General features: G+C 43.6%; 2 protein-coding genes across 4 annotated transcripts in view; one reads left to right on the forward strand and one right to left on the reverse strand.

Annotated features, from left to right (window-relative positions):
* Window positions 1-6,296, forward strand: part of CBL (Cbl proto-oncogene) — a 34,452-nt gene extending 28,156 nt beyond the window's left edge. The window contains exons 14-15 of the mRNA XM_042474923.1: window positions 630-812; window positions 2,070-6,296. Of these exons, the coding sequence (XP_042330857.1) occupies window positions 630-812; window positions 2,070-2,353 (467 nt within the window). The 3' untranslated portion in view covers window positions 2,354-6,296. The remainder of the gene's footprint in view (window positions 1-629; window positions 813-2,069) is intronic.
* A 1,430-nt stretch (window positions 6,297-7,726) lies between these two features.
* On the reverse strand, window positions 7,727-54,670 carry MCAM (melanoma cell adhesion molecule). Of its 3 annotated transcripts, none has more exons than XM_042476151.1 (16): window positions 54,544-54,670; window positions 27,251-27,378; window positions 24,969-25,179; window positions 24,546-24,616; window positions 23,356-23,443; window positions 22,156-22,335; window positions 21,462-21,589; window positions 20,476-20,626; window positions 18,867-19,024; window positions 18,085-18,226; window positions 17,860-17,984; window positions 16,779-16,932; window positions 16,110-16,142; window positions 11,684-11,825; window positions 10,393-10,510; window positions 7,727-9,380 (listed from the first exon to the last, which is right to left on the reverse strand). In XM_042476151.1, the coding sequence occupies exons 1-16, from the start codon at window positions 54,605-54,607 to the stop codon at window positions 9,351-9,353; spliced, it is 1,923 nt and encodes a 640-aa protein (XP_042332085.1). In that variant the 5' UTR covers window positions 54,608-54,670; the 3' UTR covers window positions 7,727-9,350. The 3 variants fall into 3 exon arrangements, with proteins under 3 accessions (XP_042332085.1, XP_042332087.1, XP_042332086.1); XM_042476153.1 differs by lacking the exon at window positions 54,544-54,670 and adding an exon at window positions 53,831-53,908; XM_042476152.1 differs by lacking the exon at window positions 54,544-54,670 and adding an exon at window positions 31,016-31,119.
* Window positions 54,671-72,089: the final 17,419 nt, after the last annotated feature.

The following is a 72,089-nucleotide window of genomic DNA, read 5'->3' on the forward strand; positions in this document are numbered from 1 at the left end:
CACTATAAAAGCAAGCTATGTATGTAATCAATTTGATGACATGTATAGCAAGGGGATTGTTTAATGTTTAGTATTTAATTTTTGAAGTTACCTCCTTAGCTATAAGCTTACTTTTATTTTAAACAACCGAAGAGGGCAGAAACCAAAACATTTTGCTTATTGATTGAACTGTTATGTTCCGTGTGCTAATCACTCCAGTATATATAGCAAAGGGAAATATATAATGATTGTTCACTCAATAGGTTGTCAGGCTTCCCAAGTGTTTTCCTGGTTACATAAACTTCTTGTCAGGTTGATAAAAGAGATTTGAATATAGAGCAAGAGGAGGGGTAGGTAATGTAAAAATGTTACTCACTGCTCTAATGTAGTAAGAATGGCATGTGGCTTTTCTCTTTCATTAAAGGGGGATTCTATACTTCTCTCTTGTTATTGTCACCCTTTGAGACTAGTGAACCAAATGGAAGGCTTTTGCTTACTTGCTGTGCCGTCCATCTCTTTCCAGCTGGTTTAAAGTTTGGGTTCTCAAAGTCCTTTTTTTTAACAACCCTATGAAAGTGGTAGCAGGATCTAGAGCCATTAGTCATTGTAGCTATTGGTGCGATCCTCTTTGTTATTTTTTTCCATCTAAGAGGGGATTGATAGCATGGCTTCCAATGCCACTAATGGTCCTGAGGAGTCGGAGAATGAAGAGGATGGTTATGATGTGCCTAGACCAGCTATCCACATGACCATGGCTCGCCGTACCCTCTCCGATATCTCCAATGCTGCCTCTGCCTTCAGTCGTGCCTCTCTGGATGGGGATGTTCTAACAGGTACCTAAACCCACCCCTTGCTGTTTTGCAATGTGACAAGTGGTACTTGCTTTTATGAACCAGCCCCTTATTTCTCCATTGGATAGCTCCATGACCCATAAATATTCTAGGGCTGGGGGCATGTAGTGTAGCTGCCTGTTTACATCCTTTTGCTAAAGGGGGTTTACAATGGATTCTGAACTAATAGTTCTTTCATTCATCTCTTAATGTAATAGATTGTATCCTTATCCCTTTCTACTCTGGAGTGTGTTCTGTGGAGCATTCTCATACACACTTTCTTAGTTTATAAGGGAAACAAGGAACTGGCAGGCAGTCTGGTTTTCAGCTGTTCCTTTTTCCTGCACTTCCATGTGCATTTCTCAGAAGCTCTATAGTGTGACCGCTACTTCTGCTTCACACCAGCATGCCAATATTTGCATTTTAACCAGCTTAAAACCACACAGCTAGACATTTCTGCACTGCCTTATGGGCCAAGAGAAGACCAGTAGTAGATTAACAGGGTGAATAGCTCCCTAAATATTTCAGCTGTTGTCTGAAATGTGTGAGTATGCAACTCCTTCCAGCAGTGTTGCTTTTATTTCAGAAGTGGGCAGTATGTAGGCTGCATGTTTGTCACTATGCTGCTCCCACTGTTACCTACTACTGAAGACTCAAACTGCTGTCACGCTGCAGAATTAATGTAGTTTGACACCACTTTAACTGCCATGGCTCCATCCTGTGGAATGCTGGGATTTGCAGTTTGTTGTGCCACCAGAGCTCTCTGATAGAAAAGGCTAAATATCTCACAAAACTACAAATCCCACCAGTCCACAGCATTAAGACATGGCAATTAAAGCGGTGTCAAAGCTGCATTAATTCTGTAGTGTAAATGCAGCCCTAGTGCTACCAACATTACAGCAGATTCCTCTCTTCTCTTCATGTTACTACTCTTTGCTTCAGGAAGTAGTGCACACACTTTGCTCTGTGGTCTTATGAAGCAGAATGATTCTCGTAGCACCTTCCTGAACCATAAAAAAGTTCCAAAAAAGCAGTTAGTGCTGCTTTGGGGGGTAGCTTTGGGTAATCCAGTGACCAGCACACTCTCCATAGTTCTCCAGATGTATCCTCTGGACCTTTCCCACTTTGATTAATATTAACTGGAGTTCAATTGTGAAAAATTGCCATCCCAAAGTAGAGTGATCTTTCCTGGACATGGTTTCCTGTCTGTTCAGAGATTGGTTCCTCTTCCTCTCACTCCTACCTTTCTTTATCTTCCAGGTTTCTCTGATGGTTCCCAAGTTCCTGAGAGGCCCCCCAAGCCCTTGCCTCGGAGGATTAACTCTGAACGGAAAGCAGGCAGCTGCTTGCAAGGCGGTGGAGCAGGGCCGGTCTCTGCTGCCTCCCCACAGCTGTCCAGTGAGATTGAGAACCTCATGAGCCAAGGCTACTCATATCAGGACATCCAGAAAGCGCTTGTCATTGCCCATAACAATATTGACATGGCCAAAAATATCCTCCGGGAATTTGTCTCCATTTCGTCCCCTGCCCATGTGGCCACATAGCACATCCCTTAGCTCTGCCTGGGACACCCCTGTGCATCACCCTGCCTGGGCAGTTTCCTGCCCAGCTTCTACCTAGAGGAGTTAATAGGCTCCTCGAGAGACTTCCTGAGAAGTCAGGCCTGCCTCGACAGAGCATTGGTCATCAGGGTTTTATGCGATTCCAGGTTTCAAAGCGAGTGGCGTGAAATGGAGCGGATAGGTGTGTCCTCGACCGTCTTGTGTGTCTTCTCTGGAGTCTCCCCAGTTTGTGCCCCTGATCCCTGCACTTTCTAGTTTTGAGAGAACGGATGTGTTGCTTTTTGATAGATATGTCTGGGCTCCTGTGTCTGGTGGACTGGGGAGGGTGGGCTGGGATATATGTCTTGTGCTGTGAATTCAAACTGGATGCCAGTATGTTCAATGGTATCTCCATATTGCTCATGGTGTGCCCTCGTGGGGTTCAGGGTACTAGATTTGGGCCTCTTTGCTGCTGTATGTTTTGGCTCGCTTTTGAGACCTTCTGCAACTGGGTACAAGTTGTAAAGAAAGCAAGAGATTTCAGTAGCTCCCTCCTGTTATAATATCTTCTCTTGTTCATCTTCCTTGCTCCCTTCTATGTTCATAGTCATTTCCACCTTCTTGCTGTGCCGAGTCAGGCATCTCTTGCTTCCAGCGTTGCTTGCCACACACTGGATTTTAAGGCAGTGGGTGCTGGACTTCTCACCTATGCCGGCGAGGCTCAGAAGCTCCTTAGTTTTCTAGCCCCGAGCATTATACTCTGAAGTGTTCTGATGTGAAGCAGGACTGTTGTGGAGTGGAGCCTGATCAGTGTCTGACAACACTCCTTATGCTATTGCTGGTTGACACAATATGCCATTTTGGGGGCATCTAGAGGTCTCATGGGCATCACAGCCATTCCATCCTCTGATTAGCGAGCTTCCTTTCAGTGGGAGTGAACCATATGCAGGGTCTCTTATGCACTGATGTAGAGAAGTGTGTTTAGCCTACATGGAAATCTCTTAATAGCTCAGCAGTGAAAATTCAACTCTTAGCCGTTCCCAAAACATTGTGAAAAACAGGGATCTTTTTCTTCCTTCTTGCTCCATTAGAGATGGGAGGAAGCTCAGACCTTTTTCCAGGTGACAAGAAAATTGGTATGATTTAAAAAAAAACAAAAAAACCATCATTGCTGTATTTGAAAGGAGTGAAAAGCACTCTTGCTTGAGGATTGTGGCAGCTTGATGGCAGTGCTAGAAAAAGATGTATTGGGGTTTTGACAACCACAATCGAGCAGGCAGCTTGCATTCGAAAGACTTCCTTTTGTCTTTTTAAAAACCCACTCACCAAGCCTTTACTGCAGTCTATGCATTTGCAGTATTAGCCGTGACATGAAGATGTACATCTTGAAATACATTGCCTGTTTAATCTTTTCCTCCCTGCAGTTGCCTGCTTGAATGGACACTGGTTTTTCTGCTCCAGATAAAGTAATGAAGTCTTTTCCACTGAAAGACGGGGCCAGAGGAAAACTGCTTGTATGGATTGTGTTTCGCTCTATGTGGGTAACCATGATTATGATAGTCCATAAGCGCTTGGATCTCTGGGAAATAATTACAGAGGATATTTGTGCAGGCACCCAATGGTAGCAGATTGCTTTTCAGCTCCAGCAATGATGCTTACATGGGAAAGCTTGAAGATTGGAAGCCACTGGAATAAATTGGCTGTTTCCTACAATGTGGGTAAAGCTGATTTGGCCAACAGTGGCCCTTGTGTAACTTTTTGTGGCCCAGTGAGGGTGCTGCCTGATGTTCCATGCGCTGTACACTCAGTGGCAACAACAGTCTAATCTTGCTGCTTTCATATGAAACACTGTGAAGATGTTTAACCTCACAGACTTCAATCATAGTGCATGTTAGAGAGTGTTTGTTTTTGGTTTGGTTTGTTGAGATCCAGATAGCATTTAGAAGCACTAAACGAAGCCTCTCTGTTCTCTTACAAGCAGCCACAGGGTAAAAAGAATTGTAACTGGGTAGTTTCTTAAGAATCAAGTGGCCTCTGCTTTTCTTCTAAGTGTGAAAAGTTGTTGTGGTCTTGGATGCTTCTACCTTTTTTGCTATTTCTCCCTAAAACTCCTGCTGACTCTACATTGAATGGAGGATCGGTTTGCTAGGAGCAGGTTCTTTGCGAAGCTGGGCTTTTCCACTGGTGGAAGAAGCTGTGAGTTTAGGAAGCACTGGGGAATTCGTCGGAAACCGGCCTTAATTCCCAGCTGGCCCAAGCGTTGCCCTCCCTTTGCCAAAACAGGAGTAGCAGCACCAATAATTTGTCTCTGTGGATGGGGCATTTGTAAGACTCCCAAGAGGGTCAGCCCTTCTTTTTGGGAAGACTTCTGCCTATCGGGACCATTCCACAGATTAGATATACATGGTTCAGCATTGTAGCATGTGTAGCTGACTGGACTCTTCTGCATGTGTCCTTTCTATCCACTTCTCGTGTCTTAAATTTATACCAGGAAACTTTTTTTAAGTGGCTCTTTTCTCCTCAAACCACATGAATGTCTTCGTTTGCAAGCACAAGGGAGGCAGAGCAGAAATGCTTCCCAAGGTGTAGCTTCCCAAGGTATAACCCCTGCTGCTTTTCAATTTCCCCACCCCATCCATGTCTCTTACTCTAAGGTGGACTTTGTTTTTACTTTAAAGCCAAATGTATAGTGCCTTTGAATAGGAAAAATGCTGTATCGCCAGGCTTTAAAAGAAAAGAGACAGATGGAAAACTTGACCAGGGAAAGCTGAGGAGCTGCTCTTTGTATACAATGGCTTGAAAGAAGACCCTCCCTCAAAGTGAGCGTGGTGGCATGTGACAGCGCAGCCTGACAAGCTTTCCTACCTTAAGCCCCATACTAACCATGCATGGTTGGTGTTGACTGCTACCCTAAGCGTGACTTAAAGGGGGAAGAACTCTGATGCAGGAATTTTTAAAACATACATGATGGTGTGGGTCATCAAGAAAGAAAACGAAGCTGCCCCATCTTCCTTTTCCCTCCTTGAAAGAATGCAGACTTGCGTCACATCTGACTGGAAACAAGGTCCAGCTGCACCTCCTGGAATATTTGGGAGCAATCTCCTTGGTGGGGCCTCCATTTGCAAAACACTGGAGGGACTGAACATGGTCCACCAGGATCTTTTCTTGTGCAACGTAATGTTGAAACTCCCATTCATTTCTCTCTCTCTGTGCATGTGCACCCAAGACAAAATTCCTGTGGATTTTATCCCTGAGCATTCAGTGTTCGTGCCTATTTGGTTTGCAGAGGTTCTCTGTTTGCAAACACTCTGCCTCCCGGACTCTTAGCGCTGCAGCTGCCTTTGCGGAATGAGCATGTTGTGTGGCTTTATGTCACCCTTCCTGTGGCCAATTCTGGAGTGGTATAATTCACCGATTTAGCCCACTGATGGAGAACTGCTGTCCTGAGTCAAAACTGCAAGTGGAGGGGAATGTGAAGACTGAAATGCTAAATTTACAAATGACCTTTGTTGGGTGGGAGAGGGGTTAATAAGTAGCTTTATTTCTCTTGAAGGTTGAGAACCAATTTTAATATCAGTGTTAAAAAAAATTCAGATTTTCACTATTTTAAAAGTTATAATGTCATTAATATAAAAAAATATATATTAGCAGTATTTAATCCTTTCAGACCTGTAAAGAATAAGGACAGAAGGTAAATATTCTTACAGAGTAGCCGAGCTTTAAGGTTCGTTTGGTCTTCATTTTGTTCTGCAAATGCATTGTTAATGTTTTAGAGGTTATACTAATGTTATTTATTTTCTATTTTTCATTCTTGTAAGCTGCCCACTAAAGAGCTCTGGGGGGGAGGGAGGGAGATGGGAAGATTTATGGTATTCGATGTGTGTCGATAAAAGGAAAAACAAAAACAAAAGTTTTATTTTTAAATAAATTTCTTTGTTGTAGCATATTGGTTGTGTTGTGTCAGTTTTGGCTTCCCTGAAACTGAACTTCTTTGCCAGTACCTGAAATAGAAACATCCTTTGCATGTGTTGCTCCTCCAACTCATTCCAACAGGTAGGGAAAAGGTAGACTTTTTTGGTGTGTCTGCTGTGGGGATCAACTTTGCAAGATCAGCCTTATTCCTGTCACATCCTTTGTTCTTCACTCTGGACCTTCCCGCTCCAGAACTTTCTTTCCTCTCCAGTTCTGATCCTTTCAACTTGCTCTCACCTATATACTTTTAATAGCTCTCCTATAATATCTTCTTCTGTCTCTGTATTTCTATTGTCTTCATTTCTTCACCCCCCCACTATAGCTACCACCCAAGAGTCAAGGAAGGAATTCAGCCAGCGTGCTGCAGCCATGTGCAAACATGCCCAGATTGAAGAGATGGTTGCCTGGCTGGAGATTACTTTTCCCTCTCGCATTCTCCCACATTCTTCATCATGGGTAGAAAGGAGACTAGACAAGACCATGATGTGACCATGGAGAAAGGGGGAGCAGCTGGATGAGGGAAAATCCCTCCAATCCATTGCCTTGTAACAGCAATGCCCAGGTGAGGGGAGGCGGCAATGGGAGCAAGCCAAGGAAAGTATGACTTCAGGTGCCCCCAGCAGTCCACCCATCATAACCAGTAAGGAGCTTCCATACAAGTTGGCTCTGAGCACTTGTCTCTCAGGAAGCCGTTGCCTCTATGGACTCTGCCACCAGCTATAATAGGCAGAGAGGAGGATGTGTGGTTGTGCAACTCTCCCCAATTCCCAATGCACACAAGTTCCAGAATGCAAAATGGGACACAGTATATGTGCCAGACTGTTCCCACTGCAGATGAATGGAAGGATGTGGAAATCTTGGCTCCCAGGTCTGATGGGCACCACCTTGCTGGCCCTCAAAGGTCTTAGCAGCCTGTGTGGCTGAACTGGAGGTATCTGGAGCTGGAGAACCCATCTGAGCTTGGAAACGAAGGATCAGCCCTCTCTAGTACTTGGCTGTAGGCTCCATTTCAAAGGAAGACAGTGGCAAAACCACCTCTGAGTATTCCTTGCCTAAGCAAACCTTATGAAATTAATGGTGTTGCCATAAGTCGACAGGTGACTTGCAAGCACATTCACACAAGTTCCCTTGAGCTCCCAGTATTAGGAAAAGGACAATATGAGTAAGACTATGCTCCTGCCTCAAATGTCTGCACCTCACCCCAAATCCCCTTGTGAAAGTGACAATGTATGGATTCCAAAGTGTAGGAAATGAACATCATCAAGAAGCATTCAACGTGAATTTCCCAAGGGAAACTAATCACTCCTTTACCATTAAATGTGAGGGATTTAAAAATCACACAGTGCTTTGTTGCAATTCTACTTTCTCCTCTCCCTATTTGTAAAAAGTCAACTTGCAGATTTTTTTTAATTTTATTTTTCATATATATAATATATATAAAAACCCTGCAACTCAAACATTCTTAAATTTACACACACATCATCAACAAAAATATATATAACAAAAGCTTCGTTTTGGATAATTTTCTGGCTTGCAAGGTGAAGCGCAACACTCCCTTCTCTCCCCTTTTTGGTTAACAAGTTTGCCCCTTTTAACCACCAAGAAAACGAGTGTCTAAAGCAAAAAAAATTGTAACTCTTTTTGAGTTGGACACTGTTCACACCTGAAGTCTGGGTGGTAATTGGGACTCCAAACCTCATAGGGAATCATGCTGTACAGAAGCAGGTGGTCTACAATATTTTTCTCTCTGTTGCCCCTTTCAAATCTAGGGACCGGGGAACTGAAGCAGAAGGGTTTGGCTTCAGCCACGTGGCCAGGTTGGCAAAGGAAGCATCCTGACGTTACTGTTTTGGAACAGGCAAGTCTCCACTTGTCCTCAGTGTATTTGCAGAGGCTGCACAATGAAAGAAAAATAGAAGGCATCTGCTTCCACTCCATCTTCTTCCAGTGAAGCTGGATTAGAGGGGCCTTTCTCCTAAGACAGCCAAGTGCGTTGCTTAAGTAATCTATTTTAGGAGCAAGGGGTTGTGGATTTTGTAGGAAGGGGGAGGTATAACGTAAGTTGGCAGATCAAAACACAATGGACTATACAATTTGTACATACCCCTCCCAAAAAGAGCGGGGTGCCTTGTTGCTATCTTAACATCTGAAGTGCTGAGAGCACCTTTCCCTGCACAGAATCATTGTATGACTTGATTTGGAAATTATGCCCCAATGACCTGACCATCCTACCATCCTTCACTTTGTGGTTTCCCATCCATGCTTCAGGTCCAAAGCCTTTTCAGCTGTACATCCTCACGACTTTGTCTGTGATAAATAGAAACAGTTCAGGGAGCAATCTGGCTTTCAATCTTTTCTACAGTTTAGAGCCAGTCTGTAAAAACCAAAGTCGCCTTGAGCTTTTCTCCAATCCTCCCAACGTTGGTTCTTCTGGCTATCATTGTCCTAGGTTTGGACAGACTCTTAATGGAAAAATAGAATTGTTTAACTTTGACCAGTCCTGCTTGGCAAGCGCTTTGTGAGAAAAATGATATGTTTAGAGAAAGATGTTGGGAGAAAAATCTTTCTTTCTCCTAACCAAGAACCGAAACTTCTAACCAAGCCAAGAACTAAAAAAATCAACTGAAGAAGCTTAGTACATGTATGGTACTAATAACATTTGGTGAACTAAGTTAGGAGGAAGATTTCTTCTCCTTTCTCCTAAAACATGACGAATTTAGAACATGTATGGCAGAGAGTGATTTCCCAGCCCAGCAGCTCCTTAATGCGGATGCTTTTAAACAATAACTTTCAAAAACAGTATTTCCTCTTTTTTTCCTCTTTTTGGTCTTCAGGAGAAAAGGAATGCCAGTCTCTTTCAGATAGTCTTTTTGTCCTTCAAAATCCTTAGGACGGACTGTGATGGGTCCTTTGCATTTGGTCATGTGCATTCGTTGGCTGTGAGTTTGGCAATGGGAGCAAGGGGGAAAGGAAGCGTTTGGGAGAAGACAGAAGAAACCCTCCGAAAAAGATGCACGGGTAACACTCCTCAGTTCCTCAGATCGATGTATTTCTCTCCCTTGCAAGAAAAGAAACCCAGTGTGAGGATAGTAAAAAAAAATACTCAACAGCACACACAAAGAAACCCCACCACTCACTCACCATCCCCTTTAAGCAGTGGTCATTCTCAAGTATTTCTGCAGGTTAGTAGTATAGAAAGCAGTCAAGGTAGAGTAGTCATTTGCAAAATGGCTATCTCTAAAAATGATAAGCTTAGCGGCTGAGCAAAGCGCATGCTGACCCATTTCTTACTTTGGGACTAGGTTGCTTCAGCTTGGTCCCAGAGACTGAGCCGAGCCTTTCTTAGGAGGAGATGGGGACAGTCAGCATATGTAAAGCCCCTTTTAACAGCAAGGGAATGAGAAACCAAGGAGGGGAATGTGGTGCATGCATGCAAAGCAGTGTCCAAAGGGAGCCCAGGAAGCTATTTGGTGAGTCAATGGCATGGGGCCTGCTAGGAGACATAGCGCTTTGTGGGGCAATGGCCCTGTATCCCATAGGATGAAGGGCTGTTTGGACAGACAGATGTTCACTGCCATTTGCCTTTTGCAAGAATGGGGCACAGAAACATCAAGAGACCCACTTGTATTATGGGTCAAAGCTAAGAACTAAATGCCCTGTACACTTTGGATATCTGGGCAGCATGAAATGCTGAGCTTTCCCACCTCCCATGGTACCTATTCTTCAGGGGCATTGCAAAGGAAAACCTGAGTGGTCATCAAGGTCTTGGTGGTTAAGGAAAAGGGAGAACTGGAGGTCTCTTATCTGAGACCAGAGATATTTGGGGGGGGAGAAGTAGGGGAGGTGTGACAGTCCAGACTATGGGTATCAAATTGTCACAAACATCAGTCCTGCTTATGGCTTTTTGCATTTGGAATGGATAGAAAGGGTTAGTGAAAATGGGTTTCGATCCCAGGGTTTGGAGAGGGAGAATATTGCATGAAAACACCCCACTGCCACCATCCCGTTCCCCAAAATAAGCTGGATCCTCTTGGGCAAGCCAGTGTCTCACCTCTGCTGGGGGGGCCTACCTGGTCATTTGCTGATCGCTTCTCACCGTTGGTGCCCTGCAGAAGCCCCGCCTCTTCCGGAAGTTTATCTGACTTAACTTCAACTACAATCTCGTCTTTATGCGCTTCAGGCCTTGTGCTAGGGAGAAGGGAGGGCACAAGAGGGTTGAGAGAGCATCCAAACCAGCCTCTTAGGGTGGCAAAGAGGCAGGTGAAGGGAGGGCGAAAAACAGAAGAAGGGGAGAGAATGCAAAAGAAGGACAATTGGGGGGGGGGGGGGGTTTTATCCTCATCCATATTTCCCTTGCTGTCTTCTGAAATGGTAGAGTATGGAGCAGTCCTCTCAAAGCAAAGCTAAACAGTAAACTACAATATTTTTTCATGCTTCCAATGATGCCCCCCCTCCAAGGGATGCCTGAGGCTCAGCTGGGCACTACCTCGGGTTGATAGTTACAATGGGCACAACAGACTGCAGGTAGAGTAAAAAGCAATACAGCCATTGGGAAGTCAAAAGGCTTTCATGGCTGGCATCCATAGTTTTTTGTGGGTTTTTCAAGATATGTGGCAGTGTTCTAGAAGAGCTTTTTCCTGACGTTTCACCAGCATCTGTGGCTGGCAAAACAACGGGGGGGAAACTTCTATAACATGGCCACATAGCCAAAAAACCCACAAAAAACAATACAACCATGTCTCCACTCCTCTGTCTTCTGTTGGGGGCATCTGCCTGATTTTTTTTTTGGGGGGGGGGGATATAACTCATTCAGACAGCTCCCTTAAACTGCCTGAGAACCATTTGCAGCCAGAAGAGAAAGCGCCATGCCTAAATGTGGATTCAACCCACTGTTGTTGAGTCTCTTCCTTTGGACATCTTTAAACAGAGGTTGGATGGCCAGCTGTCACAGAGAGGGATTGGGTTGTATCTTGCTGCATGGCAGAAGAGGATTGGCCTGGATGGGTTTGTTCCAACTCTAGGATTCTGGCCATGCCTTTGCTGGTTTCTATAGATTTCTATGACTCCACTGCACACACCACAGGGAATGTATCCTATCACCTTCAGCTGGTCTTTAGCTGTGCTTTCTCTCAAGCCCTGGTTTCCAAGTGGAGCCATTTCCCTTCACCATGCTGTTGAACCCAAGGTGGCATGCAGTTGGCCCTAGTGGATGGATGGACAGAAGCAACCAAGCCCCCCACCCCAGTCCTCCCATCAGGAGAAGCAAACCGCTTGCTGTGATGAGAAGGGGAAGCGTGGCCTTTGGCGGGTGAATGAGAAGCAATAGAGGAGTGGGAAGGGAAGAGAAGATCAATTACTTACATCTCTTGTTTTCCAGAGCGTCCGCAGGGAAGCTTCCCTTTCTTGTGCAGAAAGTAAAGGACGGCACCCAGGATAGAAATCGCCATGATGCAGATCACCACGGCCACAATGATGACCCCTTTGCTCTCCTGTTTTGTCGGACCTATGGGCATAGAGAAGGAGGGCGGGTGGGTATGTAGACAGATACATAAAGAAAATCATCCACCCAAGCTAGTAAAAACAGCCTTCAATGTTGCTCTGGCTTCCTCCCAATGTTTGGCCAGGGGAACTGAGCCCCGCAGGCTAAAGTTAAATAAATACATTTTAAAAACGGTCCCTGAGCATAGGTGGAAGGCCACAAAGAATTTCTCCAGTGACCTGTATTTTAGTTCATTTATGCGCTGGAGGTTGTTTAGTTGCCGGCTCCAAAACGCTCACACCTGTGCAATCACAATGAGCTCTTCCAGTCCAGATGCCATTGGGAGGAAGAAAGAGAAAGTGTTTCTAAAAACCTTGGAAATTAAGCGCCTACTCAAATGCCAAAGCCACCAGAAGCAGTTGCTTGGGTTGTGGAGCAACAGTAATAGTGTAACACAGGGGTGGATGCAGGCAGCACCCAAGGACCAATTTTTAATTATTATTTTTTTTAAGATGCCTCCAAATGCCCTCTGGATATGGGGGGGACATTTGAGCTGCCATCTCCCCTGGTCACTTTAGGCCCAGGAAAGGCCTTTTTCTGAAACAGAAATGAATCTTGGTCATTCCCTGTTCCTAAAAGAAATATGGCCTCTTCTGGGCCAAAAATGGCTGAGGTGCCTCATAAAATATGGCAAAAAATACTCCCGTTGACACACAAATCATCCAGGGGGCATTTGGGGGCAAACCATATGCAGTTATTTTCTTAGAGTGCAAAAAAGCCACAAAACAGGGAATGCAAATTCAGCTTCTGTTTATTCTGAAGGAGCAAGCACCTAGCCCCCCATGACTCTGGAGTGTCTAGTCCAGGGCTGCTGAATGCTCAGGAGCTGAACAAAATTTGCCAGAGAGGCCACAGCCTTACTGTTTCCTTAGCCTAGCAAAACAAATATTGCAAAATAATAGACGCTTAGGCACAGCTGCTACAGGCCACAATTGTGCCGGTGCACTACAGTGGAGTTGACAGTCTCAACAGGAGGGAAAAGTCTGTGGGTGCCATGGCTGGAGAAACTGGAGTGACTGGGCAGATTTTATCCGCCTTCCCTTGCCAATGCTGCACAACTCGGGGGGGGGGGGGGGAACACTGGCATAATGCACCGACAAGACTCTGGCCATTGTTCTTAATGGCAAGATCAGCATTACCTTGGAGCAAAATAAGGCAATCCTTGCTATCATTTCATACAAAGCCCCAGCTATTGCCTCCCAGTCTGGACTGGTCTGCAATACGCAAACAGGCAGCAAGAGCAAGCATTGATCCAATTGGATGGGAAGACCCTTTGGCAGAGGAGGGCTGCCCCACACCAGTGAGAGCAGCTGTCTTGCAAGTCAAATGGATACCTTTCTCTGGGTTACTCCCAACTGTACCTTCCTCCATCTCTCTGGGAATTTGGTAAGGGGTTGTCTGGTTGTACCCAAACCCTGAAGAGTCATTTCTTGGCGAAGTGGGAGTAGAGAAAACATCTGGAGTGCAGCAGGTGGAGAATGGAGGCAACATTAAGGCTAAGTATGTAGAACGATGGGGCAACTCAGCTTCTGGGACAGTAATGGCTTCCTGTCAACTTAAGCTGCCCTGGGATAGACCAGCAATGGCTCCCTGGGCAGTGATGGCTTTGCAGGTACCTAGGTTGTGTTGGGTCAAACTAAAGGCTTGTCCTACAGTGGCTAGACTGAGGATGTCTGTCTGAAGCCCAGAACCAAGACATGATGGTTAGAGCATCCTCCTATTTTCTCCTCCCATGGTAGCAAGTGAAATTAAGAACCACATAACCTCCAACACTGGAGGAAACATATGGCCATTGTGACTTGTGGCCACTGACAGCACAAGAGCCTTATCCGCCAAGTGAGTGGAAGCTTAAGCGTATTACTTGATCCTTTCTCAGCCCACCAGTCTCCCTCTGTCTCTGGAGTAGCAGATGTCAAAAGCTGGAGGCAACTCCTAGAAATGTTCCTTGTCCAAGTTTTGTGGCATATGCCCCTCTTGCAGGACCTTTATGTGTCCGAAGGCTGAGAGAGGCAACTGAAATCCCATTTTCTAAATTCATCAGTTAATTGACTAAACGGGTGCCCCCGCTCAGTTAATCAGCAGACTTTTCAAAACATTTTAATATGGCAACTATATTATCAGTGGCAGATTAGGTTCTGGATTCAGTTCTTCACAGAGAGCAACCATCAGTACTAAAATAAAAATTACAATGTAGTACCTACATCTATGGAATTTCTATTTCATAAAAATACATAAACAATCACCTTTCAAGGTTCACACCAAGTATTTGCCAGCTCTCCCAACCCTATTCCAAAGTGACCAGCCAGAGGAAACTCTCTAAACATGCACACACACATGCGCAGAGCATTTAAAACAGCAACCTTTCTCAGCTTGGGGCTGGGCTTAAATTTGAGGACCACATTCTAGTAATGGATGGAGCTAAGAGCAAGGCAAAGGCAACAGGCTTAGATGCAATTCTTACCAATGTGGACATTATCTTGCTAGAGATACAAAGCACAGGTTAAGTCTATCCCGACAACTCAACTTTACCTATGTCTAATTAGGAGTAATCTTCAGGCCAACAACAGCATACCAAAGCTCAAGTCAATGCAACAGCTTTCCTAGCTTTAAACAGACTTTTAACCATTATGGTGGGATTATACAAAAGGTCTAATTCATGCAACATCTTATTTTCCCCCAAGGCCACTCCATTGCACAGGCAGAACACAAAAGGTAGTAAGCTTTTCCCACCCATGTTCTCCAGCAACTGGATATTCAGAGACATACTGCCTCTGAATCCTGAAGGTAACACATAGCTATCACAATCTCCAAAAGTGGGAGAGGAAAGGGAGCCAAAAAAAACCCACGATGCAAAGTAAGAGCCACACGGGATTATTTACCACATCTGTTATAGCTTTGCTAGGTGCAAAACAGAGAATGTTTGGGTGCAATCCTTTTTCAAAAGCAAACACATGATCCTGGCTACTTTTGGTTCTTGATGTTTTACTCATACACCGGACAACCAAAAGGCAGGAAGAGCATGCAGGGAGCAAGACCTTCAGTTTGGTGGCAGTCTACCACCTCATCATGGAGGCTGCCCCAGAAGAAGTGAAACTAATACCTGTCTCCAGGCTGCTTCCGGCTCCCCCTTCCTCCGCCCTTCCAGAAGTTGCGTTCTCTGCCAAATTGGGGTGGGGAAACAGGAGGAGAGCAGTCGGCGGAAGTGTTTAGCAGAGAACATTGTGGAAACTGCGGGTGGGCCACACTGTGCAAGTTTTGACTATGACCGCCCTCCCACAGCCCTTTTTGGACTTGGGGCGCTGAGTGTCATTGCCTCTCATCAACATCCCTCATGATGTGATGTTTTATCCTCCTTCCTGAAACTTTGGATGCTGTACGAATCCATGACACTCTATGAGCCAAAGAAATGGCACTGTGCTGGCTTGGCCAAATGGTTTGTTGCCTTCAGCAGTAATAGAAACACAACTTGGATGTTCTGGGCCAAGATGTACAGGAAAAGGTAAGATGGGAAGGGGATCTGCTAAAAACACACTCCCACCTGCCCAGCCAGACTCTAAGTCCTTAAGAGCCAGGAGATGGACAACTGTTAACTCTTCTGCCCTGGCATCTATTATATTTGCAGTGGGGAAGGAAAGAAAGAGGATGATGCTCCTTGTCTGCTTATCTGGAGAGGGGACTCTTGTTCTCATTTGACACCAAATTTGGAGGAAGGGGGTGGGAAGGTATAACCTGACCCATTCTAATGACAAAGAGTGTGTGTATGTGATATTGTGGTTTGACTATTGGACTAGCACTCTGGGAGACTAGAGTTTGAATCCCTGCTCAGCAAAGCATTCTCTCAGCCAAAGAAAAAGGCCCCTGAATAAATTTGGCCAAGAAAACTCTAGGACAGGGTCTCTGTAAGAGTCAACTTGAAGGCACATAACAACGGTACCTGACCCAATCCTCCCCTAGTATATTTTAGTTATTTCTATGTAGTTCCTGCTTTCTTTCCACAACAGAACTCAAAACTGTCATACACTGAGGGGTGTGTGTCCATTTCTGGTGGTTGTCTCAGATACTGATGAGGTGCATCCTTCCTGAGCACTAGAAAGTACATGTCTCATTATGCCCAGAGACAACAATGCCATCCAATACCAATCTGGCTACCTCCTTAACCCAAAAAACTCCTCTCCTCTAGTTAGCACTTGGAATATCAGTCCCATTAATTGAGTGTTTCATAAATAGGAAATGTGTGGAGTAACTTACCAGTCCTGTTATCAGGTTCTGCCACTTCTGGCCCTGAGAGAAAGATAGAGATGGATGAATGGGAAGACTCTGTAGTTTGATTACACCCTAACCTTGACACCCAAAGAAAAGCCTATGATAGGTTCTCGCCTTACAGTCATCATAAGCTGTAAATGATCTGAAGGCCCACCACAACACATTTTTGGCACAGGGGTTTCTGATGGAAAGCTTGGCCAATGAAAGAATAATAGAATCATAGAATTGGAAGAGACCACAAGGGCCATCTAGTCCAACCCTCTGCCATGCAGGAAATCTAAAAGCATCCCCGACACATGGCCATCCAGCCTCTGTTTCAAGACCTCTAAGCAAGGAGACTCCACCACACTTCGAGAGAGTTTGTACCACTGTCGAACAGTCCTTAATGTTGAGGTGGAATCTCTGTTCCTGGAGCTTGCGTCCACTGCTCCAGGTCCTAGTCACTGGAGCAGCAGAAAACAAGCTTGCTCCCTCCTTAATATGACATCTCTTTAAGTATTTAAACAGGGCTATCATATCACCTCAGGCTAAACATCCCCAGGCTGTGATGTCTTGGCAGCCCCCTCCCTCCTCATTTATTATTCCATGTTCTCAGGCCAAAAAAATAATAAATAAATAAATAAATAAATAAATAAATAAATAAATAAAGCTTACTCAGCTCCAGCCTGAATTGATGCTCAGCTCTGCCAATCCTGTTTTCAGCAGTGCAATTGATTCCCGATTCCAGAAGTGCCTTGGTGACGTAGATTGAGAGCACACTCTTGTGCTGGTGATTCTGTGAAACTGTTTCACTCTGCAGGTTTTCGCTCTGCAGGAGGGAAAAGAGAAATCCATACTGTCTTAGAATCACAGAGTTGGAAGAGACCCCTGGGGCCATCCAGTCCAACCTGCCATGCAGGAACTTACAATCAAAACATACCCCGACAGATGACCATCCAGCCTCCCTTTAAAAATCTCCAAAGAAGGAGACTCCATCACTCTCCAAGGCAATGTATTTCACTGTCAAAGAGCTCTTACTGTCAGGAAGTTCCTCCTAAGGTTTAGGTGGAAACTCTTTACTTGTAGTTCAAATCCATTGCTCCATCCTATTCTCTGGAGCAGCAGAAAACAAGCTTCCTCCATCCTCAATAGAACACCCTTTCAAATGTTTAAAAAGGGCTATCATATCACCTCTTAACCTTCTCAAGGGGAAATTCAAAAGGACATAAGCAAAGAAGCCCCGAAAAGAGAACCAACTAGCCATTCTGTAAGTTGTTGTCGCTGTGTGCCTTCATGTTAACTCTGACTGATATCTTAGGTTTTCATGACAAAGTTTATTATTCAAGGTCAGTCTGCTATTGCCTTCCTCTGAAACTCAAGAGAGTGTGAGACTTGGCCAAAGTCAACCTGTGGATTTCCAAAACAGTGCAGGGATTTGAACCCTGGTCTTCCAGAGTTCATGTCCAACACTCAAACCACTATGCCACACTGTAAACGTGATTGTAAATTTATCACTAACACCCACCAAAAAAGGGGGAGCATGTGATGATAGTTCATTTTCAGAGATGCAATGAAAAGAATTGTTAGTACAGAGTGATGACAAGGGTAACAGCCAAACTTATATAGGACTTGTTCAGAAATTATTACACGACTCCTGCAAGGCTGGTTAATGCTGCCGTTATTATTATTTGGAAGCATTTTGGGATTTCCTCCTGGTCCAAAGCTGCATCAGTCCCTGTAAAAGGATACCACTTACTGTTAAGTTTTTTGTGCTCCATGTCACTTTGGTCTTGCTTAAGGAAAATGCGCTGCACGTCAAGTTCAGCAGCTCACCTTCCTTCACAAACAAGAGGTCTTCTAGTTGCGCCAGCTGCGGTATTGCTGTAAGAGGAAGAGGTGGGTGAATGCTAGGGCTGCCCCATTCCCCTGAATGAGAAGGGAAAAGAGGTTGGGAGAGCAGTCCCATCGGTTCAACGCTTACCGTGAACAGCCATGGGAATCGATTTGGAGCGGAAGAGGTCAGGGATGTCCGGCATGGTTACCCGGCAGGTATAATCCCCTGTAGCTGTGTAGGTGACGCTGGTCAAGTTGAGCTGCTCCCCCTTTGCGATCAGCTTCCCTTTCTGGGAAGAAAGGTGAGGATGGGTAAGAAACGGAAAGGAGTAGATGGAACTTCTCAGGAGCAAAGGGGCGGTCAAGAGGAGAGCTGGCAGGATTTAATTCCAACAGCAGCAGCAACAATATTTATTTCACTTATCGTTTTAATGTGTTTTTAGCACTCTGTTTTAATGTACTGTTTTCAAGTGCTTTTATCCTTTAAATGGCATCTTCTGCTTTTAATAACATGTGTTTTAATATCATACTACAGTAGTTTCATTTCATTTTAATGGCCACTTCTGTATGTTTTTAATTGTATTTTTTAAAATTTGTAAGCCACTTTGTGTCCCCTTTTGAGGGGGAAAGCGGGCTATAACTAACTAAATAAAATTTATTTATTTGTTTGTTTATTTGTTTAGAGTATTTATTCTCTGCTCTTTATCCAAAAGGCTCTCAGAGCGGCTTACACATAATGATAACGATAATAGACACAGGATGCCTTGGCCTATCTGTGCTGGAAACAGCTAGCAAAATGGATGCACTCCTGTACTTCAGATGGAGTGGGAATGGTCCTTCCACATACAATGCCCCTTTGTCAGCAGCTCTTGGAGGCCTCTGTTGGAAGTATCCAAAATCACTCAGGAACAGCCTTAAAAGCAAGGATACCTTTTCCCACTGGAACTCCAAAGGCCGGGAACCTGTTGCGCTACAGGTAAGAAACACACTGTCCCCTTCCAAGAGGTGTTTGAGCCGGGTGAGGTCTCTTTCCCACTGGTGTTTGCGCTGCTTTAAGGTGGCGACCGCAATTGTGGGCACATCGAGGTCTAGAGGGAAGAAATGGTGGCAGGGTGAATAAGATCCCATCCCATCACTCCCATCTTTGGGAAGAACTGGTTGCCTCCATGGCCAGAAGGAGGAGTGCCCTACCTGCATTGATATCCCTCCGTAACATCTTCACTCTGAATAACACCAACAAGATATTGACAAAATGCAGGGCTGTGACTAACATTGTCATTTTCTCCCCTCCTGTATGATTTTTAACACCTTTTGCCTGATGAAGAAGCCAGTGGATCTTCAAAAGTTTGCAATGTTTAAATGCAGTTTTGGTTGGTGCAGTAAAGGTATCACTGTTTTGTGAATACTAAAAGTTATTGTACTTTACTGTAGTTCTTGGCAGTTGTCATTTGTGTGCTCACTCACCCAAGAGTCATTTTGTACCTTTGTGCAGATCCTTGAAAATTTCTAGAACTGCATTTTAGCGATAATCTCGCTGCCTCACCTGCATGGTTATGATCAATATGTTTCCACCAATACCTAGTCCCAAGTCCGCCAAAGGGAAGCCTGCAATGGCAGATGAAAAGGAACTGGGTTTCTGCAGGAATACATATCCATGAGGATAAGAGAGCAGGGTTCCCACCAAAATACAACTCCAGAAGCTTCCAGGGATCTCTGTTTATGTGCAGAATGACCCATTTATGTGATTTACAGAAACAAGAAATAATAATAACAAACTGGTTTGAGCCTTACCTAGTATTACTCCATGGTTTGGACTCTTTATTCCCCAAGAATTGGGGAGGGGGGGGGGGAAAGAGACATTCAAAATTATTTTCTCTGCACTTTAGCTTGATTAAAACCTTTCAAGTCAAGTATCTGCCCCAGGAGCAAATGTACTACAGTGGGGCCTCCGCATACGCGGACTTTTTTAAAGTGGCTTTGAGCGTATGTGCTCAAGCCGCTGGGTGCGCGCGGGGCAGAAGGGGTGGCGCATCCCATTCAGTTGAATGGGCGCGCGCGCCTGTTGCGCCGCGCACACCTCCGCGCCGCTGTGCACGAGCCCCATTGTTTACAATGGGGCTCGAGCATAGGCAGAAATCGCCATAAGCGGGGGGATCTGGAACGGATCCCCTGCGTATGGCGAGTTTCCATTGTACATATATATATAAGGTAACTGCTGTGGAGATAAGAAATAAGACACCTTGCGGGTCCTCATGGCAACAGGACTGTGGTCCTTGCAAAATGATGTATTTGCTGGCTGTGTGGCTGGTGACAGTGTGATCCTCAGGGCTACAGTGAATCCGGTCCCAGTAAAAATAACCATTTTTCCTTGAACAGAAGGACCTCATACACATACAATCCCACTATCGTGCAAGGCATATTAGGAACTGCAGTTCTACAACATCTGGAGGGCAAAACATTAGCCATACCCTGAGTTCAGTCAGTGATCCACCAGAAGATATAAGAAAATATATCTGTATCTGCCACAAATGCAACTCACAGTTCACAAACAGGTTCGCGGTAGCATTCAGCTCTCTTAAGATTTGCAAGTCGAAGGCTTTGCACACGTAGATGCCGCTGTCGTTCCTGTTGACGTCGTGAAAGGATAACTTTCCACCCAAAATATCTGGGAGATCCTCTTCATTCCCCTCCTCCAGTGTACAAGAGATAGAAAGGAGGAAAAGATTTGTAATCATCGGGAGCATGAATGCCACCTGCAAGGCTCAAATTCTGCTCTGGTTTAAGTCTCATATCTCATGATTGGTAACATATAACAAACCACAAAGAGTGGAAGGGAGACATTTGCCTGGGATGTTTGGCAGAATTCTGAAAGCTTTTCCTTGAGGACAGAAACACTGTTCTAGATCTTATTTTTAGAACAATATTTAGCGTATGTTGCGAAAGGGTGTGCAACTGTGGAAGAATATGGGGCCACATTAGTTCCTCAGGAGATCTTGGAGGCTGCAACCTCACCCACTTCTGCAAAAATAGTTTTAAAAATGCATCTAAATGCTCTTTAACAGGACAAGGGGGGCATTTTCACATATTTTAGCCTTCCTGGGTCCTATTATGCCTAGAAGAGAGAACATGTGGTTCATGGGCCACAACTTTGCTCATCCCTACCCTAAAAGCCACATCTTTTTGTGGCTTCAACTGCACATACACACCCCGAATCCTCCTTTTGTTGCCAAAAGAAAAGTATGGATTGCTTCTTTTGGAAGCCCCCAAACCAGCAATTCACTTTTTAAATAGGTTACAAGCTTCCGCTGCACTGTTTGACATTAGAAAATGCTCATTACTAAAACCCAGATGAAAATTTCCTAACCACTTTTGGGGTTTTGAGGGGCACTCTCTGCCACTTCCAAGGGTCCAAGAAGCAGAAAACAGAAAACTGTAGGCGAGAGATTGCTTTGCCATCCCTGAATGTGTTTCCAGCTTCCACAATTTCTTCTGCCTAATGCAACCTCTGATGCCCCACATGCTCACTTTAATTTTGGTGAAGGTGTACTCAGGTGCTGGGTTGCCATCAGCTTCGCAACGTAGCGTCACGTTGTCTCCTTCCTTCACCATCGGGCTCTGTGTGTCTATCACAAGACTGATGTTCTCTGAGGGGTCTGTGGAGCAAACAGAAACTCTGTTAGTTTTGCCTCACCCCCATCCCTCCACAAAAACCAGGGCTGATCTTTGGCACTAGATCTTTCTTCTCTCCTTTTCTTAGAATTGTTAACAGATAGAAGGGACCACAGAGGCCATCTTTTACAAGCCCCTGCCATGCATTCCGGAAAGATGCCCATTCAAGCTCTCAACCTTGAAAGATGGAGATGAAGAATTCCATTGATGAACACCATTTAAACGTTTTAAAGTTCTTCCTAATGTTTAGGTGGAATCTTTTTGCATACTGACTTTCTAGACTAACACGGCTAAGTCTTTGAACATACGCATGGTATAATATAAGAATACTGCACTGCTATATATAGATGCTTATGTCTTTGAATATAAGCATGTTACACTATTATAACCCACTCATCTTATGGTCTTTGGAAGAGGCTGGTGTCTCACTTTTTGTCTACATACACCTCCCCTAGCAGTCCTTTTCTCTGTTAGCTCCCCATCTGGACCTCCTGACTCAAACCAAATGCATAACTGCCACCTCTCCTTCCCTTTCATGTCCCAGACTTACAGTGAACATTGATTTGGAAGCTTTCAGACTTGGAAGTCTTATTAATCCCTGCCAGGCTGTAATTCACTTGGCAGTGGAAGTGAGCCTTGCGGTCTTCTTTGGTCACTTGTGCCAAAAGGGTGCTCTGGACAGTGATCAATCCACTGCTTTCCTTGATGTGCGCAATGCGGATGTCAATGTCTAATGGGGAGAAAGCATGAGAGAGAGAGAGAGAGAGAGAGAGAGGATATCTGTATATGATTGATTCCAGGAAGAAACAAACACTGCATCTTGTGAAAGCCCCTCCGCCCCCTGAAAAAAGTGCCAAACGTAAGACTTCTCAAAAAATCACCTAGTTCTCGTGCTGTTGTTGCATGCCTCCTTGCCATTTCCACAACTCTACGGTGGACCTGGTGAGCCAGTGCTACAAAGCAGTTTATGTGTTAGGACTACAACTCTGGAGGCTAGGGTTTGATTCCCCGCTCGGCCATGAAACCCACTGCGTAACCTTGGGCAAGCCACATGCTCTCAGCCTCAGGGGATTGCAATGGCAAACCTCCTCTCAACAAATCTTGCCAAGAAAGCCCCATGAAAGGGTTGCTGCAAGTTGCAATTGACTTGCAGGCACACAACAACAACAAAGTGAACATATCACGGGCTTTCCTTGGCAGAATTTATTCAGAAGGCAATTGTGTTAGCCTTCCTCTGAGACTTATTAACTTATGGATGAGTGGGGATTCGAATCCTAGTTTCCCTGTGTTCTAATCCAAAACTCAAATCACTGTACCACACTGGTTCTTGTTAAGGTTCACGGCATCCAAATGTGTAGTTTCCAATTTACAAACCCAATGCTCCCCTGCCTCCCAGGACTGCAAACTCAATGTATGGGTTTTGAGTTCACTCATGAGTTCTTTTTTAATTATTGCACTAAGAGCTCCTTGATAGCTCCTTGTACAACCGCCTTCTCCAGACTATGCATTGGGAGTTGGAAGGCATCTCCACTACTGCCACCCAAATGATCACTTGGATGGCCACCACAAATGGCAGGTATGGTGCTTGAATGCCCTTGTTATACAGCAGTGGTTCCCAAACTTTAGTCCTCCAGATATTTTGGACTTCTGCTCCCAGGACTGTTGATGAAGCTGGCTAGGGCTTATGGGAGTTGAAGTCCAAAACACCTGGAGGACCAAAGTTTGGGAACCATTGCTAATAGAGGCTTACCTTGTCCATTTTCTGTCAGATGTTCTTCATCCTTGTACCATGTGATGGTTGAGGCTGGGAAGCCATTACGGCTGATACACTTTGCAATCTGAGAATTAGACCAACAAACTCAAGACACGGCATAAACTTAGGGGTTTACAGTCTCACTATTAACATAATAGTCTGGGATTCAAATTCCAATATGAAGGGTTTGCAGGTATCTCAAGGAATAGCATTCCCACAAATGTGCAACCGGTCATTCTCATGTGAACTGTTCTATCCTATTATCTATATAGTTTGCACAGTTCATGCTTGATAATTCATCCAATAAAAATTCCAGGATTTTCACTGGTAAAATTAGTAATGCACATTTCATTAAAAAAATATGCACTTTTTATTGAAAGATTTCAAAAAGCAATAGTTAAGCCTGATATTTTGGCAATGCTGCCTGTTGTTATTGTTAGGTTTTTCAAAAACTTTCCAACAGTTTTTGGCCTTTTAACTGCGACTGTTAATATTTATAACTGGGAGCTGGGATTTAGCTTTAGGTTCTGCCACTGATGAGTATAATGTTAAGGTAGTTTAGTTAAGTGTAGTTAGGTATAATAATAATATTTATTTCTTATCCGCCTCTCCCTATGGACCAAGGCATGGAAGAGACACACCACATCAGTTGAAAACACATCAGTCAAAATACATGTCAGTTTAAAAGGACACGCATACAATTTAAAAGGCCAAGATATACGCATATTAAAACAATCCACGTTTAAAATTCACCATTTAAAACTCACAGTTTAAAAGCCATCTGGGTAAGTCTGCTGGAAGAGACTGGTCTTTAATGTTATTTTGAATTCTTACAGCATATTCAGTGGCCGAATATCTTCACTCCATATTCTCGAGGCGGCTGAAGAAAACATCCTCTGGGTGACAGTTGCCAACTAGTCCTGGCTAACCATCCAAGCCATGTAGGGCATTCAAGGTAATAATCAACACTTTGTACCTAGCCTGGAAACTATCTATGGTTCCTCTTCTTGACCCTTTGAACCATCTATGGTTCTATGAACTATGGTGGTCTTTGAACCATCATAGCTATGAGGTCCACATCTCGTTCTCAGCCTGACAATCCTATGCTAGATATACACATAGCCTTGCGAGGCCCTAATGCTGATGCCACAACACGCAGCCATACAAGCAACTGGCACAGCTCTTACCTCGTAATTCTCGGAATCGGATGCCATAATGCCTCCATCTGTCTTCTGGATCACAGGAGTTTCTGGAGCTTCTGGAATTGGAAAATAGCAAGGCCAGGGTTAGGGGTGAAGCAGAAAAGGAGAAGACAACCATAAGTTGGACTGCACTGGTGGTAAACGTCTCCTTCTGTGGCAGTAAGCTCTTCAGCCAAAATTCCCCTCCGTAAGTTTACGGTACTTAAATTTGTGGGAAACAGAACCAGGAGCACTTTTGCAGCTTCTATATTCAGCTGCCTTGGATCCCATCTCAGGAGAAAGGCAAGATATAAATTCAAGAAAGAAACCAACAAACAAGGGGCTGCTCAGAAATCATCTTAAAGTCTTCAAGGACTGAGAAGTGTAGTTGGGGAGGGTGAACATGATGGCGGCTTCAATACTACTCACTGGAGACGCGCAGCTCCGTCCGATTCTCGCCGGTGCCCAAGCTGCCTAATCCCACCTGGCACACATAAACCTTGGCATCCTGCAAGACCACGTCGCTGATTTTGAGGGAAAAATTGGGGGTGATGCTCAACCGATCCTTGAATTTAGGGTCCTTGTTTTGCTCCGCATCTTGGATCATGGAGATGATCAGCGTCCGTGCGTTTTTCTCCATCTGGGATACCAGGAAACAAACAAAAAAAGATAGCAAATATGGTGACACAACAAGGGCCAGAGCAGGGATAGGCAAATAAATCGGCCAGATCTCTGGCCTCTGTCTGGATCTGCCAACTTCAGCCATAGATGCCAACTCAGCGTCAACGGAGATATTCAGCACCCATATCACAAGAACTGGATGGACTCGGCTTTTAACACTCTGATGTTTTTATAGACGCTAATTCATATCCTACATTTTATATTATGCATGAGTTTGGTCCATGTGATAATAACAAAAGTGGTATTAAACTTTATGCATACATATTTTAAGAATCCATACAAATATTATCTTTGTTTTTATCATCGTGGTGTTTTTTAACAATTAATATATTTATAAATGTATGTATTACGTGTCATCAAGCGTATGCTTTATAGAGCTGTTTTAATATGCTTATGCATTTAATGTATCACTTAACGGTCTGTGGAGTGTAATAAAAGGCTATTATTGCTGCAAAAAGAACTTGAGGGCAGAGAGAAGGGTTTGATCAGAACTAGGAAACGTAGCCTTTTTTGGACTAGAACTCCCAGAATCCCCCACCAACATGTTGGGATTCTGGGAGTTGTGATCCAAAAAAACCCACAATGTTTCTTACCTCTGACTTGGGTGTCTTTTTCCAACCATCAAAGAAGTCTAGATTCCTTAAAGGCTGTAATTCCATTCCCTCCGCTAAGGATTAAGTCTGACTTGACAAGACTTGCCTCTACGTAGACAGGCACACGCTTGTACTGTTAATATTATGTCTGTTGTGATTGTTATAGGTTACCCTGAGCCATCTGTTCTGGAAAATGCAGTTAATATATGTTGCATTTTAAGTAATTTTCCTTAACTATTGACACACACACACTTTCCATATATATATATGGAGTGCATGTAAGTCAACAGTTAAGGAAAAATACTTAAAATGCAACATATGTATGTATGCATGTATATACATTAAATAAGTAATTTAAGTAATTTTCTTTAACTACTGACACACACACACACACACACACTCACACACCTTCCTGAATCTTCGTTTGCGAAGCAAAGCCATAATATATATATATATATATATGGTGTGTGTGTGCGCGTCAATAGTTCAGGAAAATTACTTAAAATGCAACATATATATGTATATAAATTAAAATTCCATATATATATGGAGAGAGAAAGAGAGAGTCAATAGTTTAGGAACATTACTTAAAATGCAACATATAGTTAACGCATTCAATGAGTACCACTGAGTCTTTGAAGTGGATGGACCACCTACAATTTTCTGCATTCCCGCAAACCAACATTTGCTTTAATGGGATTTCTTTAAAGCAAAACTGAGCTGCAACAAGGTGTTTTTCCCCCTTCCAGAGTGACTGTTAAGGCAATGGGTTGCCACGTGGAGGCAGTATTAGACTTTCTCAGCCAGAAACATGTATTAACACTGGCTAAGTCCTGATTCAGTTAATTCAGGTTTATAAAAAACAAATATTAGTTCTAATAATCTTTTAAAAACAAAATATTAAAGCAAAACAACATTCTTCAGTGCTGAAGTATCATAACTTTTTAGCACATTGCCATCTAGTACTCACAGAACAATTTGCAACCTTTGAAATTATTCTGATACTATAGACATATATATATATATATATATATATATATATATATCTATATATAAATTATACAGGAACCAATGGCTGTGACTGATTCCATCATTTTCATGGACACAAATAGCACATGAAATGCCAACAGAGAACCTTCCTAGATCTAATCTGCACTGCAGGGATAATGCAGTTTGACACCGCTTTAACTGCCATGGCTCAATGCTATGGAAATCTGGGATTTGTGAGATCTTTAGCCTTCCCTGTCAGAGAGCTCAATCTACAAGCCCTAGAGTTCCATAGTATGGAGCCACGGCAGTTAAAGTGGTGTCAAACTGCATTATTTCTGCAGTGCAGATGCTACCAAAGACAGCAGAAGGAATCAAGCCCTGCTAAAATGGGTCTTTTCTGTCTTTTTAACTGAGTAACAAACCCCCAAACCCCCATTTCCAACTCACCGAGTACCAGTGGATGTAAAAGTAGCTGCTGTTTTCTGGGGCGGAGAAACGGCATTTGATGATCGCGGTTTTCCCAATCTCTGCCTCCACCACGTCCGGGGTAAAGACGTCCACTTTCCCATGGGCTCCTAAAACAGACACACATGGCAGAGGTGAGGAGAAGCAGCAAGGCCAGTGATCTGGTTTTCAAGAAAGGTACCTATCCTATTGTGAGCCACCGAGTCTCAGTTTTGGGGAACGGGTGGGATAATAATAATAATAATAATAATAATAATAATAATAATACCTTCTTTCTTACTTTCCCACCCATGCCCTGTGAATATTCTCCTTATCAGGTGAGTGAAAGGTGAAAAGGAGGAAGCAAAATCTTAAATTCTTGTAAAATAGACCAGTGATCTGTTGAACAAATCCATTTAATCGATCATTCCAATTTCTCGAATTCTCCCCTAATAATCACTGGTGGGATATATGTGTGTGTGTATGTGCACGCGCGCACGCATATTAGGATATATATATATATATATATATGGCTTTTCTTCGCAAATGAAGATTCAGGAATATATATATATATATATATATATATATATATATATATATATATATATATATGAGAACCAATAGCTGTGACTGATACCATCATTTCGTGGACTCAGATAGCCCATATATGCATATGCCTATATAAATGTTTGTCATTATACAGACAAATATATAAGTGACTTGTAGTAGTCAGCAAAGGTTTCCGATTCCCAGTGGTTGAATATTAGCAATACAGGTTTAGTCTCTCTTCTCTGGAACTCCAAAATCCAACACTGTCCACATGGGAGGCTGAGGCAATGACACTTTTGCTTTCATGTACTTAAAACTTTCCTACACAAAATTATTGAAAATATAGCATAACATTACCATCAGGCTATGTGTATAATAAGGTGTATATTAGTGATTCCCAAACTTTTGTCCTCCAGATGTTTTGGACTCCAGCTCCCAGAATTCCTGACAGTTGATCAAGCTGGCTGGGGCTTCTGGGAGTTGAAGTCCAAAACACCTGGAGAACCAATGCTTGGGAACCACTGGCGTATATGAAACATACATGAGATTTGTGGTTAGACTTAGGTCCCATCTCCAAGATATCTCATTATGTACATATATGAAAATACAAGTATAGTCGCCCCTCTGTTCTCGCGGATTTGAGGTCCGCAGTCTTGAATATTTTCAATGGGATGTGCCACCGCGGCACACACCCCACATGCGGTCATGCTCCCCATTCATGCCTATGGGACTTGAATATTGGAGTCTCGTTTTTTTCCAGGGAAAGGGGGCTAGAACAGATCCCCCATGAAAATGGAGGGCTGACTGTATTCCAAAAAAACCCCCCAAATCCCAAACACCTCTGGTCCTCAGCATTTCAGATAAGGGAGACTCAACCTGTCCTCCTATACTATATCTTCCACATCTCTATGGGCGGAAGAACCTCATGCAACCCCAAAACTGGATTCCACTTTTTTCCCCGATGAATCGTTGTGTGTGTAAAAACATGCCTTCTCACTTGCTTTTTCCATGTGGCATAAATACAGCCAGAGCTGTGTGAAAGCCTTTCCTATTAGCAATGAGTCACTTAATTGGCTTCATCCCAAAATTTGGCCCCGAGTTTCTATTCTTTTTTTGGGGAGGGTGGCAGGAACAGATAGCAGCTGTGCTTCCTTCAAGATGCACAGAAACCCCATGAAGGGGCTGCTGTTCCCATCAATCACAAGAGGAGGATATTGGCTGCAGCCATTGAACTGACTTCCCAGATGCTGTTTGCAAAAGAACAGGTGGGCAGCCAGGGATTAGGCATGGAGTACAAGGGATGAATTATTCAATAAAGGCAATGGGCAAACCTCCCAGACCTCTCCAATTACCCCCTTTTCTCCTTGTCCTTCCCCTTGCCCCAGTCTCCTGTCCCTGCCATTCTTCACATCACAACTGTTCAGGGAACAGTGCCGAGATCCTACTCAATGGTTGCACATCTTCAATTGACATCACCATAGCCAGGCTGGAGTTGTACTCAGTTGCATCACTGTGTGTCCACACTCAACACTCTGGAAATTGGGGTTCGATCAGCATTACACAACAAGCAATGTTGTCCATTGTGTGATCAAAGTCATAGCCATTTTGCTCTGTTTCAGTATTATAGGTTGAGTCTCTGTTACCTGGAATTCCAAAATATTCCAAAATCCAAAACTTTTTTTCGTGGGTAGCTGAGATAGCGACACGCCAGCATGCACAAACTTTGCTTCATGCACAAAATTATTAAAAATACTATATACAATGACCTTCAGACTGTGTAGAAGTCCATATGAAATATAAATGAATTTTGTGTTCAGACGTAAGTTACATCTCCAAGAAACCTCATTATCTCAGTCTTATTTTTTATATTTTATTACCAATTTACTGGGGGCAATGCATTGCAACTTAACTCTCCCATTTTAACTATGTTTGAACGTGGAATTGGATTGTTTTATGGCTGTATGCAAAAGCTTGGTCGACGAATGTAGAATTAACCTGAAATTTCAGCAGTGAATTATTCATTTTTAAATAGCATTTTTAACAATTTTGTGCATGAAACAAAGTTTGTGCACACTGAGCCATCAGAAAGGAAAAGCATCACTTTCCCAGCCACCCACGAAGAAAGGTTTGGTTTTGGGATATTTTGGAATTCGTGACAACAGAGACTCAACTTATAATACTGAAACAGACTAACATGGCTATGACTTTGATCATGCAATGGGCAGCAACGTCTCATCCTTGCCTGTTGTGTAATGCTGACCTTCCTTGCACAACTCTGAGCATCCCACCATTACACAACCTCCTAGAAAGTGTAACCAAAGGTATTTACGCCAATTAAGTCAGCAAAAGGACTGCAGCCAATGTCACAGCTCTCCTTAGGAGGATGCCAGACTTGAGCTGAATAAGCTGTCTGGAGGGCATGACATTTTTGGTGAACATCTGCTGGGGCTTGAGATGTCCAGACAGAATCATCAAAGGAAGCCTGGATGGACATGGCATTACATGTGCATTGAGCTGGTGGTATTAGACACCCTCCTCTTTACCCTAAGAGATAATCCTGTGTTACTTCTGGTGATATGATTTGATTTATCTACACTCAGTAGATTACTGAGGATTGGAGTAAGAAGACCTGTGCTGTTTCTGCCTAAGATGGAGGTAATGTTTCTCGAGACAGGCATCATGGAGAGCATGGCAGCAAAGGAATGAAGATTCCTTATCTCATCCATACCAAGGAATCATCTTAAGCTCATAGAAGCATAGCACTGTGGAGCTGAAAGGAATCACATCTAGTTCAACCCTTTGCAAAAAATGCAGACATCCACTGGTAGCTGCCTACCTACCAAGACACACAATGAGCAACTCTAGGAAGCTGACCTAAGGCGATCACACAGAGACCAAGAAAAAATTGATGGGTGTGTATGTGTGTCATGTCATCTGAGCACATCCAAGCTGCAAAACAACACTTGCTACTAATAGCTCACAAGCTTTTTACATTCTCTGCTTCCGTATCACAAAGGCAGAGACCAAAAGCCAAGCTCACTTAAGTGGCTGGGTTGAAACAAGCTATTATCGGCAACCCCCCCAAAAAACAAAGCATGCTGAATTGACAGTCCAGGTGCTCCCTGCCCCCTCCCATAACCCACCCCATCCCCTGCAGCCCCCTTCTATATATCCTCAAAACATCTCTAAGGAGTAACAGAGGAATGAACGGAAGCTCACAGGTAAGCCGGCGGTTGGGCTTCTTCCTGGCTTAGAGTAAGTAATGGAGTCTTTGGCTGGACTCCAGAAAAGAAGTAATGGGTTTCAATTGATCCGGCACTAAGATTCGGCTCCATGGACCAGAGGCCAAAATGTGGATGGATAAAACATACTGCAGCATTTAAAAAAGGATAAGCAGGTCGAGCCCAGAAGAAGGCCACTGCCCTGTCTATGGTCTCCTCCATTTCAATCTGCAGAGAAAAGATGCACAGATGAAATATGGACCAAAACCCTGTTGGGTGGTTAATATGCAACCTATACTTATGCATTCATAACTATTGCCAGTGTGGCATAGTATTTAAGTGTTGGACGGCGACTCTGGAGACCAGGGTTCAATTCCTTGCTCGACCATGAAACCCACTGGGTGACCTTGGGCAAGTCACACTCTCTCAGCCACAAAGGAAGGCAATAGCAAAGCTCCTCTGAGCAAATCTTGCCAAGAAAACTCCCTGATAGGGTCACCGTAAGTTGGAAATGACTTGAAGGCACACAAGAACAACAACAACAAAGGCCATATGGGATCCTGCTGAGTGTTCCTGAAGGACACTTGCCTCTCTTCCCCAAGGTTATAGGGCTGGAAGGAGGACTATCCTGATAGGATAAAGTCTGTCTTTTCTTGCTGTATCAGCTGAAGAGGGAGAGCTCACTTCAAAGTATTCATTGCAGATTTGATTAAATGGAAAAAAGGATGAAAGTGGCAGCATGTCAAGAGAGCAGTGTGCAGTACAGAGAACTGGCACCACACACTTTGGACTGGCACCATCTACTAAAGCATCTTTATTTAAACATTTCCAAGGTGGGAGATGTTTTGGTTTGATGCAGCACAAACAGCAATGAAGAATCCAGTGGCATCTTTGGTAGTACGGTTTTCTTAGCCGAGGAATACTTAAAGGTTTGTGATTGCCTTCCTCTGAAACAGACAGGTATACTTTAGTTAATAAAGCCCCTAACAGCAAAGCTCCATTTTACAAAGCCTAGTTTTTAGATCTGCAAGCATGGTCACCAATGTGGAAATCTTATGAAAAGTGAAAGAAAAAGTCTTCCAGCTGAGGGTGGCATAAACATTTGGAAGAAGCCTTCATGTGGTCTCTAAAAGGTTACATATGTTTTCGTTTAGTTGTGACCTCACCATTTCATTTCACATAATGCATATTGTTCGTTTCAAATAAAAACATTGCTGAAACATGTTCAGCTCTTCTTTGGCTGCATCCGCACTGCAGAAATAATCCAGTCTGACACCACTGTAACTGCCATGGTTCCATGTGTTCGAATCCTGGGACTATAGTACATTGTGGCACCAGAACTCTGGCTAAATGTCTCACAAAACTACAGTGCCCAGACTTTCCTAGCATTGAATCATGGCAGTTAAAGTGGTGTCAAACTGGATTATTTCTGCTATAGCCTTTGTTAGCAGCGTAGGAACCTATCCTTATTCTTTCCATTATTTTGGTCTCTGGTACCAAATTCTCTGTTAAAAAGGGAATGCTGAGAAACACACCTATTTCACTAACTGAGATATACTTGTACCTACACCATCTGGGGAGAGTAAGAATGGTAAAGTGGTTTGAGTGTTGGACTACAACTCTGGAGATGCAGGTTCAATTCCCAGCTCAGCCATGAAGCCCACTGGGTGACCTTGGGCAAATGACACTCTCTCAGCCTCAAGAGAAGCCAATGGAAAGTCTCCTCTGAACAAACCCCAAGATAGGTTTGCCTTAGGGTCGCCGTAAGTCGGAAACGAAGGCACACAACAACAGCACCTGGTACTTCATGGCAGTCTCTCTTCCAAATACTAACTGGGCCCATCCCTGCTTAGCTTACAAGATCAGATGGGATCTGATGTCTCCCTGTGCTCAAGGTAGCATCTCCTTTCTGCCTTCCAACAACTTTGTAAGGTAGGTGAAGCTAACAAAGAACGAGGAAAGGAGCAAGACATTCAAGATCATCCAGTAAATCTCATTGCTAAGTGGGGAAATGAGCCAGGATCTGCCTCATCTCAATCTAACACAACAACAGGGTATTTTTAAAACAGGTGTTCCAATGACACAATGAAAAGGAAAAAGCCAAGCTGCACACAAAAGCATGCTTTACTCTTGGCTCGTATCCCGTTATTGGTGGCAGTTTCTCCACAGGTGACAAATCTTTTCTTAACCACTGATTTAAGAATCTGCCTTCATTCATTAACTCACAGAACAATTGAATGGGTCTGGCATCAATGTAAATCCCAACTCAAGTGAAACTTAACACCAATGTAAGATTCATTTCTTCTGCTCATCAAATCTGGACTGGCATAACCAATATCTCCCCAAAACTAGAAGGAAACCCATTGTAGCAGTATAGCAGTTTAAGTGTTCGATTAGGACTCGGGCTTAAAGGAAGGCAACGGCAAGCCTCCTCTGGCTAAATCCTTCCAAGAAAACCATAGGACAGATTCACCACAAGGGAGAGTTGAGTTGAAGCCACAAGAACTGAGGTTCACTTGTTTTCATCAAGATTACTTGATTAAAGTTGTCATTTCAATACTTAGTAGACAACAGTCAAGACCAACATGGCTTTACAATAGCCTAAGCGAGTTACACTTGTGTTATTGTGTGCCTCCATGTCACTTTTGACTTATGGCAACCCTAAGGCAAACCTATCATGGGGCTTTCTTGGCCAGATTTGTTCACAGAGGATTTGCCATTGGCTTCCCCTGATGCTGAGAGAGAGTGACTTGCCCAAGGTGACCCAGTGTGCACAAGCAGTGATTTGAACCCTGGTCTCTAGAGTCGCAATCCAACGCTCAAACAACTACATTACCAACACAATGCAACATGCAATCTGTGAATTAATGGTGACTGTGCATGTCTGATAATCCATTATGTAGCGACAATGAGCAGTGTGCAAAGGCAATGCATATTCTCAGCCTATTCTGCACATTTTAATCTACAATAAGATGTACAATGTTCCCAAATGCTCAGCTCCGCTTATCCCACTATCAGTTTGATTTTGGAACACACTGTTCCAAAAAAAATCACTTTGGGTGCATAGCGCATGCCAACCAATGGGTCAAGTTTTCCTCCCATTTTCTCAATGCGATATTATCATTTTAAAACTTTGGTCCTGCACAGATTTCCCCCCAAATTGCACATTTTATATCCAATCACACATTTAAAAAACCCAGCACTCTAACCACTACAACACCCTGATTCACCATTTTTATTTGATACAAACTTAGAAGGATGTATTATCAGATGCTTAGGCTGGCAGATATCTATGCACCTGTTAGGATGGGCAAAGTGAAATGCAAAAAGTATGACCATAATGAGTATTATCCAGGGTAACTGTTACAGAATGAAAACCGAATCCATTCAAAGCAGGAAACTGCTTTTGAGTTGATGCAACAGATTTTGGCAGCAGAAATGAGTAACCAAAGACCAGAAGCTTTGGAGCCAGGGGAAAAAACGGCCTCACACTTGCAGTGTGCCAACAGAAATTATTGCTTAGCAAACAGAGATGACAGGTGAAGGCTACAAACATGTCAGTGCTATAGCGGAGAGGGGGAGATGCAGGACTAGAAAATAAACAAAATATGCTATCTCTTCTGGACTGCAGCTTCCCTTTTCCAAAAGCTACCATCTACTTTTGAAAAACAGAATGCTTTTGATAGTGCAGGGAGAGCCCTAGGACTTTTTAGTAAGCTGGACTGCCATTCCTGGAGGAGAGATGCAGGCTATATTAATCTGGAATTGCTTGCAATGGCAGAGTTTGCTTGTGTTGACATTATTTGGTCTTGAACCCATCACTTTTAAATTGAAACCTTGTAGAGTTCATTTAATAGGGCAAGGTCAGAGTTCTCTCCCCCTTTTGGGGGGGGGGATAGTTTGGAGGGGATCCTAAGGGCAGTAAATTGGACTCTAAGATTGCCAAAATTGGCCCAATGTTCTAGGCAAAGATAGTTTGAAAAAGACCAGAGACTAACCCACAATCAACCAGAGCTTGGAAAGGTTAACTGTTTTTGGATTACAACTCCCACCAATAAGACTATTTGAGAGGATGATGGGAATTGAAGTCCAAAAAGTACTATTTCCAAGCTCTGATAAGAACAAAGGAAGTTTCTACCATTAGTGACCAACTAAGCAATGGGTTGGAAAAGGCAGAAAACCTTTTTGCTGAGCCGGAAGCCAGTTGAAGCACAGGTTGGCTACAAGGAAGCCTTAATGTGCTCAGATCCGGCAGGGATAAAGGGCCTTGTCTCCTGATGGAGAGAATGATGAAGCCCTCGCTTTCTGAACTGCTCCACAATCCCATTACTGTAATGCAGGATCAATATCCCCTACATTTAACCATAAGACCATTATAAACCCTCCACCGCAGCAAAATCTATTCCAGTCCCAAGGTCAAGGAGCCTCATACAAGAATTGCATATATTACAAGATAATACAGAACCCCCAGATTTCCAAGAAATCACTTTCCAAGTCCCTGTGGGTCATCTCAAAGTCTACACACTATGTGTGTGTGTTGGTAAATTCAGTAGAGAGCTGCATTTCGATGCATCCCACAAATGTGGAAGGCCCACTGTATTGTAATGTGAACTTTAAAGGAGGTGTCCAATGTGCTGAACTTGTTTTGGGGCTAGGACTTGCCAATCTCAGCTGGTGTCTCCAGGAGGAAAGGTCTGAAGACTCTTCCATTAGGCTCATTAGATTAGACCAATGGTCCCCAAATTTTGATCCTCCAGATGTTTGAACTTCAGTTCCCATAGGCCCCAGTCAACTTGGCCAACAACCAGGAATTCTGTGATATATGGTCCAAAACATCTGGAGGACCAAAGTTTGGGAAACACAACTTTGGTCCTCCAGATGTTTTGGACCCTATCTCCCACAATTCTGGATTGTTGGCCAAGTTGGCTGGGACCTCTAAGAGCTGAAGTTCAAACATCTAGAGGACCAAAGTTTGGGGACCAGTGGATTAGACCATAACAGCCCATACATAGGCTTGCTGGAAGTAGGACTGGTGGTAAATTCTGATTCTCCATTTTGAAACTATAACCTCATCCCATTGGAAACTCAAAACTCTCTTACCCTATATGGCCCATGGGCTGTATGCAGTCCTTCAGGACCCGTTTTGTGGACTGTGAAGCCCCCAAAAGTCCTCCAAAGCCCTACCTCAATTTTTTTTAAATGATCAGGATTTTCACCTGCACAACCACACAGAAAGCCCCCCCCCCCCAGATACCTAGAAATACCTGCACAAAACCCCAATGGCTGTTTTGCTTTAGAGTCACTCTCAAAATGGCGATCAGAAAGCTTCACTTCTGCTGCCATTTTGAGAACGACAGAACAGCAGTTGTATTTGGGTAGGTGTGTGGGGCGGGTGGGGATGTAGCCTTTGGGTATGATGTGGGATAATTGGCACGCACTACTCATGCCACTGCCCATATCTGATCTAGTGTGAAGTTTGCAGGTCCTTTTGTGGGGTTGAAAAAGAAACTGCAACCCATCTGCAGTGTAAGGAAAGGTACAGTAGATACAGACTTTATTCCCAACTGGCTGAAACATTTTGGTCGCACAGGTTGAAAAGGGGCCAAAGCAAGCAGAAGTGTTTTCTTTGTTGGATCAAATTTAAACTGGCAAAGGCCCAAACTGTACCTTTACAGAACGCTTTGTCATGCCAGGTTTCTAGACGCCGGACACCTCATCTCTATTTGCTAAGCCTCACTCATTGCCGCCTGGAGGACAGGGATCAACACACTCATGCCAGCCAAGTTTGATGTCAGAATACCAGGTCGCCAATTCGCCCCCCCTCCATCTTCCTTTGGCACCCATGATTTCCTGCAAGTCTGGTGAGCTCATCGCCCAGGAATGCCCAGCATGCGCCATTCGGCACAAGTCAGAAAAGCGTGCCTTTTGTTCATCAGCCGCTGTCCCCGAGGTTGCCACACAACTTGTGGCCAACACGTCACAGCAGCTGTTGCCAACGCTCTCAGGAAAAGAGGAGTGGGCACGTGGAGGGGAGAGGTGCCAGTTGGCAAAATGCAAGAGGCCAGGTTCACCGGCAGTCCCTCGGACCGAAAAAGCAAGGGAGGATGAATGCATAAAAGGCCCTTTTGCCCCTTGTGTGTATTTCTAGTATTGGAAACGCTGGACTGGGGGCACCGTTCCCTCTTTAGCACTGGGAGGGACTTCACTTGCTCAACCCCACAGGGCTTGCGTGGTAGACCCAAAGCTTGGACCCAGGTTCAGAGGCGTCTGCCCTCCTCATTTTGAGAAGGCAAGGGGTGGGTTCCACCAACACAATGGGTTTATTGAAGGCACAGAAGGTCCTGAGGAGCTTCGGGGAACTTTTCCAAGACAGGGCAAAAAGGATGCAGAAAAAGACCAGCTGGGAACAGAGCGTCCATTCTCCCTGAAAAATCTCTCTCCCGTTTCCAAACGCCCACCAAGCTCTCTGCCTCAAGGAAGGAAGGGATGAGGTGCAGAAGGAACTGTGATCGTATGTATGTCCGCTGAGGCACAGGACCTGGGGTGACCTCTTCCATTAACCTGTCACCTAAACATTTCACACGCCACATAGGAGACATTTGGAGAGAAGGCCTGTAAAATGTCAACAATGAGATCCATCCGTTGTGCATTCCAGGGACATGTGGGAATAGAGGACGCTGGTTTCAGGGAGGACTGCAATTTCCAAACCCCTTTCCAACACTTTAACCATTGCGCCATACAGTCTCCATCAATTGTTCAACCTATCAACCAGCACCAGCTGAAGACAGACCTGAGCTTTTCTAAGCTCTGATCCTAAGACAGACTGTACTTTGTTTGCAATATTCTAAGGATCAGAGCTCATGGAAGTTTGTTTTCTAGACTACAACGCCCAGAACTCTGGCTAGAAGAACCTGGGAGTGATAGTCCCTCCTCACCCCAAAGTAACTTTTCCAAGCTCTGTTTAGGATATAATGGGTATCAGTCTTTGCAAAAAAGCACAAACTAAAGACAACATCAGCAACTGAACAAACCTAGAGTTTTTGTACAAGAAAACTGAGTAGTGGTCACTGCAAGGATTTTGTGGAATTCATTTCCTTTGTTAGCTCCAAAGTCCACCCTTCAAGATTTCTGCTGCTCTCTCAACATCTGGGTATCCAGACATCTCTGTTACTAGAAAAAGAATCCTTAATACTCATTAGACTCTTAGATAATTAAATAAAACCGAAGCAGGCAGGGAAAAATAGATAAGTGAATAAAGCAGCCCAGCACAGAAATACAAAACCAGCCTCTTATCCCAAATTGGCTGCTCATGCTTTAGCTATTTTCAGGGATTTCTGACAAAAGTAGATGAATCGAATAATTTGGGAAGGAAAGTAATAGCAGAAGATCCCCCAAAGGAGAGGGTTTAAGGCCTGGACAGTAGAAATAAGAACTAGGATGGGAAAACATTAAAATTTAACTGTGAAATGTTCAATTTTCTAGCCTTGCTCGTTTGGAGGAACGCACAAGTTTGAGCCACATTTAAAGGTTTGTTGGTACAGAGCCAGTTAGGTGCAAGGGTTTGGTGCTGGACTACAACTCTGGAGACCAGGGATTGATTCCCTGCTTGGACATGGAAACCCACTGGGTGTCCTTGGGCAAGTCACACTCTCTCAGCCTCAGGGCAAGGCAATGGCAAACCTCCTGTGAACAAATATAGCCAAGAAATCCCCAGGATAGGTTCGCCTTAGTGTCACCATTAAGTTGGAAAGGACGTGAAGGCACATAACACCAACAGTCAGAAACACTGTGAAGTAACATCACTACCACAACATGAAGTAGTTGTATGAACAGGAACCATAATTTAGCTGAATAAAAGAGCACATCAACAGGTAGGTCAACTCTATGGAGTTTATCACACTGGGGCTAATTCTGGCATTAAAGAGGTTAAAGCATCCCGCAAATAAAGCGAAAACGGCGAGTAATTGTGTGAATGCTTATCACATGCAATTGCACAAATAAAGTGATATTGGAAATGCACTGTCGCTGAAATCCTGAAAGTAAAAAGATGTGACTTAATATTTCTTTGTGACCACTTTAATGGTGGGGTTTTGTGCGGCGTGTGAAATCGTTTTGCAAAGTTATGCGATTTTTATGGGCTATTGATAGGATAAGCTCCTGAGACAACTATTCTTGATATGCTTCAGCAGCCAGAAATCCTTCTTCAACTTTAGCACCCTGCATGCAACCTTGGGCAAAAGTCACTATGCCCATACTTTGTTTTCCCAATCTATACAATGGGAATAATGGGAAATCTCTTCACAAACTAAGTACAATCCAAGATTAGAAAGTTCTCTGAATATTAACCAGTGGTATATTGAGGTTGGCAGATCTGATGCATTCAGGACCCAGGGGTTTCTGCTCATGGGACCCTTCAGGAGCTGCTCAAAATGACAACACATGCTTTTTATAAGCGGAAGCAGACAGAAGTCCACTTGCAGATTTGAAAAAGGAGGTTTCCTTCCAAAATAAAGTGCCACCCCTGACGTCTTTCTGGGCAGCTGGGTGTCTCAAATGTCAGGAGCCAATCTATGCTCACCCTGTACTATATTATGCACAGAAAAAACAGCAGCAGAAAAGAATCTGTTTTCTTTTCTTTCTGGAAAGCAATTGCAGAGCAAACAGTACAGGAAAGAGAGAGAACATGTTGGAAAAAATCCTGATGGAACTACTACCAGTAGAAGAAAATCCTTGTTAAAAGGAAAATCTGGGGTCTTTTGGAGATGGAGGCAGTGCCAGATTTGGAACAGGAACCGTCTGCGGTTTTCTGCAGTTTTCGTCAATTCGCTTCCCTTGCAAAAAGGGCCCCATCTGTTCAGCATCTGCAACCCAGTCTTCCCCAGGTGACAAGTCTCAAGAGTTTGACAGCTATCAAAAACAGTCCCTTTGTTGCTAAAGTTTCTTTGGCAGGTAAACCTGGGCTGGTGAAAGATAAGCTTTTGAATTTCACACATTGCATATTAATTGGGTACCAGCACTATTTGCATATTGACCCTTTACAGAGGTTTGTCATAACATGGACACTTTTTCTGTATGTCTTATTGCACCTCTGTTACTAATATGTCTCATATACAACTGGAATTTAGATTGACTATCACACTACTAATATGATTTTATACATATTCTGCTATATAATTGTGAGTCTCAGACAATTGTTATGCCAGGACTGTCGATGTTTTTCCATAGGATGCTGCCATGGCAGATAAATATTAAAATAATAGTGATATAATTGTGTCGAGGGAATGGGCCCCTGGTTTAGGGCTATAAATGTCATAAATGTTAAACTCCACGGCAGTTTGACTTTCTGTATGCTTTTTTCAGCACTGAGTTAAATATAGTGTTCTGTAAACTGAATTCAAGTTTTATTAAAACAATTCTTAGAGGTGAGGCTGGTGTTTGCTTTTGGCTTTTCCAAGGAAGGATTATAAAGACAAATCTCCCTGGATAAAGTTTGCTTTTGTGCAGCAAGTTCTTTCCTTCACTGTATATTTTCCTAAGACAGACAGCTTGACATAGTGGTTTGAGCATTGGACTAAGACTCTGAGACTAGGGTTCGAATCCTGGCTTGGCCATGCAAACCCAATGGGTGATCTTAGGCAAGTCACGCTCTCTCAGCCTCAGTGGCAGGCCATGACAAACCTCCTCTGAACAAATCTCGCCAAGAATACTCCTTGATAGGTTTGCCTTAGGGTTGCCTTCAGTCAGAAACAACTTGAAGGCATACAACAGCAACAATGCTTTTCTAAATACCTTAAAGGCACCAGACTCCCACCTGATCTTGGAAGCTAAGCAGGTTCAGTCCTGGATAATATTTGGATGGTAGACAACCAAAGAATACCAGTGTTGTAGCCTATATTTCAAAGTGGTGTCAAACTGCATTATTTCTACAGTGTAGATGCACCTTAAAATGTCTTCCCATCCATGCTAATCCATGGACAGCCACACATTCAATAATGTGCATCCTCACAGTAAAAAAATGCAAATCCTTTTTTGTCTTTTTGGCATTTTTTGCACCCCATTCCCTGCAAAAAGCCCAAATTCCTACATTTGGCTGTATCGCAGTCTATTCAACTGGAATGAGGAGTATTTTAAAGCCTATGACACTTCAGGATTTTCAGAGACAGGGTGGATACTGCAGAAAATATTCATTTTTCTCCTCCAGCAAGGAGAAAACAACCGTAATTATTCCTTCTTGCATGCTTGGGCAGTGATTTTCACCCCTATAAACAGAAGCAAACTTTTAAAAAGTGGTTAAATTTCCAGCTGCCACAATAGCACATCTATACTCCTCCCATACTTCTGTCACGAGACCAAAAGTAGTAGCTGCAATTCCAGTTCTGGCACATGCCAAAAATATAACAAGGTGCATGGCCCTTGGTTTTCCAAGATTCTCCCATCAGCCAAGTGAGCAGGTATTCTCCTTTTCCAGGACATAACCCTACATTGTTTTCTTTCAAAAAGCAAACTTTGGTGGGTTATAGACCGCCGCTTTGAGGCGGTCTGCTGCCGCCGCCGTTTGCTCCGTAAGGGAGCCGTCGCAGCCACACCGTGCAGCTCCCTTGTAGAGCAAAAAAGAAGCTCCAAAATGGAGCTTCTTTCTGCGGCGCCCTAATGACATCGCAAGGTGCCGCTGGCGCACTCGCAATGTCATTAGCGCCGTGACACGTCTGGACGCTATGTGTTCGATACGTAAACATGGCGGCCCCCATGTGGAAGGGGCGCCGCCATGTACTTATGGAATACGCACTAGGGTTAGGGGGGTGCAGAAGCACCGCCCCTTCCTAACCCTAATACGTATTCCATACGTATTTTTTGGCAGTTTGTAACCCGCCTGTTGTTTTTTTAAATTAAAACCGGTTCTACATAAACATTGGTTTCCGTTACACAATCTTTGTTACACTTGATTTCATTTCCCCTACCATCCGCAAATCTAACCTTAAACTTTAGTTCATAATTGAACAATTGGATTTACTGTAAAACAAAATCATACTTTCCTTCTAATAACCAGAGTTTTACTTTCTTTCGCTAAACTCAAACCTTTCAAAGATTTCGTAGTACAATGTAATACTACATTTCTATATATTCTACTATCTATTCTAATTGTGCTAGACTGATCTGCTATCATTAATCTTTTCACTTCCGACACAGCTACATTTCACCCTTCTATCTAGAAGGAATTGCAAAGCATCTTCCATTTGGCCACTAATTAAGAAGCATGGATTTATAGGAGTGTTTTTCGCATTTGGTAATGGCCAACATTTTTCCTTGCAAGTTCTACATTTTGCAGTGCTTGTCCGTCTTTGCGGTCAGGGCATCTGTTCACCCTGTCCTTCATTCTTCCAAATGATTTCCAGAGGGTCTGGACACACACAACTTTCTCTGTTGCATCTGTGCAAAGAGGCCGCCGTTTTCGGAGACGCATGCAGTCTGACTCATACAGAGAGGGGCACGTTTTACGGGTGCCCGGCTTCAGTTCACCATATTTAGCCTTCTTAGAAAGAGTCAGGATGGGAAACTTCCCGCCAGCCGGCCAAGCGTGCGTTATTCTGCTCCTCCAGCCCTCTCCAAGGACCTAAATGGAGAAATAAAAGCATCCAAAGGGAAGGGCCCCATCCCCAAGATGGAAAAAAGCTCTGGTCCAGCTTGGGCAAGGGACAGCAAAACAAAAACTCACAGGACACTTTTAGCCTGGCTCAGTTGGGGAATACAGTACAATTCTCTTTTACAAAGGGAAGAAGGCAGGATTGCAAAGAGGCAGAGGGTGGGGCGAGAGCTGAAAAGTGGATGGGAAAAAGCCCAGAAAAATACGTGTGCCAGAAGGGTGAAAAACAGCATCTGGAAGGGGATAAAAAAGGAAAGGATAGAGAAGTCCCTTTGGAGAGGGGGGAAAAGTCCATAGAAGGGAAAAGCTACAATGTTCTCCCTGGAGACTTGATTAAGAATGGGTAGTGCACAGTGTCTCTATGAATATTTATATATAGCACAGCCACTCCACCATTTGCTGCTACAAGGATTATTTATAACATACAATTTTCGTGCACAATGCTCCGCTGAGCAGAAAGACACAGTCGCTGGGGAGTCTGCAATATAAAAATCAGAGCTGGTAGGGTGGGGATCAGGTTATATTCTTGCCTTGGAGAGCTAGAGGGCTGCATAGGTTTGAGTGCTGGACTATGACTTTGGTGTCCAGGGTTCAAGTCCCCACTTGACCATGGAAAACCATTAAGTGGCCTTGGGCAAGTCCCACACTCTGCATTACCATAAGGCCTGTGAGCTAAAACCTGCAGTTTTTAGGAAATCCTTTGCAAATAAAGGAATCTGTGGAGTTATTCACACTGTGAAAATAATCCAGGATGAGCCCGAGTTGAATCTTCGTTGTTCACACACGTCCCCAATGCACTCAATAACGTTTTTCAGGGGGATGGAAAAAGCCCCACTTAATCCGGGATAACCAATACCATGTTTTTCTCTGAGTTTTTTAAAAATGATTTGCATCGTTGGTAGTGTGAATAACCAATGCCAATAAACCCAGGATAAAATGATGCACGTGTTCTGAATGCATTCGCATAGTTGACTCTGTCTTAATTTGAACGCTTGCGTGTGTGAGCGTCCAAACTTGCAGAGATGCGCTTTGATGCGATTCCATAGTTTGAATAACAAACCTGGAATGTGTGAGTGAGATGATCTGCATAGTCACGTAAAAAATCCTCGATGTGTGAATGACACCCTAAGTATCTTGAAGAAAGCTACTAAAACCCTATTTTGTAGCTTGAAGAGCATTTTCTGTTGGTAATAGCAAAACAATACAACTGATTGAGTTTTACTGAAAAGGGAGTGGAAAGCAGAAAACAAAGTGAAACAAACAGGTGATTTAAGTTAATTGGAGCAAAAAGCAGAGACATCATGAAACAGCTATAAAAAAGGGGTGTATCAAACCCAGTGTAGGGGGAGTAGCACAAGAGTACAAGGTGCAGAGCTGAAGGAATGTGTAAGTAGCGAAGCTCAGCAGTGAGGAATGCTGGAGGAAGGTATTGCTGGAAGGAATGCAAGAAGACTCTGTTGTTTGAAACTTTCATTTATGAAGGTATGCTGTAAAGCAACAAGGACTACATCCGATTTATGTTGTAACCAAGACTGAAGGAGAGGACACTGTGCTCATGGACTATATATATCTTATATGCAGGTTGTATGAAAGTACAGTTCTCGCCCTTTGTTTACGCCGGGATCCGTTCCGGACTCCCCTGCGTAAAACAAATACCGCCTATGCTCGAACCCCATTTAAATGAATGAGGCTCGTGCACGCAGCGGCGCAGTGCACACGTGCCCCATTTGTCCCTATGGGATGTGCCACCCCTACCTCCCCATGCGGCTTTCAGCATATGCTGAAAACCGCGTATGACGCGGGCACACTGTACTAGTTAAATGAAAAGTCTACTGAGTCAACATCATCTGCAAGCCTTGTGTGGGAGGCTGTTTGTCCATACACTGTATGTATAGCGCTGTGTAAATCTACAGCACTATATAAATCAAGTACAATAATAATATAGTCTGCTATAAAACCTTAATGTTTTCCTGCTCCTTGTAAGCCAAGTGGATCCAAGTCCTCTTCCCCTTCTGCATTTGTAGCTTACTGACCCTGAGTTTGGGTAAATAAGACAGTTATGGAGTCTCCATGGGTGTAGCTATGGTTGGAGGGCAAAATGAGGGTGTTTCACCTCCCAAAAGAATTCAGCCCCTTCTCCTGAACTTTTCCTTCAGCCCCCAGATTTCTAGCATTGCAATAACTTAAACTTTTAGTTGACTGCTTAGAAATACAATAAGAACCCTATATCCATGGGGGATACATTCCTGGACTTAATGTGGAATTGCAAAAACATGGGTGATAGCAAACCCTACTGAAATGAATGACTTCTGACAAAAGTACTGTATACCATAGAATCACACTGTAGGACCTAGAATTGCACAGAGGGAACACTTCTCTGGGAGTATCTAGGTCTTTCAAGTCAACTCTATGGTAAATGTCCAGTGGAGGCATACCAAAGAATTGCGCTGGAGGACCTAGAATTGCCTACACAGAACACCTCTCTAGGTCCTCCAGTGCAATTCTATGGTCAGCCGCCAGTGGAAGTATACTACAGAATCATGCTGGAGGACCTAGACCTGTGCAATTTTGGATCATCCATGCGGATAGTTTTTGAATATTTCAGAATTCCAGATAAGGGAGACTCAACCTGTTTTAGATCTGAAGAAAAGGTTTCCTGAAAGAAGTGAAACTGATCTTCATTTTTGTGGCGCGGGAATCTTATTGCTATTCTTTCCATGCTATTTCTGCCACTGGGTCCAAACTTTTCTCTTAAAAAGAAGTAATGCCCAGGAAATGTTAACTGAGGTATACCTATAGGCCTCTGGCTAGGAGGAACAATAGTTTCATTCATCCGACGACGTGTTTGTATATTCTCAACGCCTCCCTACAAATAAACCCTGAAAGGGGTTCTTTGCTGGGAAACGGGAGTGAGAGTTTGTTGGGAGAGTCGGTGCAAAAAGTTATGATCATACCAAAGAGTCCTGCTTTTTTGCATTCTCAAAAATAGTGTCTTTAACATTCCTGGCTCTCCTTGGACAGAATATTCAAAATTTTCACCTCCTCCTGTTCATTTGGAGGCAGAAGCATTTCAAATAAGGATGGTTTTGGGGAGGGAAGAAGGGGTAACACATTGCCAGGGACTGCACTGCACTGCAAAACAATGGCTGCCAGTTCATTGCCAAACATCCCCCCACGTCACTCCGAATTGTGCAACTACAGTCAGCCCTCTATATCCACACATTCTTTATCCACGGATTCAACTTCCCACAGCTTGGAAAATATTCAAAAAGTATGTAAATTCCAAAAGCCAACTTTGATTTTGCCATTTTATATAAAGGACACCGTTTTACTATGTCACTGGAGTTAATGCGACCTGAGTATCCATGGATTTTGGTACCCACAGGAGTTTCTAAAACCACACAACAGCGGATACCAAGGGCCCACTGTATTTGGCCTTTTTTGCAAAAATAAGAAAAACCAAAGTTTCACATCCTCACGATTGCACACAAAAAGTCAAAAAGGCAAAGGGTAGGAGTGTGTTTCAACCTCTGCAGTGACTTCTGTGTTGCAAACATGGGTTGGTACCCTATGGATCGGGGTCAGTAGCTTTTCCCAGGATGCTCAGTTCTAAAAACCAGGGGCAGGAACTAAGTGGATCACATTCAGCCCAGCAAAGCTATTCTTGTGGCCCCTGGAGCCTTACCACTGGGAATCCCCCAGGTCTCCATCATTAAATTGGGAGAGAGGGTTGAAATGGAGAAGGGAAGCTTATATGCCCTGAAGGCACCAGATCCTGCCTGATCTTGGAAGCTAAGTAGGGTCAGGCCTAGTTAGCACTTGGATGGTAGACCACCAAAGAATACCAAGGCTGTATTTCAGAGGAAGGAACTGACAACTGCCAAGACATTGGTTCCCAAACTTCAGTGCTCCAGGTACTTTGGACTTCACAGATGCTCCAGCCAACTTGGCCAAAAGTCACGAATTCTGGGAGCTAAAGTCCAAAACACCAACAGGACCAAAGTTTGGGAACCACTGGCCCAAGAAAACTTTATGAGATTCATGGGTTGCCATAAGTTGACAGGTGACTCAAGGGTAGAAACACACAAAAACGAAGGTCTGTGTCTCCAGAAGCCTCCAGTGGGAGCAATTCTTTGCTAAAACATAAAACACATCTCTGCACTTAGTTTTAATCTGCCAACCATTTCTCCTAAAATCCAAAGTGTCTGGGGTAGGTGAGATATGGAGCAGCCCCCAGACGCTCCATGATGCCCTCTAAACTCTCAGCATTTATACAACATGCCTATCAAACTCCTTTCCTCCAGTGAGTTGAAAGCTGTGCTGTCATCTTCACAACGACCCTAGGAGGTAGGCCAGGCAGATGGAGAAAGAATGACTATTAGTCCAAGGTCACACAGTGAGCTTCAGTGGGGAGTTAAAACCTGGATCACCCAAACACTCCAGTTAGCAAAGAGGTTGATTTGGACAGATAAAGTCAACATGAATTTGATGTTTTAAGATTCTTCTTCCTCCAGCTCTAAAATGAATGAAATGTATGCAAGGCTGGAGGGGTCTCAGGAGTCTGGCCGGCCCAATAGCCTAACAATCTTCAATGCTAGGAATGTGCCCTACCCTGTGCATAATGTACACCTAAACATCCACCCACCCCTCTCCTCTATTTGCATTTGCACCAAGTTCCCAAAGAAGCACAGAAGCTTTGCCAAGGTAGGGAATTCTCAGGAGCAGGCCTTTCCCATTTAGGGAAGAGCAGTGGGAAGAAGAGAAAAGTTCATGCAGGAGTTCAGAGAATATTTTGCAAGGGGAATTTTACAGCTTCTGAGATGACCAGAGTGCAGCTGCCATTAGAGGACTGCAAATTCTTCCCAGCTGCAAAAGGTTATTGTTCTGCAACTCAAAAGGTGTGCATTAAAAATGCACACAGACTTTCTTATTTATTTATTGCAGAAGGTGGGGCAGAATAGATGCATAGTCTGGATCAGATTTGGTCCCGAAAGAGAGGCGTGCCAAGGTTGGGAAATACCAGTCAGATGTGCCAGGATTGGAAAACTGAACCCAGGACATTTTGGCATGCAAAGCTGGAAGGAAAAAGAAATCTCGAGGTGGTTGGGGGATTCTAGAAGCTGCAATCAAAAAGTTTAATTTTTCCTAACTCCATATATGAAATAAAGGAAGCTGGTGCAACTAGAGGTTGGGATAGGATAACTGAACTCAGGACAATTTAGCATGCAAAGTATCAATGAGGCTAAACACTGGAGATGGGGGAATATATTTTGGACTCCCAGAATCCCCCAGCCAACCAAGGTGGCTGGGGGGTTCTGGGAGCTTTGATTAAAAAGGGTAATTTTTCCAAACTCCATACATGAAATCAAGGAAGCTGACGCAACTGGAGGTTAAAGGATGCCAGTCTGTTTCTAGATGCAATTCTGGTTATAATGGGGTTTTGGGGAGAAAAGCAGGCTATAAGTGCAATGAATAAATAAAAGCAAATACAGTAGACCCTTAGTATCCATGGATGCTCATTATATACAGTAGTGTAACAAAATGGTGTCCCTTATATAAAATGGCAAAACCAAGGTTTGCATTTTGGAATTTATGTATTTTTAAGTATTTTTCAAGCCGTGGAGTCCATGGATCAAGAACCTGTGGATAAGGAGGTCTGACTGTAAATCTCTCTCGGTATGAGCCTGCCCAGTCCCTGAGGGTCATCAGTTAATAACGTGGTTAATAGCTCAATTGGTTGATTTCTTTATGATTTATAAATAGCTCAATTGGTTGATTTCTTTATGATTTATTGATTAATACTTTGCTGTACAGTTTTTGTATGTTTTAAATAGTAATCTTTTCAACATGTAAGCCACCTTGAGTCACAGCCTTAGGGAAAAGGCAGGATATAAACAATGATGATGGTGATGAGAATAATAATAGAGGTGGCGTGTTGCAGCGGATAAAAGGACACGAGTTCAAATCCTCCCCAAACTCATAATGTCCTCGTCCGACCATTTGCACAGGTTTCAACCCAACAGATTCTCTAACTGAGAAAATATACGACAAAGCATCATTTCAAAGACCTGTTTATTCCACTTGTAAACCTGGAAATTTCCACATCGTGGTTCTTCGGCTGCATTTGCAAGAAACTGCCCTATAGACAATCATATCGCTCACTGTCCAACCAGCCCAATATTGGCTACAGAGGCTCAGGCGGAGAGAACAAGAGTATGGGGAGAAAATCCTATTTTCAAAATACCCTCAGCCAGCAAGGCCACTGGTCATACTGGTTGGACGAGCCGTAGTCCAAAAACTGAACTTCTCCAAGATCTGGAGCAAAACCCCTGTCACCTCTTATCTGTTCTTTCTCAAACTGGAAGTGCTGGGATCTGAACCCGGGTGTTTCTTTCGCCATGCAAAACAGAAGCATGACTCACGGAGCTATCTCCCCAGGGAATGTTTCCAAGGGTCAACCTGAGGTTTCTTCCATTGCTGATAAAGCAACCTTGCAAAAGGCTTCTATCAACCAGAGTACTGTATCCAGATTGAGGAGGAAAGTAGTAGTAATGCCGCTCAATTCTGCTTTGGTCAGTGCTCACCTGGAATCCTATGTCCAGTTCTGGGCATTGAGAAGTAAACATCAATAAGCCAAGACTGCATCCACATTGCAGTAATAATCCAGTCTGACACCACTTTAACTACCATGCTGCCTCAATACTATAGGATACTGGGATTTGTAGTTTCTTGTGGCACCAGAGCTCTCTAACAGAGAAGACTAAATGCCTTGCAAAGCTACAATTCCAAGAATTCCATAGCACTGAGCTATGGCAGTTAAAGTGGTGTCAAACTGGATTATTTCTGCAGTGCGGATGCAGCCCAAAGTTTAGAAACCAAGCCTTATGAAGAACAACCAGGGGAGCTGGGGATGTTTACCTTGGAGAAGAGAAACTGAAAGGTGGAAGGATGGCTACCTTTAAATATTTGAAGAGACATCTTATAGAAGATGGAGTGAGTGTGTTTTCTGCTGCTCTAGAGGCTAGAACACAAACCAATGCATCCAAATTACAATTTAGATTCCACCTAAACCTTAGGAAGAACTGACTTTAAAATCTGTGGGAGAGTGGATTAGACTTATTGAGCCTCCCTTACCCAAAACGCTTGGGGCCAGATGTGTTTTGCATTCCCCACCCCACTCCAGATTTTGAAATATTTACATATACACAATAAGATATCTTGGAGATGGGACCCAAGACTAAACATGAAATTCATTTACGTTTTGCAAAGCTTGCCAAGAAAAACCCGTGATAGGTAAGTCAGAAACAACTTGAAGGCACACAACGACAGCAACAAATACATCTTATATAGATAGCCTGAGGCAACTTTATGGATAATATTTTAAACAATTTTGTGCATGAAACCAGGTTTGTGTACACTAAACTATCAGAAAGCAAAAGGGTCATCACTATCTCAGCCTCCCACGTGGACCATTTTGGAGTAGTCCAGATTTTGGAATAAAAAAGCCTCAACTTGTACCTTGGAGGGTGGTGGATTCTCATTCTCCGGAGGTCTTTTAACCAAAGTTGGATAAAAGTGCTTTACTTTGTGGCAGGGGTTTGAACAAGATGACCTCTGTGGCCCCTTCCAACTCTTAAGAACTTACGATTCTGTTAGTCTATTACACCAAAAAGTCACAATACAACCTGGCAATCAACCTGTAGGAATGAAGAGAACCTCTTCTCCTACCCACCTTTCCATATTTTAAGTCAGGTGTGGGCAATGGTGGAGCAAATGTGATGTAGCAGTTTCAGCATTGGACTACGACTCTGAAGACCAGGGTTCAAATCCTGACTTGGTCATGGAAACCCACTGGGTAACCCTGAGCAAGTCACACACTCTCAGCTTTAGAGGATGGCAATGGCAAACCCCCCTCTGAAGAAACCTGCCAAGAAAATCCCATGACAGGTTCGCTTTAAAGTTGCCGTAAAGTCGGAAAGGACCTGAAAGCACACAACAACAAAAAGTGGGTGCCACCTTTTTTGCCCCTGGACCTATGATCTTTTCTTCTTGCAATGTACTTAGGGAAGGGGTTTATCTGGAACAGGGTCTTTTTCATGGTGGCCCCCAAACCATATGATACTCTATCAGCAGAATTCAAAGAGGAAACCTAAAGTATTACTGGGACCTGAGATGTCCTCAAAGCTTCTTTACTAGGATTTCGGCAGAAGGAAATGCTGCTGATCGTACTGTTATTTTATCAGTGCTTTTTAAAAATTTTATTTTAAATATTCTGACTTTTTAAAAAATGCATCTTGTTTGAGCATCTCCCCAGAGAGCTTTGGCAACAAAAGGCAGGTTATGAATATTTTAATCTGCAATAAATAAACCAATGAAAACAGGCGTCCCCTCTTATCGACAAAACATTTCACTTTACCCAAAATAACACAATGATGCAGGGATACAAAACAGGAGATGGTTTGCTAAACAGAAGGGAAACACACAACAAAGGACAGAAATTGCAAGGAAGCAAATTTTGGCTGAAACGTGGGACCAACTTCCTAACAGCGGCAGGTGGGACAACCTTCCTGGGCAGATGGTGAGATGGATGGCCACCTGCCAGGTGTGACATAGTTGGAGGCTGCATTGTAAGGGATGCACTAGATGAGCTCTAGGATCCCCTCCAACAACAGGTTTCTATGAATCTAGGCTTTCTGCCCTACCATGTGCCAAGAAAAACATTTGTTAAGAGCCAGTGTGGTGCAGTGCTTTGAGTATTGGACCAGGACTCTAGGAGACCAGGGTTCAAATCCCTGCTCAGCCATGGAAATGTGCAACCTTAGACAAGTCACACTCTCTCTGCCTCAGAGGGAACCAAAGGCAAACTCACTCTGGACAAATTCTTCCAAGGAAACCCCATAGAAGAAGAGTCATCATAAGTCAGAAACAACTTGAAGGCACACAACAACCACAACAGATTAGAGTGAAAAATCAAAAGAAAACACATACACATGCAAACATCAGAGCTAGGACAGGTCAGATTGAGAGTACAGTGGACCCTCCTTATCCACGGATTTTTTAGGCACAGATTCAAGCATCCACGGATTGAAAATATTCCAAAAAACTATAAATTCCAAATAGCAAACCTTGATTTTCCATTTTATATAAGGGAGACCATTTTGTTCTACCATTATATTTAATGGGACTTGATTTTGTTATCTATGGGGGATCCTGGAACCAAACCCCAGTGGATAAGACGGTCCCACAGTATATTGGCACTCCATCATTTATATGTTCTAGAGCTACTTGATGTTAATTTGTGTAATTGTCCGTTTTTAAAATTTGCATGCTTTGTGATTTCAGATTGTAGGTTTTATCTTGTGAAACTCAATGGTGCTATATAAATAAAACTCTAATAATAATAGTAATAATAGGAAAAGTGTTGGCTAGGGATTCTGGGAACAGCCGTGCTACCTAGAGGATTCTGAATGTTGCAGTTTTAAAAAAGGAAAGTCCATGACCAAGCTTTGACGAAAAATTGACCTGTTGGTCCATGCGCATGGCACCGTTCGCAATTTGGGGAGAACAAGAAGGGAGCAAATAGGGATGAGATAGATGACCTTCAGGATCCCTTCAAACATAATGGACAATTGAGCAGTACCAGGTAGGAAAATGCTTTTTGTCTCAAGGTGGTGGCAGCAAAGGTACCCTCAGTGGACTGCAAAGCACCATTCCTGCATCCACAGTTTCTCATTGTTCAGTGCCCAACCCAGAACACAGTCATTGAAACCTCTGTGCACTCCTTCATCTCCATCTCAGACAATGTGTCCTGTTCCAGACAGAAGTGTGTGTGTGGGTGTTTGTGTGACCTGAAACCCCACTGTCCTCATTTCAGTGTGCGGGGAGGGGAGGCAAAAACCCATCCACCTGTCAACACAAAAGGGATTTGCAAGCAACCAGCCATCAACAAACCAAGATATATCCCTCTAATACCCCAATCCAAGTTGGCTGCCCCCAAACCAGCTAAAGTAGGGTGCAGAGGGTCCCCCTTTCTTTCCCGTTTTGAAGGGTGGGCACTCATTTCCAAGAACTCTGCCCATTACAACTACACACATCTTTTTGTTTGTACAAATTGTGCAAAATTACAGGAATCCCCATTTCACCCATACAGTATTTTCTCTTGCAAATTTGCAAGAAATAACCCCATAAAGACTTCAGGCATGGGATGGGTGGCTTAGTCTGATTCAGCCCCATTGGCAAGAAGGTGTGTATGTGTATTTGTGTAAGTTTTCATTGTAGCCCCAGATGATCATGGTTGTCATAATAAGAAAACTTAAGCCTTAAGCCCATTCCTTTTGACCTACCCAACCCATTGTGGCTTTTCTTTCTTTTATTAGTGGATCCTTTTTAGCTACTCTTTTATTGTCTGTTTTAACCCTGAAACACTTGCCCTTTAAATGGGATAAATACTGGAAATCAAGAGGCAAGTCAACACTTGTGTAAATCCCTTTGGTTCAATGGGTCTACTCTCAAAAGAATCATCATGGGATATATTATTAGCTCCTTGGTTTCTGCAAGGTCTACTTTTAAGGTGAAGGCAGGATACATGGAGGGATCCCAAATCTTTGTTTATAAGGATTCAAAAATACACCCCTGGAAAAAATGTGCATTTTAATATACTTTAATATAGCAAAAGGCACTGGTGCACCCCAATTCTCCACTAGGTTTTACCTCTATTCCAGAATAAACATCACAGATGCCTGAGAATTGGGGGCCTTGGGTGGGTACCCCTTTCCTAAAACATAAAATGGATTGCTTCTCCCACCCAACCCCAATATATATTCTTTTTCCAACAAGAATAAATAAATACATCAGCCTTTACAAAAGAGGGGGGTCAGTTTGGATCCCTCCAATATTACAGAAAACAAACCAAAGAGGAGAGACAGAAGCAGAGTGTGTCTTTTTGCAAAGATACTCCCAAGGTCTCCAAAATGTGTGACCCACACCCACCATTTGTAGTTTTGCAAAGCAAGTGTAACCTACTCTAAGGTGTCCAAATTTTCATTTTTAAAAGGACAGGGCTGACCAATGTGTGTGTAGTCTTGGATAGATAGTATAATATACTTTAAGGTCTCCAAATTTTCATTTTTAAGACAGATCTGACCCAGCCACCCTCCACCAAAGCTCCCCAACCTGCTTAGCTTCCTTTGCGCACAGCCACCCTCTCCAAACAGCCTCCTTTTCGTTCTTTTTCCTTTCCCACCAGTTGCAAAAGCCTTTCAGTAGCTACTATACACTGGAGTAGTGTGAGGAGGGGATAAAAGTGGGTGTGTGATTTTGTGAATAGAAATAAATCTGGGCTGCCTGCAAACATACCAGCTCTCCTCCTTAAACAAAAGACCACCGACCCAACCCCACTTTCCAAATCCCCTTCTGCAACAAGGAGGAGGATCTGCATGCCCAGGTTGCAACCTCTGAAAACTCAGGGGAGGGAAATGCAAACATCAAAGCATTTTACAAAACAAAAATGCTAAACATTTTGTGTTTTTAAACAAACAAAACAAAATGCAAACATACAAAGACATTCTTCCAAGACCCTCCCACTCTAGGAACCCTTATAAAAAAAAACCCTTGCAGATTTGGAGAGGTGGGCAAAGAAGAAAACTGCCCACTATGCAATGAGAAAGGCACCTAGGGAATGCAAAGGAAGGAATGCAAAGGGAGAAAAAAAGGAGTTTTGGAAGGAATGAGTTTTGGAAAATGAAGAAGGCGTTGGAAGGCTTCTTTAAAAGGTGAAAGGGGTCCTGGGTTTGCAAAACCCAGCCTCCCTTTTTGCAGGGGGGGGGGGGTTTGGGGGGGGTCGGGGGGGGGGGGTCTTGCATGCCTCCCTCCCAAGTGGTCCTCACCTTGGATGCAAAGGATGGCCAGCAAAAGGCAGCCCAGGGCGAGCAGCAGGCGAGGGAAACCCATTGTTCCTAGTGAGTCTCTCAGCTCCAAATCCAACTAGAGGCAGAGGAGGCTGAGAGGAGGGAGAAACCCCCCCAAAAGGGTGACGTCAGAGGGAGGGGGAGGGCATTGCAAGGAGGGGTGGAGAGGGAGGGCTCAGCCCCCTAGGAAAGCCCCAGCCCCCCTCCCAGGCATTGCAAAGCCAGACCCCAAGGAAGGAGGGCTACAGGTCCCTAAAGGCATTGCTTGCAAAAGATAGAGGGCTGTGCATCCAAAGGGAGACCCCCCATTCATACCCTTTACTGGGTTGGGAGCACCCCATGGAAACCCCCACCATTGCAAGGGACCCCAAGGCTGGACTGCTTGGTCTTCAAATGACTGCAAAGCAGAAGGAGAAAGAAAAGAAAGAAAATAATTCAAATTTCTTTCTTTTGCAACCAGTTCCTCCCTGTGTGTGCCATATTCCAAGGAAGAAAGGATCATGGAGGGATTGCTTGCAGAAGAAGAGGGCTGTGCATCCAAAGGGAGACCCCCCATACACTTTTTACTGAGTTGGGGCACACCGTGGAGACCCCCACCATTGCAACCAAGGGACCCCAAGGCTAGACTGCTTGGTCTTCAAGTGACTGCAAAGCCAAAGGAGAAAGAAAGAGGGAAGGAAAGAAAACCAAAATCTCTCTCTTTTGCATGTGTGTCTGTGTGTAATTTTTGTAACCATTTTGGCTAAGCTTTTGGTCAAAGGTTTTAGAGACTTGCCTTCTCTTTGTTTATTTTATTGTTTCTCTTTTTAAATATATATATTTAAATATTTGTATTCATTTTTTACAGTTGTTGTCCTCAGCCTTCCATTTGTTTCCGACTTGTAACAACCCTAAGTTGAACCTATCCTGTAGTTTTCTCTTGGCAAGGTTTGTTCAGAGGTGTTTTCTCCTGAGGCTGAGAGTGTGTGACTTGCCCATGGTCACCCAGTGGGTTTTTATGGATGAAGCAGGGATTTGAACCCTGGTCTCCAGAGTCCCACTCAAACCATTATGCCACACAGACCCACTTTTTTGTTTTGCAAAACATACAATATAATAATACAAACAAATACTGCAAGTCATATTCTGAGACAGCTTCCTTTTATCCACTCCCCAAAGCATACACTTGTACCAACCACTGCACTGTCAGTACTCTTACTTTAAAAAAAAGAATTATCTCTATTAAATTATCTGTTTGCATTGATGTTGATTGTATCTTCCACTTCTCTTTAATTCAGATTGCTTTGGTTTTTTCTCCACTTTATCTGCACAGAATAATAAACATGGCTAAGAGAGAGCCACCATGGCTTAGTGGTTTTAGCGTTGGACTGTGACTTTGGTTCCCAGCACAGCCATGAAACCCACTGGGTGACCTTGGGCAAGTCACACTCTCTCATCCTCCAAGGAAGGCAATGGCAAGCCTCTTCTGAACAAATCTGCCAGGAAAACCCCATGATGGGTTCTCCTTGTTGTTTTCATTCCCAACTTACAACAACCCTGTCGGGGTTTTCCTTGCAAGTTTCTTCCAAGGGGTTTTGCCCTTGCCATCCTCTAAGGCTGAGAGACTGTGACTTGCCCAAGGTCACCCAGTGGGTTTTCATGGCCAAGCGGTGATTCGAACCCTGATCTCGTAGTCCAATGCTCAGACCACTATGCCAGTGGCCCTCGCAGGTTTTTATGGTCAGCTTGGAGCTACACAACAACATAGATGCTGGAGAGCTCTGGTGCCACAACAAACTGCAGATCCCAGGATAGGATGGAGGCATGGCCAAAGTGACCAGATGACCTGCTTTTCCAGGATGTGTCCTACTTTTCATCCTTCTGTCCTGGAGAAAGTCCAAGATGCCTTCCATTTGGAGCAAGGCTCTGAAACATGAATTTATATTCATATTAGACTTTTTAAAAGCTTTTATTTGGTCATGTCCTACATTTTTCTTCAGTGTCTCACGTTCTACAGTGCCTCGTCCTCCTTTGCGGTTAGGACATCTGGTCACCCTGGCCATGATAGTGAAAGTGGTGTCAAACTGCATCAGTACTGCAGTGCAGACGCAGACATACTCTGATCCTTGAACCGCTATACCATGCCTGCTGTTTTTGTTGTTTGTTGTGTGTCTCCAAATCATTTCCGATTTAGGGCATCCTAAGAGCTGTTTTTGGCAAGGTTTGTACGGAGGAGGTTTGTTATTGCCTTCCCCTGAGGCTGAGAGAGTGTGACTTGCCCAAGGTCAACAGTGGGCTTCACGGTGGGGTTGGAATCAAACCCAGCTCTCCTGCTTTTTATTGTATTGTTATTGCTATTTGTTTCAGTTGGCCCTTGTGAGTTTTATGTCCTCTGCTTCTCCAACTCTCTGCATGTCTCTGGTTTATATTCCAGAGATGTTGCACCTTCCCCTGTTTGCAAATGTGTAAAAATCGACCTACAGTTTTCTGGCTTGACCTCTCACACTGCAGAATGCTTCAGGGAATCCCAGATCATGCGAAAGAGACCAAGGTGGGGTTATTCCGGCTGACCTTTTACTGTCCTGCCGGCTTGGAAGATAGTGAATTCCACTCTCAACTCTTTGTTTGTTGTTGCTGTTGTTGTTTATGACTTTATTGTTTGACTTCCCACTTTACTTTGCTTTTCTCCAACCCTGGGACTCAAGGTGACCAACAAAGTTGATACAGATGGATCCATAAGCACACATTGTGCAAAGGCTTAAATAGACTTAAACCAACAGGAGCGTTAAAAGCATGCCCATTAAGAAGGCAAAAGACACATGTAGGATCACTGTTTATTCATTTGTATCCCATTTAATCCCAATACAGAGAAAAACCTTAAATAGTCTAAAGACCAGCATGAGCCAGCGTGGTGTAATGGTTTAAATGTTAGACTGTGACTCTGGAGACCAGGGTTCGAATCCCTGCTCAGCCATGAAACCCACTGGGTGGCCTTGGGGCAAGTCACAGTCTCTGGCCTCAGAGAAAGGTAATATCAAACCTCTGAACGAATCTTGACCCCCCCCCCCCAAAAAAAAACCCCACAACAACCCAGAATAGGTTGCCTTAGGGTCACCATAAGTCGAAAATGACTTGAAGGCACACAATAACAACAACAACAATCCTAAATAAGCCCTTCTCAGACATTTTATGAGCACGCAGAGGGGAGGGAGGGAGACGGATTATGCACGCCAAGACCTCCATGTGTTCAAAATAAAGTCTGGAGTCTTTATTTTATCTCCAGACTTTATCTGAAGTCCTTGTGCGGGAGAGGTCAGTTCTGTGCAAATCGGCAACCTGCTTTTTCTTGACCACAGCTTTCTTCCAGAGGTCCCCAAAACACCCAGAGCCTATTATACAGATTTCCAGGGAAGTAGCTGTTGCAGCAAAAACAACAAAAGCCGTTAAAAACTTAATTAAATTTTATTTGGCACAAGCTTTTAATGCACCGCAGCATATTTCAGGTGGCATTTGAAGACGGACGCTGCTGTATTTGAAAAGGTATGCCAAGAAAAATGTGCCTTTAAGGTGTTCTGAGATATCTTTGGAGGGAACAGTATGGGATTTTTCCTAATTTTTCCAAGAAAGTATGCTGGCATGGCATGGCATGGCATGGCAGGAACAAATGTGCTCTTCATGCATTCACAAAACATTTGTTTCAGTAGCTCATGATGGATTCATACTAAGAACCAGGTTACCTGGTTTTCAGCTCAAGTTTTTTTTAGCTTTGATGCAACTTCGATTTTCTTGAAAGTATTCAGAGAACTCCAGGGCCTCTTTCACATAGCAAAATTATAAGACTTTAATACAGTAGGATTTATTTATCCACAGATTCAACCATCCACAACATACATACATACATACATACATATTCCAATCAGCAAACCTTGCTTTTGCCATTTTATATAATGGACACCAGCACGACATAGTACTTTGAGTGTTGGAGTGCCACTCTGGAGATCAGGATTTGATTCCCTGCTTTGCTGCGAAACCCACTGGGTGACCTTGGGCAAGTCACACTCTCTCAGCTTCTGGGGACAGCAATGGCAAACCTCCTCCAAACAAATCTTGCCAAGAAAATCCCACAATAGGTTCATCATAGCATCTTGACTTAAAGGCATGCAACACACACACAGTGTACCATAGCTTTGCAGGCTAAGGGTCTGATGCTGAAGGCGGAGGAAAGGGAGGTTGTTTTGTTCCCTTTCGTCTTCATCCCCTTTTTGAATCTCTCAGTGCCTCTGATATAACTATTTTGTGTATTCTTAAAGCAAGTGAGCAAAAAGAGCAGGTTAGGTGGACTGAAGGTGCGCAGATAGAAATGGGTTCTTATACTGATCTCACTAGATCTTATGTTTTCTGCACTGCAGCTTTCCACTTGTGCAAAAGGGGGTCCCATTTTTGGAAAGGCTCCAGGGCCCCCTATCCTCTGTCATCTAACCTTGTCTATTCTCCTCCTCTACCAGGACCTAATGAAACACACTTATGAGACACCATCACATTTATTCTTCAGCATCATAAAATTTTTTTGTAACTCCAGAGGAAATGCTGGCCTGGACGCTGGAACATTCAATTTGTTTCATTTAGCTCCCTCCTTGCTCTCTAATGCCCACTTAGCAGAGAGATGGCCTGACATTACATATGCACATGGAATATTTTCCTTGCAAACAGTATCCGCAGAGGGAGATAATGTTATTTTGCTTCTCCTGTTCTCTTTCTGCGAGTCGAGCTCCTGGTTGTTGTTGTTCCTTGAACAGGACTTTCCTTGCACTATTGAACACCAAGCAAGAAAAACACTTTATCCGGTAAATATCACTAGGCAGTTATCTCATGCCAGCCTGTTTACCCGGTCTGTTAATTGGAGATAAATACCCATTTAGCTGGCTTTAACCTCCAATGTACTGACACATGATGGCTAAAGGGGGAAAGCAGACAGGAATGAACACGTACAGAGAGCCAACAAGACATTATCAACACAGTGTCAAGATCGAAGGCTGGTGGCTGAGGAGGGGAATCCTTCTTGGTTTTTAATAAGAAATTTCAAGAAACTACTCCCCAAATAAGTTCAGTACCTTGGCTGAACATCAGCAACTTTAAAGTTCAGAATAAATCTTAGAGCAGATTATCACCCAACTAATGTCACCAGCTTTTCCAGCAAAGTTCATTCAACGCACGTGGCATATGGGAAAAGCTATGACCAGAGTTGGGTTTCATTTATTATTATTATTATTATTATTATTATTATTAACAACAACAACAACAACAAAAGGGAAACCAAACCACATCCAGTAAATGTTCTGCACCAAACAAACGCCCAGTTCATATACTAGCTATACTGCAACATAAATTACATTGGAATCTAATGCATTTTATGGATTGCTAGTAATGCTGGAGCCAATGTGATGTAGTGGTTTGAGTATTGGACTAGGACTCTGGAGACCAGGGTTCAAGTTCCAGCTCATCCATGAAACCCAATGAGTAACCTTGGGCAAGTCACACACTCTCAGCCTCAGGGGAAGGCAATGGCAAACCTCCTTCTTGCCAAGGAAACCCTATGATAGGTTCACCTTAGGGTCTCCGTAAGTTGGAAACAAAGGCATGCACCACCACCATCAGTCAATTTACTCAGTCGGGAGGCAAGGAAAAGATGGGGTCCACAATTCCCCAGCAAGCCAAGGCAAAAGCAAACCGCTGCAGTCTCTCCTAGTTTGTGTGTTCTTTTCCCTTAATATCTTTTTTCCATTTGGGCCTCACTACGAGGTTCCCTGGCCACTCATGTCCCATTTTTAATCCGTGAAATGGATGTAGGACAATCCCACCCACGCTGGGCATGGAATGAGCTGGGTTTTCAAAGCCTGGCTGAAGAGGCGGCCCCTGAGATGCTCAACCCTGGACAGTGGGAGCCTTGTCTTAAGTCTTGCAGCCCCCATCAGAAACACCAGCCGTTGCTGCTCCGCTCTTCCAAACCTCCCCCACCATAGCTATATGGGACAAATAACAACTTTCCCTTGTTATGCTTGACCTAACAGCTGCGGGGACTAGGGCTGGCTATGTGTGGGGAGGGAAGCATTTCGTGCCATGCCTGATTTCACACTGGAAGGTGAAGGAAGGCACCATGCAAAGTTTCCCTCTCTCTTACCGCTGAGCTATTGTGCCCAGGCAGTGCCAAACCCAGAAAGATCCCCTCTGGGAGATTAGAAGGAGAGAGAAGACAAGAGGGTCCTTGTGAATGTAGGGTTGCACGCTCATGACGAAATTCATCGACCCACGCCATGGCATTTGCAGGGCTGTAAGGTCCCATAGTGTCACAGTGACATCGTAGCAAGGCCTGTGTATATTCTGCACACCGGAAAACATGGAGAGCTGCGATGCTCTGTTCAGCATTTTTGTAAAATTAAAAAAAAATAAGGTTTCTTGCCCTGATGGCTGCAGAAATAGTTTGCAAGTAACATCCTATTTTAAGAGCCAGTGTTGCATAGTGGTTTGAACATTGGGCTACGACTCTGGATGGATGACCTTGGGCAAGTCACAGGCTCTCAGCCTCAGGGGGAGGTAATGGCAAACCTCCTCTGAACAAACCTTGCCAAGAAAACCCCAGGATTGGGTTGCCATAAGTCAGGAATAGATACAAATTTGCTCAGGAAAGTGAAGATAATTAAGCATTGATACAAATGTGTGAAAATCCACAGCAGGTTGCATAATACACTTACATGTATATTACTCAAAGTAAGTGAAGGGCACTTGGTGGCTTCTGCACTGTACAAATAATCTGGTTTGACCCCACTTTAACTGCCATGGCTCAATGCTCTGGAATTCTGGGAATTGTCATTTGTTGTAGTTTATAGCAATAGAATTAACATTTCTATACTGCGTTAAGTGTCTGAGCTGAGTAAGCTAGTTTGCCTCTCAATAGCTCTCAAAACTACAAATCCCAGAATATCACAGCATTGAGTTATATGGCAATTAAAGTGGTGTCAAACTGCGTTAATTCTGGTGCCACAACATACTACCGTTCCTAGAATCCCATATCATTGAGCCCTGGCAGTTAAAGTGGGGTCAAACTGGATTATTTCTGCAATACGGCCGGAGCTAACAAAGGCCTTCCCAACTTATTTGACCGGCTGGCTATTTATTGCAAAATGGACTCTTGTAGAGACAAAAGGGGAGCTGGTTTTGCTAAGCCAAAAGATCCGCTGAGGATTGGCCTTGCAAAACTGACACCTCTGTCTTGTCTCTTGCGAATGCATGTGAGTCAGCTCCCCAAATACCTGAGACGAAAGAGCAGATAAGCCTTCTTTGGAGGTCACCTCTAGATCCTGGAGGACTCCAGACTTTAGCTGCACCTTACAATGAAAGTCCTCCTCCAGACATGCAAAGGTCAGTTTTAATCATCCTCCAAGCCAAGCCAAAGAGCAGGTTTCAGTGGGACGTGTGTTCCTTGTTGTTCTGGGATGTGCAATGGTAGCAGGTCTGGGGGCTGTTCTTCTCCCACTGAGATCCTTTGAAGGCCACATACAAACACCAGAAAGTACTGAAGTCCACTTTTGTTTTGGAGAACAGGTATTGTGTGGTGGGAAACAGCGAAAGGGAGTCCTGCAACTGATTTTAAAAACTGCACACTTCCAATCCATCAGAGATGTAAACGAGGGCTTAATAGGCTAAGCCAAATCACAGTATTGTCAAAAAGGCAAGAATGTATTAATGAGGATGAAAACACAAGCTAGGAGAAGACGCTGCAGCAGTTTGCTTTTGCCTGAGCCCACTGGGAAGGGCATGATTCTGCCCGCTTCTCTCCTTCTTGCTGTATTAATTGAAGGCAAACTACTATTGCACTTTGAACTCATTTTGCAGCAATTTATGTTTTGGGGGGAAATGGGGGGAATGAAAAGAGAAGAGAGAAACCGGGATCTTTTAACAGCAGTTGAAAAATTGGGGTGACAGAGGATTAATAAGGAATGTCTTTGCCAAAACTGGGACAGCTGGAAGATGATGATGATGATGATGATGATAATGATGATGATGATGATATTTATTTGTATCCCATGTCTCCAAAAAGATCGAAGCAGCTAACAATGAAACATTCCTAAAATACAATAAGCATACAATAAATGTCTCATTGTCCATTGTATCCCAAAACCTCCCAACTTTCCCACCCACAATAAAATACAATTAAATTATTAACAATGACATTGCTACTCTTGGAAGCTTCTAAAAGAGGGAATTCAGCTCCTTTTCTGAGCAGAAAAGAGGCAACCGAAAAGCTTCGAGGGCCCCAGAAACAAGGCTTCGGGGACCCCATGCTTGCCATCCCTTCTTTTTTCCAAAGCGTCACCAGGCTGTCCACTGCCGGTCTCTTTGGAGTGGACTAAGTTCAGATGATTCATCAGAAATGATTAATTTCCCCCTGCAAATGAGATTAGCTTCTTAAAATGGCATCATTGGGGTGAGATAAGATTCTGGGCACCAGAATGTTCCTTTGGGAGAGAGAGAGAGAGAGAGAGAGAGAGAGAGACTGCTGCAGAAGTAGAAAGTGGAGTCCAAGCCAGCAGCAACTGGTTTCTCCCCCCAAACAAGGAGAAGGGAAGGTATTTAACAGAAACCCATGGATGGAAGGGAAAGGCAATATTTTTAATGCAAAGTGCTGTTCTAGGAATGCAGGAGCCTTCTGAGATTTCCTTGCCAAAGGCAAGAGGATGAATGAACCAGCACAACACTGCCAGGTGATGACAGCAGTCCAGATACCTCTTGGTACAAATGGATGCAGAGGTGGTCACGTTATTGCCGCAGAATGCCAGGATTTAAAAATGATTCCCCAAGCAATTCTGCCCCTGCTTCCCATAATGGATTGGCTTCTTCTCTTTTCTCGAAGAAGAGTTCTGTGTCACTCAGATGGTTATTTATTGCTCGGCTGACTGCAGCATGATTCTCGCAGCCTGTGGTGCAAGGCAAATAGAGGGGAGAACGGCATGGACCATTGCATCAAGTACAGGTTTTGCAAGTTGTGATATTGCCCTGAGACAGCAAACCATGACAGACAGTGCAGCCACAAAAGAGTGGCGCAACTTTGTTGTATGAGGCTTTGTTGGAGTCACATGTGAATGAAGATGGTACTGGTCACTGGAAATTATACAAGGCAAAGTCAACCCTATATGCGGCCTTATCCATATGATCAATAGCATCCTTTTTGCACTGTGGTGAAAAGCCCTCCCTATCTCTTAGTTTGCAGCTCATGACCAGCATGGGTAGTGGTCAGAGATGATGGTGTTATCTCCCCATGCGGACATTTACAGGATGCTGAGGAATGTTGGACTGCAGCCATTGTCTGTATTATCTAAATTGCATGTGCTGAACAAGTTTGGATGATGCATAATGTGTCATATCCCTCCATCTCAGATTTTGACTGTGAAACAGAGGGCTTGAGAAGTGTCAGACCTGGCAACCCTGGTACCTCTCTCTCTTCTATAATAATCAAATTATGAAATCAGAATTGGGAGGGAGGAAGACACAAGTAAAGAAAGATGGCCTTCCAACCTCTGTTTAAAGACCTCCAAAGAAGAGTAGTCCATCGCCCTCCAAGGCAATGTCTTCCACTGTGGAACTGTTCTTACAATAGAAAAGTTTTTCCTAACGTTTAGGCGGAATTTCTTTTCTTGTGATTGGAATCCACTGGTTCATGTTGTAATCTAATTATAGCCCAAAACAGATTTTATGATGGCAGTAACAGGTCCAATGGATTGCAGATCTTACAGGCTCTCCAAAGTCTGACGCTACGAAGTTTTCCACACAGTACAAGGGGGAGAAAAAAAGTAAACCTGAAGGAGTGACCTTTATTCTGTGTCTCTGTTGCCTTTATCTCTTGCCTTAAAATAAATAAATAACATTTTTTGGTGTCATTGACTTAAGCCCAGCAATTTGCTGTCAAAACAAACAGCTGATTAGGGGTCCGAAGAAGGTCAGCCAGTTTCATTCCCTTTCAGACAACTGGGGATCAAAAGTTCAATCCAGATCGGCCTCTTTGGAGGAGAGCCAGTCTTCCCAAGGCTGAGACTAGGAAAGGTGTGTCTGTCTGGAAAAGCCGATTGGGGATGGTTTCTATAGGACTGGGAGGGCAGTCTGGCGGATGAGATGGTGGAGGTTGTAAACGATAGTTAGGATCATGGAAACAGGTCAAATGGCCTGTTGTCTCCCACTAATTTCTGGCATCATCCTATTTGGATGATGTACAGCCCAAGCCCTAGTTCTGGTGCAGCCAGTCTGGACCATGTCCAGCATATCCCACACCAGAAGTGGGGCATAACAAGGTTGTTTGTTGTTGTTAACCACCCTCAAGTTTATAGTTTTTTGTGGGTTTTTCAGGCTATGTGGCCATGCTCTAGAAGAGTTTATTCCTCATGATTCACCGGCATCTGTGGCTGGCATCTGTTTCTCTGAAGATGCCAGCCACAGATGCCAGAAAAAAACGTCAGGCATAAACTCTTCGAGAACACTGCCACATAGCCCGAAAACACCCACAAAAAACTATGGATGCTGGCCATGAAAGCCTTTGACTTCACACTCTCAAGTTGATCTTGTCCCATAGTGACCCTGTAGATGAGCCATCTCCAAGACTCCCTGTCCTCTACTTCTCTGTTCAGTTCCTGCAAATTCCTACCTATGACCTCCTTAACAGAGTCCATCCATCTTGCATGCGATGTTCCTCTTTCCACTTCCCTCCACTTTTCCTAGCATTATTGTTTTTTCCAATGAACTGTGCCTTCTCCTGATGTGGCCAAAGGATGCCAGCCTCAGTTTAGTCATTTTGTCTTCCAGAGAGATTTCTGGCTTGATCTGCTCTAAGACCCATTTGTTTGTCATTTTTGGCTGTCCATGATATCCTCAGCAATCTTCTCCAGCACCACATCTCAAATGAATTAATTCTCTTCCTGTCCTCTTTCATAACTGTCTAGTTATCACAGCTGACAGATGAGATGGTTGCTTCTGATCTTCCATTGCTGACTCTCACTGAGTGACTTGTTCTGACCACAGAAGTGAGTGACCCACAATGGCATAAATGTGCGAGGCTGTCCAGTGGAATAGCCATACAGATAGCCACCGCCATGCAGAAATAGAGACTAGGGTAATGGGGGCAGAACAGGGTAACTATGGGACCAGGATATTCTGGGCCACCCCTGAAGTATCCTGGCTAGTGCAGACAAGGCCTAGGGCTGCAAAGAATTAGCCACATGGTTTTGTTGAGATTTGGGTTGTGCAAGATTTTTGTTGTGCAAGATTTTGTCCTGCAAGATCTCTTTCATTTTGCATAGAAAACAGCAGTCTTGCACAAAAAGCAAATGTGACTGTTTTGAAGGTAAGCTTTTTTGTTTGGGGGCATTTTGCCCCAAAGCCCACAATTTTCACACAAAAACCTTTGTGTGTTTTTCAGTTCAGCATGATGTCTACCAACGCTTTGGGATATATTGAATATTAAGCAAAAAAACCTGTGTAGAAATATTCATTATCTCTGCAGTGGAGAGAAAGCCATGGAAATAATTCATCCTCGCACGCGAGGACACAATAGTTGAATATTAACATCCTTGAACAAACAGTGGCATAGGTGATAGTTAAAGGAGGGAAAATGTGAAGCGTGAAGTTGTCGCAGAGGAAGGAAGGCTATGGAGAAATAGGTGCCTGGTTTTTATTTGTCCTCACTTGCCATCACTGCACAACTCAAGAAAAAGTGAAACTGATACCGAAGGGTATCAGGACATCCTGGGTAGTGGATCATAAAGATTTGCCTTGCCAAACCAAACCTAAGTCCCATCAGTCATAGCCTCCTGGTTCTGCAAGTGGCTAGTCAGCCGCACTGTGGTTGATACAATGGGACAAGTAAGGCTGGATTAAAGCGTAGTGGTTCCAAAAACAGGGATCACTTTAGGGCACATGGATGAGCCATTCTGGCAGAGTGGTGTAGAAAGGCAATTAATAATGCAATACATACATACTGTACATTGCAAAGAGCTAGATCTGATTCTGTTTTCATCCCTTAACTGGGATTAGTCTAGCAGCGTCAACAAGGACCCCCCCCCAAGCAATTGCACCAACTGACCTTTTGGTAATCTGGCTTTGGCGGTGACAACCTTTTGGGGAAAAACCCAGTCCCGAGTCTCATGAAAGAGTAGCAAATGCTTAGCTACTGGATTTATTCTCGTCACTTCTTTCTTCCTTTGGCCCCAGCAGTTGATGTTGCTAGCTATCTGAACCTGTACACTCTTTCTGTTTTCCTAACTGGAGTAAAAAATGGAAAGAGAAAAGTTTGGAGCGCAAGGATTTAAAACAGCTCAAGGCAAGGCTCCCTAGAAGAGTGCAGTTTGTCAGGATTTTTGCCACCAGTTTCACTTTGGCTTGTCCCAGTGTTCATGCTCCCATCGGAGTAGAAGGCATGATGTCCTAATCAGTGCATCATGGTATATGATATATTATAGTGCTGTTTGAATGCATGCTCTGTCAGTCGTATCTCTGTGTCTCTCATATTCACTTTCAGGGTTCCCTTTCAACATGTATCTATGCAACCAAGATGTCCTCCATTGATCATATCAGGTCCTGCAAATCTCAGTTCTATAGAGCTGAAGTAATAGTCTGAATGTTGGATGAAGACTCTGGGAGATGGAGTTTCAAATCTCTGCTTAGCCATGGAAACGTTATTAATAGTAATATAGTAATATTTTCTTTTATAGTAATATTTTCTTTTAAAGAGTTTTAAATTTTGATAATGCAATGTTTTTAATTGTTTGAACTATTTAATTGTTTTTTAAACTTGTATTTTGCCTTTTAACTTGGACTGCTTTTAGATTTGTAAGCCACCTTGGGTCCTTGTACTGGGAGGAAGGCAGGATATAAATAAACATCATCATAACAACAACAACAACAATAACAACAACAACACCACACTGAGTAAGCGTGGGCAAAGTCATACTCTCTCAGCCTCAGAGGAAGGCAATGTCAAAGAAGAAACCTCTGAAGAAATCTTGTCAAGAAAAACCCACAGTAAGTCACAGTCAACTTGAAGGCACATAAGAAGAATAACAAAGGAGTGTTCACAGCGCCTCAATGTATCTGAGAGCCAAGTCTTTTGAAAAACATGCATTGTTATTGTAAGGCTTAACAAGTTTAAATAAAGGAGACAGGCCTTGATCCACGCAGACCTAAACTCTGGGTAAGTTTGGCTCAGATGTTTTAAAATCTTGGCTGGCGTATTTGTCAAAAAACAAAACATAACATTGCACATAAGAATGCATGTAACTCCAGTCTATAAGCAGAAGGTGAGAAGAAGACGAAATGTACTTGTTGAGTCTCCCTGATCTGGAATTCCAAAATCTGAAACACCCCCAAATCCAAAATTGTTCACATGGGTGGCGGAGATAGGGACACCTTTGCTTTCTGATGGTTCAAAGTACACAAAGTTTGTTTCACGCACAAAATGATTTAAAACATTATATATAAAATGACCTTCAGGGTAAGTTTATAAGGTGCATATGAAACATAAATGAATTTCATGTTTAGACTTGGGCACTATTTCCAGAATACTGTATCTCTTTGTGTCTTTGTGTATACTGTATGTAAATATTCCAAAATCTATTAAAATCCAAAACACATCTGGTCCCAGGTATTTTGGATAAGGGAGAATCAACCTGTAATGGGATGGTGAAGAATTATTTGGAGGAAAGCCCCTTCCCAAATTCCTCCCAACCACACGAAACTGCATTTTTGCAACCGGTAGGGGAGCAGCATGAAAACAAAAATGTTGGCACAGCTTCTAATGTTGTATAGCTGCAAAAGAAGTATAAAAAGCTGTAGTGTTATAATTTTAGGCCATGCTCCTGGCTGTAGCTCTACCTTTGTTGATGTTGTTGCTGTTGCTGTTGTGCCTTGAAGCTGTTTCTGACTTATGGCTACCCTAAAGCCACCTATTATGGGGTTTTCTTGGCAGCATTTATTCAGAGGCGGTTTGTCATTGCCTTCCCCTGAGGCTGAGAAAGTGTGACTTACCCAAGGTCACCCAGTGGGTTTCATGCCTGAGCAAGGATTTGAATCCTGGTCTCCAGAGATATAGTCCAACACTCAAATCCCTACGCCACACACAGCAAAGGTATATGCTGTCTTAGGTTCAATACAAACCTATTGGGGATCACATATGTTCGAACTATCCCAATTTGGGAGGGACAGTCCTAATGAATCCTCTGTCGTCCCACTTTTCATGTGCTTCTAAAATGTCCCAGTTTCTTTCTCCCGCTTCCATTTCCCTCCTTCGCCTTCAGCTTAATTCAATTCCTGCAAACTGAGTTCAAAGTCCAAAAGTATGAGTTAAATCAGAAGAAGGGAAATCAGAGGAGAGAGCAAAATCTTGTCCTTCCCAGTCAGCTCAGGCAAAAGCAAACTGCTGCAGCCTCTTTTCCCTTGTCTGGTCCTCCTCATTAACTGTATTTGCTACTCTGATATTGCTTGGCTACATGTGTCCCTGTTTTCATCTGTGAAGCATTGGAGGATATAGGATCAGAGGGCATGATTGTGTTTATTATTTCTTTTTTGGGGGGAGACGCTACATATTTTTCCCCCTCTTGCTCCCACACTCTGCATTAAGGCTGTTTAAAACACATGCACCGTGTGGGAAGAATGTGGAGAGAGAGGAGACATCTGGCTGGGTTTGGATAACATCTGGTTTCCATGGTGTTACCAGGCTTTTGCAGAGATGTGGACAAAACCTGAGATTAAAATGGCACTTTTCACTCTCCCTGCCCATCTGCGCTTGGAAAATGACACCTGTTTTTAGGCGACTGTTTACAGCAGTTGGAAGAAAATCAAGGTGAATTTTTTCGTGCCTCTCCTTAAACACTTGGTAAACTCGGAAAGCTTTGAAGGAAGCTTTAGCGTAAACACCCTTGCTGTCTATTTCCTTTGCGCCTCTTTATTCGTGTTTTACTCATTTGACAGCCTGTATATCTGCATAGTTTACTTTGCTGAAATCTGGACCACTTTGATGAGAAGCCAGGTTATTTCACCTGCCTGCTAGTTGTTTTCCCCTAAAACTTTTTAAAAAGTTTGTTCTTTGCACAAATGTAAGAATCGCAGCATTGCAGAAGGGTGGCACCCAACCATTTTTGTTTTTAAAAAGAAAACCAACAAAAATGGAAACCGACAGAGCATATAGGATTGTACTTTAGCCATGTAATATTTCTCCTCCAAAAGACCACAGATGTGCAGAACGTTGTAAAAAGTAACTAAAACCTAGTTATACCACAAAAGGAATGACATGATTTAGTTACACCATTCTTATTTTAGAAAGGAATTACAACCAATCTGTTGAATTTTTACGGCTGGGGGAAAGAGATTATAAAAACCAAGGAAATGTATTCAGGAGTAGCTGTGTTGGCCGTGCAACAAAATACAACAAAATACAAAATTAACCATCTTAGTCCATCTTAATACAGAATAACACCAACAGCATCTTGTCAAAATGCAGGACTGTACTGACATTGTAATTCTCCTATATGATTTTTAACACCTGTGCCTGATGAAGAAGCCAGTGGAGTTTTGAAAGCTTACAGTATTTTGTGCAGTTTGGTTGGTGCAGGAAAGGTACTGTTGCCTTTTGGATTTGGGATGTTATTGTACTTTGCTATGCAGCCAACATGGTTACCCTGGATATGTTTTCACATTGATATGATCAGTGTTAAGTTGAAACCAACTAGACAGCCATTAATGCAGACATAAAGATTTCTCGCATGCTACTGTGAGGTTAGATTTTCTCCATCTCCCCTTCTTCCTTGTTGATTTCTTTGCAAAGAATCAAATATGGATAAAATAGCTATTTTCATACAGCAGGAGAGAAATGGCGGGAGAAACTGAGCCTGAGAAAGGAAGAAGGAAAAAAACAGAGTAGTGGAAGAGGAGGAGGAGGAAGAGGGAAGGACCGAGTTTAAAATAAAACACACCTGGATTTTCAGGTTCAGTTAGCACAAGGTTGTCACCTTTTGAAAGCTGTCTCACCTTGCAGTGATATACAGCAACCATCCTTCCTTACTCACACCCCACCTTCTCTAAGTGAGGGGTGTGGGACAATAAATGTGCTGTTTGAACTTGCCAGACCCACCTTCCTGTGGGAAGCTCTGAAACAAGGCTGAACTTTCAGCATTTCCCCAGAGCGATGAATTAAGGGGGCTGCGGAGACAGATTGGTTGGAAGGGAGGTATTATTGTGTGGTCAGAGTAAAATAGATTGACAGAGCAGCCAGGTCTGGCATAGGCTTCCAGATTCTGCAAGGATAGGTTCTGCAGGATCCTGTTGTTTCAAGTGTTGGGTGGCGTATGCGCCCACTTTTCCAGATTTCCCTGGAACAGTTTCCCATTAATCCCATTTGTCATCCCACTTTTTCAAACATCCCAGTTTCTTTTTTCTTCTCCTACTTTCCCCCTCTAGCTTACTTCAGTGGCTGCAAACTGAGCTCCAAAATGCAAAAGTACTTTGCTCTCCATTACCAGAAGACAAGAGGAGAGGAGGAGATGGAATCTTTCCCTTCCCAGGAGGCTCACGCAAAAGTAATCTGTGGCGGCCTAGATTGTGTGCCCTTCCTCATCGATTACCTTTGCAACCTGACATTGCTTGGCCACATGTGAACCAGTTTACATCTGTGAATGCTGGACAGTATGGGACTGCCAAGTCAGGACTATCCCAGTGATAGACCAGAGATTTCAGGGCCAAAACTGGTGACCTGCAAGAAACCACTTAAGATGTCACAAGAGGTTGGCCCTAGTCATTTTACAAGGATGATGAGTGGTTGACTTATGGCTATCCTAAGCCAAACCTCTCACAGGGTTTGCTTGGCAAGATTTCTTGCGAGGTGGGTTGACATTGCCTTCCTCTGGGGTGGCAGATTTGGTGTGGAACTGGCCTTCCTGTGTGAAGACCGTCCGCACTCAAATGGGAGATTTGGCCCTGCGGTGTGGAGACAGGTCAGGGTGAGTTTAGATGGAAACCCATGTAGATATGCCCTATGTGAAAGCAGTGTGATATACTGGTTTGAGTGTTCGACTATGACTCTGGAGACCGGGGTTTGAATGGGAAAGTCGTACTCTCTCAGCATCAAAGGATGGCAATGGCAAACCCCCTCTGAAAAAGGGTTGCAAGAAAACCCCTTGATAAGGTCGTCTTAGCATTGCCAGAAGTCAGAAACCTCTTGAAGTCAGACAACAAGAGACATGCCCTAAGTGTTCTCAATTCTAGTTGGACACTCTAAGCAGCATGTCATATTGTCTCTGAACCAAAACAGAACTAAAACAATGTTATCTTAGGAGCCACACCTCATGAAAAACAGCTGATGTGGGCATATCTAACCTGTGATCTTCAGCTTTTCCTCGGTTATGATATCTTGCCATGTTGATTAATCTCTTTTCTATCCCATAAGCAGCATGTGATGCCCCTGGGTAACCAGCTGCCCGTTGGCAATGTCTCTTGACTACAGCACGCACCCGTTT

Source organism: Sceloporus undulatus, chromosome 6 (assembly GCF_019175285.1).
Source record: "Sceloporus undulatus isolate JIND9_A2432 ecotype Alabama chromosome 6, SceUnd_v1.1, whole genome shotgun sequence".
Taxonomy (NCBI): Eukaryota; Metazoa; Chordata; class Lepidosauria; order Squamata; family Phrynosomatidae; genus Sceloporus; species Sceloporus undulatus.

Excerpts from the sequence above, each read along its gene's own strand:
- MCAM (XM_042476151.1), bottom strand. The coding sequence starts at position 54,607 with ATGGGTTTCCCTCGCCTGCTGCTCGCCCTGGGCTGCCTTTTGCTGGCC. Across the intron at positions 18,227-18,866 it reads TGGAGTTCCAGTGGGAAAAG|AAAGGGAAGCTGATCGCAAA; the intron begins GTATCCTTGCTT and ends CTTTCTTCCCAG. Across the intron at positions 16,933-17,859 it reads GGAGCACAAAAAACTTAACA|AGCGAAAACCTGCAGAGTGA; the intron begins GTAAGTGGTATC and ends TCCCTCCTGCAG.